General features: G+C 37.6%; 1 protein-coding gene across 2 annotated transcripts; it reads left to right on the plus strand.

Annotated features, from left to right (window-relative positions):
* LOC109842694 (tropinone reductase homolog At2g29290-like) lies at positions 19,671-48,099 on the plus strand. 2 transcript variants are annotated; one of them, XM_020411549.1, is made up of 5 exons: positions 19,671-19,817; positions 46,851-47,058; positions 47,204-47,420; positions 47,513-47,619; positions 47,758-48,099. In XM_020411549.1, the coding sequence occupies exons 1-5, from the start codon at positions 19,696-19,698 to the stop codon at positions 47,929-47,931; spliced, it is 828 nt and encodes a 275-aa protein (XP_020267138.1). In that variant the 5' UTR covers positions 19,671-19,695; the 3' UTR covers positions 47,932-48,099. The 2 variants fall into 2 exon arrangements, with proteins under 2 accessions (XP_020267138.1, XP_020267139.1); XM_020411550.1 differs by lacking the exon at positions 19,671-19,817 and adding an exon at positions 46,071-46,196.

Here is a 57,635-nt window from a genome sequence, read left to right on the forward strand (position 1 = left end):
AAGCCACTCTCTACAAATCCCCACAACTCTTGGGACTTGAACAACGTTGTCATCTTCAAGTTCCAAAAGTAGTAGTTTATACCTTTAAAAATTGGCAATTGAGATGTACCATTGTTGCTTCCTGATCCATTATTCTGCATTGTGAACAATTTTTTTTTTCTCTTTACCCGTGTTTCCCTTGTGTTTATACACTCACTCCTTACTCTAATTCCCTGGATACGAACCCGGAATTACTTGTAAGCTCTGATACCAAATTTGTTGGAATAACAGAGGAAGAAGATGCTTGGTTGGACACACTGTAAACAATGGAAGAAGCTAATACTTAATCTTCTTAATTGAAACGGATTACGATTACAAGATTAAATAGAATTGGAATGAAACTGACTCCCACTAACCACGTCTAACATCATGCCTAAGAACGTGGATCACTTCTGCAATTTAAACAAACAGAATTACTTAAACAATTAATAATAACTTTCTCCTAAATAATAGCTAACTGATTTGACTTGATTAAGAGAGGCTTGAATCACATTTCAACATTATTTACCCTATTCAGGTCACCCTTGCTTTTTGTTCTCAAATCTCTTTTGAGAATGTGATATTCAAAAGAGAACTCTCCCATTTGACTTAAGGTACTCTTGCCTGCCCATAAGCATGTGTTCCCCCTTGTAATATTACTTTCAAAAGCATAAACAAGAGATTTTCATCTCAGCAGCTTATCTTCACTTAATTACTTTATTCAAGTTAATATTTTATCATACGAATTCTAGCAGTCATTTTTTTCTTTTATCTAAAGTTTTTTAATCTAAACATTTACCCCTTGTGCTACTGTTCCCTGAGACCAATATTTTATCATACGAATTCTAGCAGTCATTTTCTTTTATTCAAGTAAATATTTTGAAGAGCTATTGCGATATTGTCTTTCGAATACTTAAAAAAGCTTCTCTTCCTGATCAAATCCTTTAAGCATCGCTAAATCATCCTACTTAGCCTCAAGTTGTAAAATCAAGAGTGCTTGCCATTGTTTGAGTGAATACTTGTTCTTCAATCTTGTACTGAGAGAATCCCTGATATGTACTTTGTAAATGAGTGAACTCTCTCTTCAGGGTGAAGAGTTAGAAGAAGTTGCCAATTTGAGGTTGTCAAGTGTGGTAGGAGCGTATCAAAATTCGGGAACGTACTTTTGTAAGAAGTTCAAGTGGTTGTAGTCCAATTGAAGGGCGAACTACCTTAGAGAACCACCTTACACATCATGCGTAACCTCCCTGTGTTAATTTGTCTCTGTCACACTCTTATTTGATTCCCTGGATCTTTCCTAATCATATTAAGAAACTATCTCCTTATAAATCATTCATTCTCCCAACAGAGGTATTTGCTGCCACTTCTTTTCTGCTAAAAAGAAAGTCCCAAACTTGGCACTGGACATTCCCATTGATCTTTCCTGTCTTAATTTTAGCTATCAAATTATCTGAAGTCTCTTCTACCTTTACTAGCCTTTCTATCTTTCACAAAAATCTAGAAACTTATCACAATGCCTTAACAACCCTATTCACCCTTGATGGTTCTTAAAAATGGTATCAGAACCTAGTTTACACACTTTACTGGACTAACATCTAAGGGTACAAAGATCATCATGAACCCTTTCAATAATAGTGCAGTTCTTGAAGGATGATCCACTGGTAGGCCTCCTCTCTTCAACGGCAATAACGATGCATACTTTAAGACTACTATGAGAATCTACATTCAATCCAGTAGATGAGATGTTTGGGGAATGGTTGAGGATGGCTGTCATGCCTTATGACCTAATCGGAGAGTAACGAGGTCTGCTGTAATAATTCTAATTTTCTTGTAGTTATATTAGTCTATAAGTATGAAAAAGTAAGTGTACATTTATGCATATAATAGCTATAATTAGTCTGGTACTGTGAACGTGGGGGCCACAAGCACTTCTCGCGTTGAGTTCAGAAGGCTCACCCGAGTGGCCCACCCGACTTTGTGCTATATATACCTTTTCAATCGGTTCCTAGGGTTTCATGGGGGAAAATGCAGAGGAATTTTTTTTTATTGTTTTTGTTTTTTAGCTTGCAGTGAGGTGAAAAACAGAGAGTTTAGGAGACTTAGATCTAAGGGAAAACTTAGATCTTGAGTAGAGATTTTACAAGAGAGATGCCAATTTCTTCTTAGGTAAAAATCAAATCTTTTTCTTTGAGACGAGCTTGCGGGTTGTACAGGTCGTCGGTGTTCTCCTCATAGTGGAATCTCCTCTCACCCCTCCTATGGACGTAGGCAAGTTTGCCGAATCACGTAAATCTCATATTTTTACTATTTTTCTGGGTATTGGCTATTACTTGTAGGTTCTCTCGACAAGTCAGTCCTAGAACTGATGAGAGGAAGAGTGTATATTTCACTTTTTTGAGATATTTCACTTTCTATTCTTGTTTCCTTTGTGAAACAAGAATATAGAGGTTGGCTTGAGCTTTTGTGATAATAAAAGCCAGAGATTTCTTTTAGGTTATATCGCTTCCGCAATGTGAGGGCATGTCAGCGCGCCCAACAATTGGTATCAGAGATGTTATTCAGATTGGGCGTATTGTAGCTTCTGGTTTGAGGTGGTGCTCGTTAATTAATTTCCTGAAAGAAGTGGATTTATTTATACAAGCGGGGTATGGCGCCAACTAGCAAAACAGTTAAAGTTAGAAAGTATGAGATCGAAAAGTTCAATGGGAAAAATGATTTTTCCTATTGGAGGATGCAGATGAAAAACTCGTTGATTTCGTAAAAAATTACACAAGGCTTTGGCTGGAAAAGAGAAGCAGCATAAGGATATGTCTGATGAGGATTGGGAGGAGCTGGATCTGGAAGCACGGGCGTCATTATCCTTTACCTTAAAATGGATGTAGCTTTCTTGGTAGATGGAGATGAAACGACTGTGGGAGTGTGGTCGAAGTTAGAAAGCACCTTTATGACGAAGAGTCTAACGAACCGGATCTATTTAAAATTCAAATTGTATACTTGTAAGATGGATGAGGGCTCATCAATCCAGAATACATAAACAAGTTTGATAGGATTATATTAAACTTAAAGGACATAGACGTGACAATTAAAGATGAGGATCAGGCGCTTCTACTACTTCTATCTCTACCGTAGTTTTATGAGAATCTGGTACAAATACTGATGCTTGTGGGAGACAATTTGACAATAAATGAGACTAGAACAACGCTTCTAGCGGATGACATTCGGAAGATTGCAACCAGTGACATGACTACTGGTGGTAGCAAAGAACAAGCTTATGGATTGTTTGCTAGAGGAAGGAGTAATGAGCGAGGAAAAGTCAAGGGAGGAAAGTCTAGATCTAAATCAATACCTCTTGCGGCGTATTTCAAATACGGTGAAGTTGGGCATTTCAAGGTCGACTGTCCAAATAAGAGAGTAGGTGGGAAGAAGAAGAACAACAATAAGACTGGGAGGAGAAAAGGCAAGCAAGAAGCGATCTATGTTTCAGAGGAAGGGAGTGAGAAGGAATGCTATGTCGTCACGGGTGGCGAGGATATCCCCGAAAAGTGGATTCTTGATTCAGGTTACTTTTACCACATGTGCCCAAATAGAAAGTGGTTTACTACCTACAGAATCATTAATGGTGGAACCGTATTGATGGGGAATAACCATGCTTGTAAAATGATGGGGTTAGGTAATATCAAGATCAAGATGCATGATGAAGTGGTCCGAACATTGACGGATGTGAGGTACGTTCCCGACTTGCGGAAGAATCTTATCTCAGTTGGTGCATTAGACTCCGGTGGTTGTAGGATTATTACAGAGAACGGAGTGAAGAAGGTTGTTTGGGGTTCCCTTATAGTAATGAAGGGTGTTCGTCAAGATAATTTATATACTCTCTCAGGTACGATGGTAACGGGAGATGCAGCAGTTGGAACAGAAGGAAGTGGTGGAGACTCATGTGAGAACACATGATTATGGCATAGACAGCTAGGCACATGTTAGGGAAGGGTCTAGTTCTGTTTGGTAAGGAGGGCCTGCTGAAGAATCTGAAGAAACCTTGCATGGATTTTTACGAGGATTGTGTGTACGGAAGGCATACAGGGTCAAATTCTTGAAAAGCAATCACAAGAGTAGAGGTATATTAGACGATGTGCACACAGATGTGTGGGGTCCGGTTCAGACAACTTCCAAGGGTGGTTCTAGGTATTTTGTCTCGTTCATAGATTTTCAAATACGGTGAAGTTGGGCATTTCAAGGTCGACTGTCCAAATAAGAGAGTAGGTGGGAAGAAGAAGAACAACAATAAGACTGGGAGGAGAAAAGGCAAGCAAGAAGCGATCTATGTTTCAGAGGAAGGGAGTGAGAAGGAATGCTATGTCGTCACGGGTGGCGAGGATATCCCCGAAAAGTGGATTCTTGATTCAGGTTACTTTTACCACATGTGCCCAAATAGAAAGTGGTTTACTACCTACAGAATCATTAATGGTGGAACCGTATTGATGGGGAATAACCATGCTTGTAAAATGATGGGGTTAGGTAATATCAAGATCAAGATGCATGATGAAGTGGTCCGAACATTGACGGATGTGAGGTACGTTCCCGACTTGCGGAAGAATCTTATCTCAGTTGGTGCATTAGACTCCGGTGGTTGTAGGATTATTACAGAGAACGGAGTGAAGAAGGTTGTTTGGGGTTCCCTTATAGTAATGAAGGGTGTTCGTCAAGATAATTTATATACTCTCTCAGGTACGATGGTAACGGGAGATGCAGCAGTTGGAACAGAAGGAAGTGGTGGAGACTCATGTGAGAACACATGATTATGGCATAGACAGCTAGGCACATGTTAGGGAAGGGTCTAGTTCTGTTTGGTAAGGAGGGCCTGCTGAAGAATCTGAAGAAACCTTGCATGGATTTTTACGAGGATTGTGTGTACGGAAGGCATACAGGGTCAAATTCTTGAAAAGCAATCACAAGAGTAGAGGTATATTAGACGATGTGCACACAGATGTGTGGGGTCCGGTTCAGACAACTTCCAAGGGTGGTTCTAGGTATTTTGTCTCGTTCATAGATGATCATTCGAGGTATGCTTGAATTTATTTTCTTAAGCATAAGAATGAGGTATTCGAGACATTTAAGAAGTGGAAGACGATGGTTGAAAACAGGACAGGGAAGAAATTGAAGACACTAAGATCTAACAACAGTACAAAATATACAAATGGTGCTTTCAAGAAGTTCTGTGATCAGAAGGCATTGCTAGACACTGGACAGTCAAATCTATATCACAGCAAAATAGAGTTATGGAGAGGCTGAACAGAACATTACGGGATAAAGCAATGAGTATGCGATCTTATGCTGGATTGGGCAAGGAATGTGGGGAGAAGTGGTGGCTACAGCTTGTTATATTGTGAACTGTTCTCCACATTCTACATTGGATGGTGATATGCCCTATAGGATGTGGTTAGGGGAGCATGCAGATTATGAGAGGCACCGGATTTTCGGGTGTACCGTCTATTATAACGTTAACGAGGAAAAACTTGACGGATGGCTAAGAAGGCTATATTGATGAGAAATGCAAAGGGTGTAAAAGGATACCGCCTTTGGTGTACAGAAGATTCGAAGTTCGTGATCAGCAGGGATGTTACCTTTAATGAGAAATCCATGATTGCTAAGGCACCCAAGGATGATGATGTTGGGACTATTGGGACTTTAAAATCCCAGGTTATTGAGATAGAACCTAAAGACCAACTAGGTTCTGGTCATGTTCAAGTGTGAAATCAGGTAGATGATGATAGAACCTAAAGACCAACCAGTATTTCATAAGAGGACCAAACGCATTAAGATCGATGCTCTTTGTTCATCAACAAGTTATCAAGGACAAGACAATTCAACTTCCTCATGTCTAATCCACCGACGAGCTTGCAGATTTCTTCACGAAGGCCTTACTTGTTCATCAATTCAAGTTTTTTGTATGCAAACTCACTTTATTTGATCCAACATGAGTTTGAGGGGGAATGTTGATATTAGGTTTAGTCTCACATTGGTTGTGAAAGGATACCTCACCTCCTCTACTTGTATATATATAGGTGTACACATTCAATACTTTACCTAAGGGAAATTTACCCCAAGACTCTCTCTCTCTCTCTTAACAAAGATGAAGACCCAGAAGAGCATACAAGACATGTTCACAGGATTTACAAATACAATGAACAAATCAAAAGGCATTAGGAAAAGAGTACAGAAATAAAGAACTTGTAAGAAAAGTTCTTTTCTTACTTTTTAAAGACTAGGAAACAAAAGCAATGGTCATTGAAGAATTATAAAAATTTTCTAAACTAACACTTAAAAATGTTGTAGGAAATCTTCTCACATATAAAATGCGTTTGAAAGAGAGAGAAGATGATCCAAAAATAACGACAAGGGGTTGTTAGTTTTGAAAGCAAAAGGAGAAAAATCAAAGGTCAAGGCAAACATGGGCTTGAGCTAGAGTTCTGAGAGTGCGAACGATAATGGAGTAGATCAAATTTTAAAAGACTTCAAATTCTTCCTTAAATCATAGGATGGTCAGAAATTTCTGCAAGACAAACGGAGTCGCTACACAAGCAATATAAATAAATTTTATTCTAGTCATTTTGATACTGAACCAACTTGTTATTGATGCAGAAGACTAGGTCATTTAAGGAAAAATTCCCACTGAATAAAAAGATAGTAAACCGAAGGGCAAAAACTTTAAGGTGGCAAGATGACATGTCAAGCAGCAAAGAGGCATCGGAGAGTAACTCGAGCAATAATGAGAAAAGGGTACACCTTTATCTCATGGGAAAAGAGGCTAATTTGGATGTTTCTGAACATGAGAGCTCTGATAATAAGGTATAACCTTCATATGCTGACTTACATAATAAGTATGGTGAAATAGTTAGGTCAATTTGAGAAATTTGCTGGTAAGTATAATACTTTGAAATGGTACATTCAAATCTAAAGCTAGATAACAAATTTTACGAGAGAAGTTAGAAAATTTAACTTTAGAGTTGGATACTCTTAACAATGCAAGCTTGAACAACTCATCATCTAACTGCTTAGAGTGTTTCATATATAAAGATATGAACGATGATCAAACTAAGAAGGTAAATATACTCAAATGTAAAAATAATAATTTACTTTCTTGGTTAAATAATCTTTCATGCGAATTGTTCAATGACCAAAAGAAGCTTGAAACTAGCTACAATACTATCGTTTTAGAAAATAATTTACTTAAATCCAAAAATGTTAATGTTAATTTAGAAAAGGCTATGAAAAATTTCTCTTTGGGCTCTAAAGGCTTAAACATGGTCCTTTCTGATCAATTCTTTGCTAAAGCAACAATTGAATTAAGCTATTCATATTCTAATAAGAAAAAGTATTTCAAACGCTCTTTTATAAAAGGGAATAATTTGTCTTGTTGTGCGCAGCGGAAATTTCGGCATAGTTTCTGGTGCACAATAAGAGAGAAAGATCCCAATAAGAATTCCTGTCTCACCAAGGAGACAAGAATCTGAAGCGGATATCTCAACCAAGTGAGATATCGGCTCTTCCTCTCATCAGTTCTAGGACTGACCTGTCGAGGGATCCTAATAACTATTACAATGGCCACAAACTCAAACAACCAATTTTACGTGGTTCGGCAAACTGCCTACGTCCACGGGGCAAGAAGGGGGAGATCTACTATTAGAGAGGAGAGAAAACAACTAGGGTTTACAATCTCACAATTAAAACCCTCAAACAAATACTCTCAAACCTCTCACAAAAGAAAACACAAGAGACTGCACAAAACTCTCTTCACAAATCCCTAAGATTTTTTTTTCTTTGCTGCAGCCGCCGCTCCTTTGTTTTTCTTCTTAGCCGTGAGTTTTCTCCAGCCGCAAAAGCCAATCTCTGCGTTCCCCTCTTTTGCACAAAGCCTAGGAATTGTTGAAAGATGATTATATAGCACAAAGGTGAAAGCGGGTGGGCCGGCCTCTTTGTCCGCTGAACAATTGCTTTGCACTCTTGTTCACGTGAACTTCTTCCCTTCCACGCGCTTTCATCAATGCATGTGGTCCCCACTTGCCACATCAAATTCACACATCCATCTTTTGCCCGTTGGACAACTCACAACTTCCACATGTCTTTCTATGCTCCTACCTCTAATGCATTGTGTACTACTTGCAATTTATATGGTACTACGGGGCATCTCTCAATGTCTTATCACTTACAAAGTTGAACCCAAATTATGAAGCAGTTTTGGGTACACAAGAAGACCATTCCAAGCCAAAGTAACCAAGCTTATAAAGCAGGTTTGGGTACCCAAGAGGATCATTCCCAGCCAAAGTGAATCTATATGGATATCTAGGTCACACATATTTTTCTTATTGTAGGTAGGTTAAGGTGCAAGGCAACGTATTGATTTGATTGCTCAAATCATGAGATAGGAAACATAAAACTATTCCTTATCCTAATCAAGAAGAAATAGGTATGTGTTTTTTTGGGGATCAATAAATAAGGTAAATTGTTGGAGTTGGTGAGAAAGTTAATACTTTTTTAAAATCCTTATGGGGATTTTTTGATAATCTCATATCCATTAATAGAGTATGCAATGGAGGTATGTCTATTCATTTTCTTAACCTAATCATTACAACATTAGTTATTTTAAAATAGGTTCAGTTACTGCATTGATTAAGAAGCATGTAAATATTTACACTCTGTATCTCCATGATATTTATTCTAAAAGTGTAATATGTTTTTGGTGCAAGAGAAGAAGTTGCTGATACATTTCAAATAAGGTCTCATTATGCGAGCATGAATTTACTGCTAAGATATGCTATCATAAATGTTTCATTCAGAAAATTCCATGAACCCTACGTGTTGTATACATATTTCCTTTTTATTTTTTTGAGTGCTTGTTTACTTTTTATTTTTAAACAAAATAAAAATTCCTCCTTTCTTTTATTTTTGGTTTTTCTGTTAAAATAACTATGACATGCCTCTATATCTACATCTTGTGAGATATTTGGATGATATTGTTCATTGGGATATATGTATGATTATGACATGCATCGTTCACTTATGTTTTTAATCTATGTAATTATATACACAATGATTAATTTGGATGCATTATATTATGATTCATGAGACACTTCACAAGTCATATGCAGACAGTTATCTCATATCTATCTTGTATACTGTTGTGGGACAGTTGATTTGTGGTCTTATACTCTTATACAAGTTTTGTAGGTATATCAATTTATAATGTGTGATTTTGAGCTTTTTAGACTTGATTAGTGCACAAACTTTTATTTCATGTACTTATGTGCATATGAGTCAAAATGTGAACAAATAATGAGAGTGTATTCATTAAAAGATGATCCAAGATCTACTCTTATAAAATCCATAGAAACTAAGTATATATGTTAAAAGATGGTGAAAGACCAACCATCATGGACTATTGTTTGTGCATTTCTCAATGGGTAATCATCCCGTGCTGAATATAAAATACATTTATATATGGTTTAAATCGTTCACCAAACAATATCGTTCTTCCTTGCAAGTCCTATATGGCTAGGTGATAAATACTTTGGTCTTCATTTTAAAGGTTTAGTTAGTTTGAGTCTTCATATTAGCTCATTTCTCACATTTTTATAAACGAATATATTTTGTGAAATTGTATAAGTACTCTACTCTCTGTTACATCCATTTACAATGATTTTTTGACTATCTGTGTGCTATAGAAATGTTTCTCATGTCTCTATATGTTTTGTGTTTCAATTTTGATTATTTGTTCTATTTCTAAATATAAAATTCTATATGATCGTGTGTGCATCTCTCCCGTATACTTTTTTGATGATTTATCTGATTTTATCTTGTAGTATGTATGTTCATAGTGTGCTTTTGAATTTTGATAATAAAAAAATGCAAAGAATTGAGTGAAATTGTGAATCAGAAAATATCGATGCATTGTTGTTGGGAGAGTTCCACAATACCTATCTTTTCATCTCACTTTTCATGTATGCAAGAAAGTACAGGGTGTATTATATGTCATTTACTATCTCATGAAAATGGATGTGTGTTTATTATCTGCCTACATATCTCAAACAATTGATTATCACGATGTTTTAAATTTTAAGTTTGTTATTATCAAAAGGGCATGATTGTTAGGATGTTATCCATACAATATCTCTTATTTGAAAGTAAAAATAAATATTCATTTGAGTCTAACTTATGTTTGAGATGATTTAGAATAGGAGTATACATGTATGGAACAAGAACAAGGGGAAAAGAATTGAGAATCAGCTTAAAAGCAGATTTTAGCAAGTGGACCATAGATGGTGCTACATTGACTATCGATGGCACCCAATGCATCATTGATGATGTTATGAATCATTGGTGAGGCAAGATTTCAAAGAGGTTCAAATCATTGATGGGGTCATCGACAATAGATGGTCGCTATGTAGCCATCGATGGTCAAGAGCCGCTATCTATAGTCAAAAGTCTGATTCTAATTTTCAGTATTCAAACTCATCTGTTTGTTGCTTAATACCTCTCAACCCGATCCTACGTTTTCATTGACTCTTTCCTGACATAACTTTAGAAAAAGAGAAAAAGAAAGAGGAAGATAGAGAGAGCTAATTAAGGTTTCAACATAGGTGATAATCTTGCTTAGGTTTCTCAGAAAACATTCTTGATGCTGTTCTTCATCATCCGGTCATCAACCATTCAAGGAATTGCCCTTGGATCCCAATTTCATCATCGTTCTTCCAGTTCTCCATAATATATCTTTTGGAGAATGATCTTACTCAAAATGGGTTGTAAAATCATTCTAGCTACGCTTAATTATTATTATTTTTTATTTAAACTTGTTTTTATAGTGTACTCAATTCGGGGTGAATTGAGGGTTTACGGCGCACTCAAGTCTGGGTTAATTGAGGAATTAGTCACTAGCTAGGGCTAGGGATACTCATGTTTGAAGAATTTAGTTTAGATGACTAGTTTAGGAGAAAGTAGGGTTTCGATCTTGTAAGCCTACTGAATTGGGTATGTGATTCAGAAAACTTTCACATAGTGAGAAGGCCTTTTCGTGAGAAGGAATAATGAATGTAGGATTATTTATTTAAACCACTATAAAAGTCTTATATAATTTGGTTGTAATCTTTTTTCTATATTGTACATTGTTTATTATTTTTCTTATTACTATTTTTATTCTGCTGCATATTCTGTGATATCCTGAAAAACAGTAGGCAATCATAATCACCATCCATTTAGGCTTCCATCTCGAATCCAACATCATCAGTCTGAAACGTACAATTAAGTTATGGCACATGTAGCAAAGAAAGAGTACATCCACCTATCCTCAAGCACATAAATCATCCGCTAAGTTATCAAGTCATAAAATTGTTGCACGCGACGGAAATTTCGGCAGCACTTCGACAGCACAACAAGAGAGTCAGGTCGTAATAAGAATTCTCGTTTCACCAAGGGAATAAAAACCTTAAGCAAAATATCTCAACAAAGTGGGATATCAGCTCTTCCTCTCATCAGTTCTAGGACTGGCCTATCGAGGGAACCTAAAAAAGCTATTACAAATCATACAAATACCGAGACAACCAATTTTATGTGGTTCGGCAAATTACCTACGTCCACAAGGAGAGGATGAGGAGATTCTACTAAATCAAGGAGAGTATAAAGGGTTACAATCTCACAAAACTCACAAACTAACCCTCAACTAAAGCTCTCAACTTGCTCACAAAATCTCCCTCTCACAATGCTCAAAAGTTTCTCTAATCTCTAATTACCACTCTCCTCTATTTTGATGATTGATTCTAATCTCCATATATATAGAAAAACTAAAACCAAAACAGACTAGGAATCCTAAAACCAAAAACAATACAAATTAGGAATCCTAATAACCTCATGTTACCAAAATAGATTAGGAATCCTAATAACCTCATGTTACCAAAATAGATTAAGAATACTGATATCCAACAATTCTCCACCTCGGTGAAGTATTCCCAAAACTGAGCCGACACCAACATTAGCACCAATATGTCGTCTCACCAAATTTGGATACACCAATGTGGTTGCCTACGTACCACCTCTCCCAAGGGATCAAGTAGCCCGTAGTTCATCCAAATGGCTGTCAAAGGCCTCAACAATCATGAATGTACAACAAGTTTCGACAATGATGAAATTTGTTGCTCGGAACCACCTTAGTGAGTATACCCGCCAGATTATCCTTCGTGTGGACTTTCACAATCTCCACATCGCCATCTCCAAGAACATCTCGAATGAAGTGATTATGAACGTTAATCTGCTTCGTCCTCGCATGAAAAACCTGACTCTTCGCCAAATATATAGCACTCATTCTATCATAATGAATAGTGACGGACCGCTGTGATATACCAAGTTCCTCCAAAAGTCCTCAAAGCCAAATAGCCTCCTTCACAGCCTCTATAATCGCCATATACTCTGCCTCCGTTGTAGACGAAGCCACCATCGACTGTAAGGTGCATCTCCAATGCACCCCGTAGTAGACCGGCGCGTATCCAAGTCCCCAGCATAATCCGAATCAACATAACCAATGCATAGCTTCCCACCTGTAGTGTCCCGCTCATAAACTAAACCAACATTAAGCGTACCTCGAATGTACCTCAAAATCTATCTCACGACGTCCCAATGACCCACTCTTGGATCGTGCATGTATCTCGAAACCATGCTCACTACCTATGACAAGTCTGATCTCGTACATACCATTGCGTACATCAAGCTCCCAACCACTCTTGCATATGGAGTCTTTGACATCAACTCTCTATCTTCAACTATCTTTGGTGAAAGATCAGATGAAAGCTTCAAATGTGCTCCCAATGGTATACTAACTGACTTCGTATCCATGCTAACATGAAATCGCTGTACAACCTTCTTCAAATAAGCCACATGTGTCTAATAAATTTTGCCCTTCTTCTTGTCTTTGCCGATCTCCATTCCCAAAATACATTTGGCCTTACCCAAGTTCTTCATCTCAAACTCATTTGAAAGCTGAACTTTCAACTCATCTATAGCCGACCTGGAAGTAGAGGCAACCAACATGTCATCGACATAAAGTAACAAATAGATGTACGCACCTCCTTTGAACTTATGAAAATATACGTTAGGATCAAACTGGCTCCGAGTATACGAATGATCAATCATAAAACCATCGAATCGCCTATACCACTATCGAGGAGACTGCTTCAAACCGTATAGCGATTTCTTCATAAAACCATCGAATCGCCTATACCACTATCGAGGAGACTGCTTCAAACCGTATAGCGATTTCTTCAATCTGCAAACCAACTTATCTTTCCCTGCAGCTCGGAATCCCAATGGCTGAGTCATATATATTTCTTCATTAAGATCACCATGAAGAAATGGCATCTTCACATCCAACTGATCTAACTCCAAACCATATTGTGCCACTAAAGCTAGCAAAATCCGAATCGAAGAGTGCTTCACCACCGAAAAGAAAACCTTATTATAGTCAATACATTCCTCTCGTGCATAGCCCTTCACAACCAACCTAGCTTTGAACCTCAATGGAGTGTCCTTAATGCCCTCCTTCTTTGTATATACCCACTTGCAACCAATTATCTTCCGCCCCTTTGGAAGCTCAACAAGCTCCCACGTATCATTCTTGTGAAGAGACTCCATCTCCTCCTACATAGCCACCTGCCATGAATCCGCCTCCGAGCTCTGCTCGGCCTCTCTGAATGTAGTAGGCACCATCTCATCGATACTCTCCACTGAAAGTGCATACGCAACTGTGTCAGCATACCGTGTTGGCATCCGTATGTCTCTCCTCTGTCTCCAAACCGCAATAGAATCGTGAACCTGAGCCGTCGGTACCTGGTCCTGCATAATTGTACTCGTATCCTCCTCCTCATTGCCGTGCACGCCTGGCGTCACCTCAGTCGGTACTCTAATAGATACTGCACCATCTGGACACTGTGGAACTGCATCGATCTCCACCACCTACGATATCTCCTCCGTCGAGTCGTTCTCCACCTGATGAGAGCTGGGAAGCTTCAAGATAGAAGCCTCATCAAACGTGATGTCTCTACTCAGCACAATCTTCCTATCAACTAGATCCCATAGTTTGTATCCCTTGACACCACGCTTGAATCCTACAAATATAGCCTTCCTAGCTCAAGGTTCCAATTTATCTGTTCTCACATAATAAAATGCAGGGCACCCGAATACCTTAAGCTGGTCATAGCCATGTGCTGGCTCTCCCGACCACATCTCCATAGGGGTCTTCCCCTCAATCGCTGATGAAGGTAACCTATTAATGAGGTGGCTCGCATATGTAAGTGCCTCAGCTCAAAAGATCTTCTCCAAACTACTCTGCGACAATAAACATCGGATATTCTCCAGCAAGACCGATTTAACCTCTCTTCCATCCCATTTTTCTACAGTGTATGACTAACCATGAAGTGCCTCTCTATACCCTTGCCTCGACATAGCTGTAGAAAGAGGTCTGAAGTATATTCACCATCGATGTCGGATCGCAACGTCTTGATCTTTCTCCCAGTCTGTAGTTCTAATCTCTTCTTCCACTCTATAAATAAATCTAGGACTTCATTCTTATGCTTCATGGTGTACACCCAACAACGCCTAGAATAGTCATCTACGAACATGACGAACCAATGTCGACCATCAAGTGATGCAGTCTTGGTGGGACCCCAAATATCTATGTACACGTAGTCTAGGATGCCCCTCGTCCTATGAATAGTAGTTCCGAACTTCACCTTCGTCATCTTGCTAAGAACACAGTGCTCAGAGAATTCCACTTTACCACTCTTGGCTTCCTTCAATAGCCCCTGCTTGCATAAAGCCTGCAGTGACTTCTCTCCTGTGTGCCCCAACCTATAATGCCAAAGCATGCTCATGTCCGTCTCTGAAATAGCTGAAGCAACCTGGCCAATCTCGGTGCTCCCCTTCAGATAATACAAGTTCTGATTGCGGACTCCCTTCATCACCACTAAAGATCCCTTAGTAGCCTTTGCTACAACGTCCTCAAAAGTCACCTTGAATCCCTTCGCCTCCAAAGCTCCAACAGAAATAAGATTCTTCTTCAGCTGAGGAACAAATCTCACCTCCTTCATGTTCGCGGGAAAAATTGTAGCTTTCATCATTGATTCCATTGTACACTCTTGTAATAGTTTATCGATTACAAAGATCCGGTCTTTTTATAAGATCCGGTTACAACGAAAATCAAATAAAAAGAAATGAAAAATTACAACTTTGTTTCCTTGTTTGTCGAACAAATCGCGAGCTCCTGTTTTGCGGTCGCTCGCTTTTGTGGGTTCTTTGCCTGCGCCGGGGTTTATCCGTGGACCACCGCGAGATCTAGATCCGATCAGATCTAAGCAGTACGACGGGTATTATTTCACCAAGGAAATAATAGCCGGGGAGGATTGGTTCACCAAGGAAACAATCGTCCAAGTCTCGGGATCTAAGACCAAGCTTAGATCCGGAGTACGTCTGCGTAGATCTGAGATCCGGTCCTCTCGAACACCTGCCTTTTTTGGCGTTGACGATCGCTGAGCACCAGATCTGGAAGAGTGAATCCCCGAAGTCCCAAAGCTCCAATCTTTTTTAAGTTTTGAGTCTTGAATCCGGCAGAGCTTCGCCTCCAAAATTTCCAACCCTCTCAAATGAACAAGGGGGTGGCCTATTTATAGGCTACCCTCACTGTGCCTTGGGCACAGGGTGGCCGGCCACAAGTGGCTCGGCCGGCCACCTTGGTGGCTCGGTGAGCCGACCTCCAGGTGTTTATCGTTTTGCCTCTTTGTGCCTGTTTTCCGGTTCTGCGGTTGATAGGTTCGGATTCGATTTTGTGGTTGATTTATCCAGACTTGATTCGTTGACCTGTCCGCTTTTCGGTCTTGTCCGTGATTCAGTTGTGCGGTTGATTGACTCGTTGACCTGATTTGGCAGTAAATCTGGATCCTGATTAGGCAGTAAATCCACTTCTAAGTTCGAGTCCGAAACCGATCTTGATTCGATCGTGATTCGTCCGAGTATGCTCTTGGTTGGATGACTCGTTGACTCTTCGAACACTTGGCTTGATCCCGCACACGAATGGACGTATTCCGTTGTTTGCGTGCGACTAGTCAATCTCGTTGCCTCGTTGGTTTGTCGGTTTGCGCCGAGCTGAGCTAAGGGACCTATAAGCAATTTTATATGCCTACACTTCAATTCACGGACTACTCCATCGTGCATCCAAATCCTTATGGTACCTATCCCATAAATAACACAAGATTGATCATTTCCCATGACTACAACTCCCCCATCGAGCTTCTCAAAAGATGCAAACCAACCTCGCCTAGGGATCACACGATAGGTAGCGCCGGAATCAAGCATCCAATCTGATGCATCTTCATGGTTCACCTCCGGAGTAATCAATAGAGAAAAGCTCGAATCATCGGAATCATTGTCTTTCGCAATATTCACCTCATTGGCCTTCGGGCCCTTTTTCTTGCTATTCTCCTTCTCTTTGATCTTTGGACAATCTCTTTTCCAGTGTCCCTGCTCCTTGCAGAATGCACATTGGTTCTTTCTAAGTTGGTGACGACCTCTTGACTTTGACATTCCTCTATTACCACCTTTCGAATATGGGCTTCTACCTCTCGTCGACAATACCTCACCTGAAGTACTAGCACGGGAAGTCTCATTGTCCTTCCTCCTCAGATCATAATTCATCAATGCATTAGTAACTTTACTATAGCTAATAGAAGATCTCTCATTCAACAAAGTGAGCACAAAGGTGTCATACTCCTCATCCGGTAAGGAGCCCAATAAGATAATAGCCTTGTACTCATCTGATATCTTCTCATCAATATTTGCTAAGTCCGACAACAACTTCGTATAGTTGTTCACATGAGCCGCAAGCGAGGTGCCTCTGGACATCTGGAATCTGAATAACCTATGCAGCAAATGCAACTTATTCTCAACACTCTTCGTAAGATACTTATTGTTGAAAATTTTCCACATCTTCATCGCAGACGTCACCCCAATCACATCATATTTCAGCTCATGTTCCAAACATGACCTGATCACCCCACAAGCATTCCTATTCATCTTTTCTCATATCGCCTCTTCATATTTTGGTGGTCTCTCGTGGACCATAGTGGTCTCCTCCAAGTTCTGAGCATTGAGCACATCATGTACGTCGCTCATCCACAAACCAAAGTTGATTTTATCGTTATATTTCACTATACTAATTTTGGTATTCTGAAAACCAACTTGAACTGTCCTCGCCATCGATTTGTTGCTTTCATCTTCTTCTCCCATTGCAAACTAACTCCAAGTTGTAGAGAAAGAATCAAATTTTGATAGAAATTAAGAATCACCCAACTGAACCCTAAATTGGATTCCAAATAGATCTCTTATCCACACGAGGAAAGCGAAATCTCCAACGGCAACTCCTAATGTTATCTCCACCGAAGCCTAGAACTCCAAGAACCAAGCTTCACACAAGAATCTTCCTCCACCTAATTCCAAAAAACCCTAGATCTGAAATCTGGGCTCTGATACCACTTGTTGCGCGTAGCGAAAATTTTGGCAGCACTTCGGCAGCATAACAAGAGAGTCAGGTTGCAATAGAAATTCTCATTTCACCAAGAAAATAAGAACCTTAAGCAAAATATTTTAACAAAGTGGGATATCAACTCTTCCTCTCATCTGTTCTAGGACTGACATGTCGAGGGAACCTAAATAAGCTATTACAAATTACATAAATAGCGAGACAACCAATTTTATATGGTTCGGCAAATTGCCTACGTCCACGGGGAGAGGCTGGGGAGATTCCACTAAATCAATGAGAGTACAAAGGATTACAATCTCACAAAACTCACAAACTAACCCTCAACCAAAGCTCTCAACTTGCTCACAATATCTCCCGCTCACAATGCTCAAAAGTCTCTCTAATCTCTAATTACCACTCTCCTCTATTTTGATGATTGATTCTAATCATCATATATATAGAAAAACTAAAACCAAAACAGACTAGGAATCCTAAAACCAAAAACAAAACAAATTAGGAATCCTAATAACCTCATTTTACCAAAATATATTAGGAATCCTAATAACCTCATGTTACCAAAATAGATTAGGAATCCTAATAACCTCATTGGTAGATTAGGAATACTGCTATCCAACAAAAATAAGAACATCATAGATCACAATTCTTGATGCAACGAAGAAGAAGTTCCTTGGAATCTACCAAGGAGTCCTTTGAATCCATGGACGGGATATAACCTTAACTCCACGAAATTGATAAGAGAGAAAAGCTTATTAAAAATAAGTAATGTCTAGGATTAACAATATTCTTCTAAAATAGAAAAAACAGCTGACTCCTGATAGACATAGTTTTTTTAACCGAAAATTCTCAATCATCTCTAGTCAAACATGTCAAATTTATTCATTGATGGCAGGAATAGCTAGTAAAAGCTTACAAAAAATGACCGGGGTCTCGAAAAAAATTTGAACATGTGAAAAAGCATGATATTACACCACTGCACTATAACAAAAAACATAAAACATATCCAAAAATCTTGAGATCCCAAAAGAAAGGAAAATACAATGAAACTAGCCCAAGTGTGACCTGTTGTTCAAAGTAGTTACACATTTTTTTAATATGATGCAAACCCCAAGAATCATCGAGGAGACCAATTAACTATTTCAAGATAAATTCAAAACGTTATTATAAAATCGGTTTTTCTATAGAGTGCCCATGGGCACTCTATAAGAGATGAGAGAGATAGAGAGAAATGAATAGTTCATGGGCCCCTCTGATTTGCATTAATTTCTGTGCATAATTCATTTCTCCCTATCTCTCTCCTCTCTTATAGAGTGCCCATGGGCACTCTATAGAAAAACCGTTATAAAATTGAGCTTCATTTCTCGAATCATCTGCTACCAATCTATCTGTAAACATAATTTGCTTCTCTAAAAACATGCGGAACAGAATAACACACATTATGCAAAATTGATATAATTTCAATCCAGGTTGCTCTATACTTCTAGTGGTTCGATTTTTTTTTTTAAATCTCTACAGGAATCTAAGAACCTGATTCGATCTCAACAAGTATTATACCATTGTCATGATAGACATAATTAATTTACCAAACATAAATACAATATGCATGCATCTGAGCCCTCTCTGTCCTAATTATATTTTTTTTTGCATATGTACCCCTCAAATCTACTATATTTGTAAAATTATCCTTTAAATCTTAATATTTGCAAAATTTATCCATATCTTTGACGTCGATTTTTTTCTACCCCTTTCACTTAGCAATTTTAGTTTCTTAAAGGGAAACTGTCACAAACTTATTAGGAATTATTGAAAAATTTTCCAAACTATTGGGACTTTTTGACATTGTCATGTTTAAAAACCAACATTCTTAAGTTAAAGCAATAAAAAGATCCATTATGCTAGTCTTGAGGCGCAACTTAGTAAATATCAAAATTTAAGGGGCACGTATATAAATATTGAAGATTTGAGCGGTACGCATAGAGAACCCATAATAAAATAATGACTGAAGTGGACTTTTTAAGAAAAATATTAATCGCATAGAGATTTGAGGCTGAGTAAACACTGAACAGTATTTATTAATGACATTCCGATAATAAAGAGAGGAAGACCAAGATATGAGGCCAAGAGAGAGAGAAGCAGAGATAAGGGAGAAGAAAGGTAAAGAAGCATCCATGGAGAAGCGATGGTCTCTGCAAGGAACTACAGCTCTAGTCACTGGAGGAACTAAAGGAATAGGGTACCTTTCTTCAATATTTTAGCTTCTAATATTTTTCATTCACACTCTCTAGTAGTGTCCTCATTATGAATTTCTCCATCATTCTTTTATGGGTTTTTCGTTTTTAAACTAAAAGCTTTGCCATCATCAATTTTATACCAAAAAATTACGTCCAAAATTAACAAATCATCAACTTCGATAGGTAAGCTTAGAACATTAGAACTTGTCAAATTATACGCATCACATTCAACGAAATTGATGATTTGCTCATTTGGGATTTTTCTTTTCCAAAGTTGATGATTTGGGATAGTTTTGCAAAGATTAAGATTTAGGGATTATTTGCAAATATGCATGATTTAGGGGGTATATACATATAAAAAAAAAAGTCTATTCCGAACTCATACACTTCCAAATTGACTTGTACTCCCAAAATACCAAACGCACTTATTTCCAAACCCAAACTCAAGTTTTTGTTATGATTGTATTCATATTAAAAAAAATTACATACTATAACAAAAATTTACAAAAGTATACCACCTCCTTCCTCTCAAAATCCCGAACCCAAACTCAAGTTTTTGTTATTACTATGTGTTGCGCGTGGTTATTTTTTGAGTTTTTTATTTAGTATAATTAGGTTGGCAAATAGTTTAAAAAAGGGGCCCTGAAAGACCCTACCCGATAGCCGTATTACAATTCTCAACTTACAGAGTAGCTTTCATCCCCAACAAAAAGATGAAAGCACTATACGTATTTTTACATATTTAGTCATGATTACATGAAACCACACATAAAAGAAAAATAGCAACAAAACATATTCAAATATACCTGCAAAATATATAGTCTCAACTCGAGTTATGCCTATATGAATCACCATCTAGACACCAACCAATTAACTCAACATGTCCACAAGGACAGGCCAGACTGAATCCTCATAAACTACATCCTTTTACACAGTTTGGGACTTAATCTTCTAACAACCAAAACTACAAATAGTGAATTCAAATATAAAAAAGTTCTAAAAAAAGATTAAGAATTTCTTAAAAAGATTATGAATTTCATAAAAAATCAATTATGCAGAAGGATTCCTAGTATGATAGGACATGTAAATTCATTGTCCATATACTTGTAAACTGTGAATAATATTTGGTATAGTGTGAAAAATTAAATAACTATATATGACATGTGTAAATTAATTAATAAATTATACACAAATTATATCTAGTCTGGTTGTTTGCAAATAATACTATCCCAATAAAAACTTAAAAGTATTCAACAAAATTTGGTGAGTTCTAAAATATCTTGGCATCTTGCTGCATCTTCATGTAGTTCTGAATTGGGAAACCGAGAGAGCATAAAAAATCACTTGGTTTCCATCTCCCAAAAAATTAAAAAAAAGTTCAAACTTACTATTAAACCAGCACCAAAGAATAAAATGGATGGGGGCAACGTGGAGGATGAATTAGCCGAAGGATTGTACTTGATACAGATCGATGTACTGTTGAAGAAATACTTGAGGTGTTGTTGGTATTTGAAAGTAGGAGTTTTTTAGAGTCAATTTCGGGTGGAGATGGAGAGAGGAGTAGTATTTGAATTTTTTTAAATGAAGAGGCAAGGAGATTGAATGCTGAAAGAGAAGAGAAAGAGATTTATAATTTTAGTGAAGACATGCTATTATTATGACAAAGGAGGAGATGTGGAGATGAACCAGTAAAGGCTATAAAATAATGAGTCGTTAATTTTATTAATTTAATTTAAGTTAATTTAATTATAATTAGAATATATAATATAAATAAGGTTTAGGGGTAAAATTGTCCATAGAAAGTTTTATCCATACTCCCTCTTTTAAAGAGAAATATGATTGTATTCATATAAAAAAAGAATACATACTATAACCAAAATTAACAAAAACATACCATCTCTTTCCTCTCTCAAAATCCAAACGAGTATTGTGAGAAAGAGAAGAAACTCAGATGTGCGCATGATGGGTTGCGTGGGAAGGAGAAGATGGCGGAGCAGTGGGTTTGGAAGTGAAGCTTTTTGATTTTGAAAGAGGGAAAGGATATCGGCATAATTTTGTAATCTTGGAGTATTTTGTATAGGGTTGTAAATGCACCCCTAATTGTGAATAGACCGCCCTATAGTTATGTATGTGTGAGTATAACCCTATAGTTTTGTTTTGTGTAGTATCCCCCCCCCCCCCCCCACACCCCACACACACACACACACAACACACACACCCCAAGTGAATTACTTACTCTAAAATCATTAAAAAGATTTTGGGAGTCGGATAGAACCCTACAGTTCTAGTGTGGGGTTGGACCCACATTGTTTTCTTACTTTTAAATGAGTCAGAAGTGTTATTCGCACTTGGGCCGATACTAATGATCTATTCACACAAATAGAACTATATGACATCTATTCATAATTTACGCTTTTGTACATGAATACAATAATAATAAACTTGGGTCTAAAAATAAATGAAATACTTTGAGTCTAAAGGTAATTCAGAAATACGTGGGTTTAAAAATAAAAGTATGGTTATCTAGTCTAGTATGTTATTATGCAACCTATATATATATATATATATATATATATATATATATATATATATATATATATATATATATATATATATATATTATATATATATATATATATATATTATATATATATATATATAGTATATATAATATCCGACTTCAGACCGCCCTATAGTTATGTATGTGTGAGTATAACCCTATAGTTTTGTTTTGTGTAGTATCCCCCCCCCCCCCCCCCACACCCCACACACACACACACAAACACACACACCCCAAGTGAATTACTTACTCTAAAATCATTAAAAAGATTTTGAGGAGTCGGATAGAACCCCTACAGTTCTAGTGGTGGGGTTGGACCCACATTGTTTTTCTTACTTTTAAATGAGTCAGAAGTGTTATTCGCACTTGGGCCGATACTAATGATCTATTCACACAATAGAACTATATGACATCTATTCATAATTTACGCTTTTGTACATGAATACAATAATAATAAACTTGGGTCTAAAAATAAATGAAATACTTTGAGTCTAAAAGGTAATTCAGAAATACGTGGGTTTAAAAATAAAAGTATGGTTATCTAGTCTAGTATGTTATTATGCAACCTATAATATATATATATATATATATATATATATATATATATATATATATATATATATATATTATATATTATATATATATATATATATATATTATATATATATATATATATATATATATATCCGACTTCACATCTTCATCTTCATTTTTATAATTGCACTATAATAGTTTATAAGTTGTAACTAGTTGAATAGTTTAGGTCTACATTTTAGACTATAACTTCTAGTAAATGCTTAATGGGTAAGTATGTTTTGCTCATTGGGTCCTATTGTCTGCATAATATATTTAGTAGATTGAGTACACATAATGATGACACATGGATACTTCTCTAGAAATAGAACATATGGCTTAGATTTGGCTGTCGAGGACGTTGTCATGAGGCATTAGACCCTCCACTGTAAAGGGAAGGATAGATAAAAATCAAGATTTAGTTTGTGCATTCCTGCAAAAAATCTAATGTCTAGCTGGATTGAGATCCTCTACAATTTGGTGGTAATTGGAGAGTGTTCAATTATCTCATTCCTATTCCGCTATTTCTATTCAAATGGCTGAGATAAAACTATACAGGATTTCCACTATCACAATATCAACCTTCACAATGGTGATTCTAAAGATGATAGTGGTTTTCAAGATAATATTTAGAGTCCTACATGTCTTTGTCTTAGTTGTTGGAATTAGAATAGAAGAATATGTTGGGTTAATTAGACACTCTTGAATTACCATCTACTTAGAGGGGATCCCAATCCTATCCTAGGGCACATTCTATTGGAATGGATAAAGAAAATATTGAGTTTCTTTCCTATTCAAACTCAATTGTATTGGAAATACAATTTCTAAGGGGCGTATTTGCATACACCTGTATTTCTTTCCATATATCTTGAGATTCTTTCACAGATGTTTTCACTTTTTCGTAATCAACAAAACGTGACTATCACGTATTAATTTTCTTCTTTCCTTTTATTTTCCTTCTTCGTTTCACATTTCCTCCACCTTTGCATTTTTCTTCACAAGCAACAGGTTCACAACAGCGAATATCTTTACGGGAAAAATCAAGATGGCTATAAAAAAGGATCTCAAGGAAGGCTGATGAGCACAAGAAATGATTGAGCAATCTTCTCTCTCTCAACAATTCTCATCAATTTATTTAATTTCTGATTTTATTTTGTCTGGCAAATATCCATTGAACAAGAGACCGGAGTTCGCAGTTCGCTCTGGTGTCGGCCTTCTTAGGGTGTCTCGGAATTTGGTTTTCCAGACCTGATTTTTGGTTTGTTTTCTTGATATAAATAGGAACTTTGTTCCTAGGGTTTTTTTGGTGGAGCAAAGTGGTTTTTCAGAGAAAAAAAAGGAGAATTTTTTCAGATCTGAAATAGGTGAGATCTTGAGGAGAGGAAAAAGTGAGTGCTTGGGGAGATTGTACAAGAAAGAGATTGTCTTTTCTTGGGTAAAATCTAAGCTTCATCTCTTTGGGACGAGCTTGTGGGTTGTGCAAGTCGTCGGTGTTCTCCATCATAGTGGAATCTCCCTTCACCCCTCCCGTGGACGTAGGCAAGTTTGCCGAACCACACATATCTCTCGCCTCATTTACTTTGGGTATTATTTTTTGTGTATTTGCCATTGCTTGTCGTTCCCTCGATATTCAGATCTAGATTTGATATCGGGAAGAGTGTATATCTCACCTCGCTGAGATATTCACTTCTGTTCTTGTTTCATATCGAAACAGGAACATCGAGGTTGGCTTGAGTTTTGTGTAAACTCAACCAAGGTTTTCTCTCGAGGCGATTCGCTTCTGCGGTGAGTGGGCACGTCGGTGCCCAACAATTGCTATCAGAGCCCTTATTCAGATTAGGGTTGGTAGAGCTTCCGATTTGATGTGGTGCTTGGTTATTATGTGGTGCACACAAGGTGTTTGTTGAAATTCCTAAAAGAAGCTGATTTACTAAAACAAGCGGAGAATGACGTCTACCAGAAAAATAGTTAAAGTTAGAAAGTATGAAATTAAAAAGTTTAATGAGAAGAATAATTTTTCTTATTGGAGGATGCAGATGAAAAATTCATTGATTTCGCAGCAATTGCACAAGGCTTTGGTAGGAAGAGAAAAGAAGCAAAAAAATATGTCGGATGAGGATTGGGAAGAGTTAAATCTCGAAGCACGAGCGTCGATTATCCTATGCCTTGAGAGGGATGTAGCTTTCTTGGTGGATAGAGAAGCAACGATGGTAGGTGTGTGGTCAAAGTTAAAGAGTACCTCCATGACGAAGATCCTAACAAATCGGATCTACTTGAAATTTAAATTGTATACTTGCAAAATGGAGGAAGGCTCATCAATCCAGGAGTACATCAACAAGTTTGATAGGATCATATCGGATTTGAATGACATTGATATGAAAGTAGAAGACGAAGGTCAAGCACTTCTACTACTTCTTTCTTTACCAAAGTCTTATGAGAACCTGGTACAAACATTGATGCTCGTAGGTGACAATTTTTGAAGATGGATGAGACTAGAACGTCGCTTCTAGCAGATGATCTTTGGAAAATTATAACTAGTGACATGGCTACTAATGATAACAAGGAGAAGGCACAGAGATTGTTTGTAAGAGGAAGGAGCAATGAGCGAGGAAAAGGCAAGGGGTGATACGAGTCGCCGTGCGAGCACATTTGATCGCGGAATTATCAAAGGTGGGTTGAGAAGAGGATGATAGAAACACAGAACAATTCAGTATGTGGTGAATGAAAATACCTTCTCTAGATTATGAAGAATCAATTATTACAAATCTCTCCCTCACAATCTCGCTAGAATCGAGAACAACCTCTCATTCCTCTCTAAACCCTAATACAATGCTTAGAACTTCTCTCTGATCTAAGATCCTGTTTAAAAACCCTAAACAACTTTTTATATAGGTCTACAAACATAGATGGCAAAGTGGTAAATAGCCAAGCCTAAACCTAACAGGAATTCGTGCAAACAGAAAGCCAAACGAACCAGGAAACCTTCGATGAGTCGACTCACAACTGAGATGAGTCGACTCGTCCAAAAACTGGACAAAGCACAAAACCAGCAATGAGTCGACTCATGACTGAGATGAGTCGACTCGTCAGAGACTGGTGACAAACAGCTGGGTTTTGTGAGTCGACTAATGACAGGCATGAGTCGAATCAACCTGATGAGTCGACTCATGACTGTTATCAGTCGACTCACGGGCTAAAAATTAGATTCTTCGATTCTTCGATTCGCCGTCTTGTTCCACGCTTCAACCTATGTTCCACTATGTTATTTTATACCTCTATTCTCATGCTATTATGAGAATTATCTATTCTCAAGCTCTCATGAGGATCGCTAAGTTCCAAAGAGAAGGTACACCCGTATCATAGGTCCCTCCTTTAGGAACTTGAAGTCCCGTTCAAGTTAGAACTTTTGCTAAGGAAACTCTCGAGCTCCTCTATCTTTTCTGCACCATCTGGCCTTGCTAGGAACCTGATATGGATGTATAATTGGAAACGACTCCTTCGCTCCTCGCCTTGTCGTAGCCGTCCTCCGCTCCAACACGCAATCCTCTTTCAATGGCTTTTCTCGAAGACTAATGCACAGCGAGATAAACTTCCTACTTGCATTCACTAGCCTCTTCACTTGCGCTACCGTCCCCAAGATTGTCTTCCTCGGAAGAGACGCCGAACGAAATATGAACTTTTCACCACCTTTGGTGAATGTATACTTCTGAACCCGCCTCTCGTAGATTGTACATCTATCCCATAAGTACGGATTACCCAGTATAATCTGACAAACATCCAATAGAACTACATCGCACGTGACCTCATCAATATACAACTCATGGAGTGCAAATCTGACAGTGCATTGATCAACTACACTCAGTCTCTCCTTCTTCTGAATCCACCCCAATGGATAGGACTTCGGATGCTTGACCGTCTTCAGACCCAGTTTCTGAACCAAGGCCTCGGATATCAAATTTTTCTCACTGCCCGGATCAACAATGGCTTCAACTAAACTGGTCTTCACTTGCAACTTAAGCACAAAGAGTTACTCTCTCGAGTCGTCATCCTCCTTCGTGGCCTGTTTCCCCGCCATAAGGTTGAGACTGCTGTTGGGCTCTGTCATCCTAGGAACTTCCTTCGGACCCTATGCTATCACGTATGTCTTTTTCTCCTCTTTCTTCTTCAACCCTCATGGCTTGAGATGAGGATACTTCTCCCAGCACCGATCAGCTACGTGCCCTATCTTCTCGCAATGACCACAAATTAGCCCTGCTTTCCCTGGATCACCCTTCTTCCTCTCCTCCTTAGATTGAGAATCACTAGACTCGCCTCCAACTTGCTTTGCGTCTCTCTTTGCTTCATTGCTCTTCTTCTATTTGCCCTCAATGGCAATAGCCTTCACGATCGCCTCTGTAATAGTCTCAACCGTGAATAACTTTATCTCCTTCCGGATGTAATCACTCAAACCCGCCATATACTTCATAAACACAGAATATTCCTCTGTCGCAATGTTAAGAACCATCGCCTACTGTTGGAACTCCGTGGTGTATTTTTGAACAGTTTGATTGACCCTTTGGCGCAAGCCATACCACTTGTACCAACGCTCCTCAAGGAATCCCACCGGGTAGAACTGCTTCCTTAGTAACTCCTTAAACTTATTCTACGACACCGCCTTCTTCTCCTGCTTGCAGTAGGATTTTCACCATGTCAACACGTGCCCTGAAAGCTTCAAAGTCACGAACACAATCTTCTCTTTTGACGAATAGCCATAAAGAGTAAAATACATCTCCATCCGCTCGATCCAGTCATCAAGCCTCTCGACGTCAACACTCCCATCATAAACAGGAATCTCCACCTTGAAGTTAATCTTCAGGTTCTGGTAAGAATTCTTACTCCCTTGATGCAACGCAGCCTTAACGGTATCCTCCTCCTCGTCGGGATCTGAATCCACTTTCTCCACATTGGACTCCATAATTTTCTTCTTAGATTTTGAAGAAGATTCACCTTGTTTGTCACCTCCATGGATAAGACTGACGAGTTGTGTGAGAGTCGACCCTATCGTCTCGATCTGCTTCTCCAATGCATCAATCCTCGCTGAATTGTCTCCTTCAGCCATCTTCTTCTTCCTTAAAACCTAGACTCCTTCCAATAAAATAAGGATCTCACCTAACTTCTTGTATTGCGATCGAGTCAGGATCATACACAGGATGCCCCCTTAATAGGATCTGATCGTTCTGATACCAACTTAAAATGAGTCGCCGTAAGAGCACCTTTGATCGCGGAATTATCAAAGGTGGGTTGAGAAGATGATGACAGAAACACAAAACAATTCAGTATGTGACGAAGGAAAATATATTATCTAGATTATGAAGAATCAATTATTACAAATCTCTCCCTCACAATCTCGCTAGAATCGAGAACAACCTCTCAATCCTCTCTAAACCCTAATACAATGCTTAGAACTTCTCTCTGATCTAAGATCCTGTTTAGAAACCCTAAACAACTCTTTATATAGGTGTACAAACATGGATGGCAAAGTGGTAAATAACTAAGCCTAAATCCAATAGGAATTCGTGCAAATAGAAAGCCAAATGAACTAGGAAACCTTCGATGAGTTGACTCATAACTGAGATGAGTCGACTCGTCCGAAAACTGGACAAAGCACAAAACCAGCAATGAGTCGACTCATGACTGAGATGAGTCGACTCATCAGAGACTGGTGACAAACGGCTGGGTTTCGTGAGTTGACTCATGATAGGCATGAGTCGACTCAACCTGATGAGTCGACTCATGACTGTTATGAGTCGACTCACGGGTTAAAAATTGGATTCTTCGATTCTTCGATTCACCGTCTCGTTCCACGCTTCAACCTGTGTTCCACTATGTTGTTTTACACCTCTATTCTCATGCTATTATGAGAATCATCTATCCTTAAGCTCCTATGAGGATCGCTAAGTTCCGAAGAGAAGATACACTCGTATCAAGGGAGGAAAGTCTAGATCAAAATTAAGACCTCTTGTAGGAAGATCGTGTTTCAAATGCAGTGAGCTTGGGTATTTCAAGGTCGACTGTCCTAACAAGAGAATAGGTGGGAAGAAGAACAATAAGAAAAACGAAAGAAGAGAAGGCAAAGAAGAGGCGAGTAATGTTTCGGAGGAAGGGAGCGAAAAAGAATGCTACGTCGTTACGGATGGTGAAGATATCTCTGGTAAGTGGATTCTTGACTCGGGTAGCTCTTACCGTATTGATGTGGAATAACCATGCTTGTAAAATAGTAGGGCTTGGTGATATCAGAATCAAGATGCATGATACAGTGGTTAGAACCCTGACAGATGTGAGACATGTTCCTGACTTACGGAAGAATCTTATCTCTATTGGTGCTTTGGACTCCGATGGTTGCAAGATAGGTATAAAGAACGGAGTAAAGAAGGTTGTTCGAGGTTCCTTAGTAGTGATGAAGGGCATTCGTCATGGTAACATATATACTCTCTCGGGTACGATAGTGACATGATATACAACAGTTGGAACTGATGGAAGTGATGGAGACTCATGTAAGCACACTCGGTTATGGCATAGGCGGCTTGGGTACATGTCAGAAAAGGGTCTAGATCTGCTTGGTAAGGAAGATTTGCTGAAGAACATAAAGAAACCTTACATGGATTTTTGTGAGGATTGTGTGTACGGAAAGGCGCACAGGGTACAGTTTTTGAAAAAGCAAGCACAAGAATAGAGGTATATTAGACTATATACATACAGATGTTTAGGGTCCGGCTTCGACAACTTCCAATGGTAGTTCCAGATGTTTTGTCTCGTTTATAGATGATTACTCTAGGTATGCTTGGATTTATTTTCTTAAGCATAAGAATGATGTATTCGAGAAATTCAAGAAGTGGAAAGCAATGGTTGAGAACAGAACAGGCAAGAAATTACAGACACTGAGATCTGATAACAGTACAGAGTATACAGAGGGTGCATTCAAGAAGTTTTGTGATCAGGAGCGTATTGCTCGACACTTGTAAAACCCCATAAATTTAAATATATTATGATAAATAATAATAAATATGTTATATGGTGATAAATAACATATATTGATGTTTGAGCCTGAATCTGGAAAAAAACTAGTTAAGCGTTTATATATTTATCACACTGATACAGTTAGAATATGGGAAAACTCAAAATATAAAAGTTATAGGCATCTTCAACAGCTTTTTAAAAAATATTAAATCACCTTATTCCGAAGTCATATGTGAAAGTTACAGCCAAAATACTAAACATAATTTACAAAAATACAGAGTAGTTGACTACACCGTATTGTAGTCGACTGGCGGGGGTTTCCTGGGAACGCCAGGTTTGATTTCGGGTCTGTTTTGTTATATTTTGACCTAATAATATGTAGGAGTATATTTACGCATTTTTCCTGAGTTATAAAGGGCTTTTCACGAAAGCTTTAGCAGCAGCCACCCCCTCTCTCAAATCCTAAATCATAGATCTCAGTTTGACCTTTCTCTGAGGTGTTTGTTGAAGGAAAAGCAAGGTTTTACGGTGCTTTGCAGAGGAGGGATCTTGCACGTGTGTCCAAAGGCTTGACATGACATTTTAGGCAAGATCACTTGTATCCAAACCTGCACCCTTAGTTAATGAATAATTTAAGACGTTTAAATCGATGTTTTACATGTTTAGATCTTAATCTAATGTGAAAAGGATTAAAATTTTGATATTAGCGGTAAACAAATGTTAGATCTACATGGTGTTCTTGCTGTTTATGATAGAAAAGTGATCATGATTACTAGGGTTGTTTTCAAATTTTGTTTTTAATGGTTAAATCATGCTTATGACATGTTTAAATCCTAGTTCGACCTTTATTTAAGGGTTCTATGTTATATTCATGCTTAAACCCTAGACTTGTGATAAAAGAGCTTACATGTTAACTAAGTCTTATTAAACCCTAGGTTTAGGATATTTTTGATTCTGTAAATATGAATAAATGAAATTATATCAGTTTCAAGCTTAATATGCAAGCATGCCCATGTTGATTTAATCGAAAACTACAGTTTATGTCAATTTCTTGATTAATGAGAATATTAAACCTAATTAGTTGAATCAAGGGTTTAAATAATCATGGAGATGACTCTTTTGATTTGTATTTACTAGTTTTGTACTGTATTAAAGCATGATAACCACGTGACGATTGCTAAGTGTTTGTATGTACACGGAGTTGTGCATGTTTCTACTTAGTAGTCGACTACTAAGAGTAGTAGTCGACTACTAATGTTCAGTTTGGTTTTACAGAAACTGTCTGATTACAGAGTAGTCGATTAATATATAGTGTAGTCAACTACTAATACTGATTCATGTTTTACAGAGTCTGAGTAGACTCGGCGTAGTAAGGTACTAAGGTTAGTAGTCAACTACTAAGGTTAGTAGTCGACTACTAAGGCTTGATCCTGAGTTTTGTTTTGTATTTATTCGAGATGTGTTTGCGGGGTTCGAGCCACACTTCCTCACATGTAATTACACGAATACACAAGTACAATGGTATTGCACACACATGAGTATCCCAAGGGGGGATTTGACAAGAATTGGGTTTTTTATAATAGAGTTAGAGATTGTTCATACACTCGTTGGAAATCGTTAATGAGCACAACTCAGTATTATATGGGATAGTGCGCCGATATATCAGATTTACACAGTTTATACATGAGATGGATATCGTTGATGAGCTCAGCTTAGTACTACATGAGGTGGTGCGTCGATATTTTCATATGTACAGGCCATTTAGTCGGGTTTGGATGCTTTGTATAGCAGTCCGTCCACATGAGTGTGCGATGAGGCTTGTAAACCGTATAATTATGAGGCTTGTGAGGCCATCTATTTGGATACCTATATGGTAGGCCGTCCCGCACTCAGGCTACGTGTTGGGATCGCGATGAGACTAATGAGCCATGTACACTGTTTAGGATACCTACAGGGTAGTCCGTTGCAAATGATGATGCTAAGTTTCAAAATCTTGTAAAGAGTTGCACTGAGATAGCTAATTGATAGCCTGAGTCTTTGGTGGATGTCAGCTATGGATTTGATTCATCATTGAGATATATGACCGGGATACTTTTTTCTTGAAAGTATTTATTCTATCTCCACAGTGATAGTGGAGGATAATATAAATATGATGTAATGATGTCTTTATTTCCTTTATTGCTTTCTTTATGTCTTAGTTGGGATCAATGATTAGCGATTCATAATTTGAGACATATGGTATATACATGAGGGTTTCCTTGTTTGGATTATTTCGCTTGACGTACCAGTCACATGTTGTGGGTTTCTAATTATTGATTTCATATAGGTTGTTTATTCTTAGTTCGGTATTAATTTTTAGATATCTACAATTTGAGACAATGGTATATACATGATGGTTTCCTTTTTTGGATTATTCCGCTCGACGTACTACGTCTCGTGTTGTAGGTTTCTAAATGTTAATTCCACCTAGATATAGAGAAAATGAATCTAGGTAGACTATGCTTAATAGATAGAGCCTCCACCCCATCTAGTAGCCCTTCCCCTAAGGACGGATGAAGGTAATCTTGCTGTAGCACGCTGATGCTCTTTGTGTGGTTCTTTTTATTGTTCGTCTTTTCTTTCAGACGGTACAGGTGTACAGAGAGCCGCGAAATGACGGAGTTCTTGCATAGTCATCATCACATGAGTATTAGTAGAGGCTCCACAGTAGATTTTACATTTTTGTTCAGACATTAGTATTTCATTTCCATATTATAAAGGTAGTGTGCCTTAGTACGATATTTATTTGATTCATGATGAGACTATTTATCTCAAACAGTAGATGTATTTCTATTGAGACATGATTTTTATTTATGAGATATCTCATTTTTTTATCATGTCTATCGTGTTCAATTTTTATTTTGCCTGTTTTGTACCTGCTTTTCTTTGATTCCACTAGAGGATACTGCTGTGATTGGTGAAACGTATTTATGCACAAGTGTGGGTGCATAGCAGGTTTGACATATCTGGGTTCACTATTGATTGTAGCCTTGTGTGAAACCATGAGCGTCACAGTTGGTATCCGAGCTCTAGTTCCAGCATCCTTAGGATCATTCATGTGTCATATTATGGAGCTAGGATAGAGTTTTTTAGGAATCATGTATAGAGTCCGCTAGAAATTCCTAGAATGAGTGAGGACGTTATACACCTATATTCAAAAATTTTAAAATTTTTTATGATAACTAAATTTTAGCTTGATTGAAAAGTATTTGTGTGAATACTTATCGTGATAGGTTATGTTGTATATATATGTTTGCGACCTCATTTACTATGTTAATTAAGCTCTCCTCTTGGTATATTAAACATCGGGACAAGGACGTGGTCGAGATAAAGCTCGTACCCAGAGAGCTAGCAAGTAGAGCACAAGCCACAGCAGGCTCCATAGTATTTGATCGACTTGGTAACTCCAATTGTAGAGGTAGAGACTAGCAACTATTGAGGAGCGAGTAACGATCCAGTTACACTTTCTAAAGTTCCACCACCAGTCATACCAGTCGTACCGATTGAAGAGGCAATATCGACGATTACACCATCACCACAACCAACTATTAATAAAGCCACAAAGCAGGAAGCTTGGTTCTATAAGAATGAGAAATACATCAGAAGATGAGAGCATCAGAGCTTTAGGGCATATTGGACTCATTTTCAACCTATAAATGGAATGGATATGTGTGAATTATTTTTTTTTATATGCTTAACGTCGACTTCGTACATAAGTGGAGATTAGTTATATTCAGCTTAAAGGACAATGCCAGAGGATAGCACCGATTTTAGTTTACGCCAGAGCGGCGAATATCAATTTCATGGAAGGTTCATGTACTATTTTGATAAGCAGCTAAAACTAACCCGATTGGAGCAGGGAGACGTACTAAGAGTTAATTTTGGAAGCAGGATTGTCCAAAGATCAGGGCAAGGACAAGAAACTTTTTATAAGACGGGGAGGACCCAACAATGGGGTAAGAATTTTCATCACCACCAGTAGAATAGTGGTCAGAGTCAGCAGTCATAGGGCCACAGTTGCGGCCAGTAGCAGAGGATTAAGGCACCGCCTACCATTTCGAGGATCAAGGGGCCAGTAGGCCAAATAAACGCTATCCAAGAGATTCCTGAGGGGCAGATAGTCCTATAGATTCCACCGCTTGCAACACAGCAGTCGCCAGCCATCGGCAGAGTTTATGTAGCCGTACCATGTGATTACGGTGCAAGAAGAGCAATAGTGGAAGGTTCTTCCTTAGTGATTTCTTTTCCAGCTCGGATCTTGTTTGATTCAGGAGCTTCGTATTCTTTTATCTCTCATTACCTTCATGGATAGGTTTCAGCTAGTTGCACATCTCTTAGATGTCCGTTATCCATCTCTACTCCTTTGGGAGAGGCATCCCTCTTAGAGAGTATTTGTAGAAGATGCATTATTCAGCTTAGATGAGTCTAAGTTCATAGTTTGTTTATTTGTTTCGTGTATATATCCGAGCCTGATGTGATTTTTGGTATGGATTGGTTATTTTCCTACCACGTTAGTATCGACTGTTTTGGCAAAGACAGTCAACTTGTGAGAATTCAATAGATTTGTATAGATTGTAGCAACCTCATAGGGTAACCAAAATGAAGAGTCATTTCTGGCATACGTCGAGGAGGTGATGGAACGAGATCGGGGTGCAAATTTGAGTGAGACATGAGCGATCTCACAGTATCATAATATCTTGCAGGACATACCAGGATTACCTCCAGTGAGAGAGGTTGAGTTTTACATTGAGTTACAGTTAGACATAACACCGATACCCCGAGCACCTTATCGTATGGCTCTGTTGAGATGAGGAAGCTTTAGATCCAGTTAGATATCCAGTACAGGAGATTTATGACTTGTTTGATTGGTAGAGCATAGTTGAGCGTAGTTTATTAAAGATTGATCTTCATTCCAGTTATCATCTATTGCGGATTTGGGAGATGGATATACCCAAGACCGCCTTTCTGACTTGATGTGAGTTTTTGGAGTTTCTTGTCATGCCATTTGCGTTGACCATTGCACCTGCAATATTCATTGCTTTGATGAATTGGATTTTCTATCCATATTTAGACTAGTTCGTGATCGTGTTCATCGACGACATTCTTATTTATTCAAGATCAGAGGCTGAGCATGAGCAGTACTTACGGTTAGCATTACAGACTTTGCAGGATCATCAGCTATACGCTACATTCAGTAAGTATGAATTTTAGTTATCAGAGATCAGAATTTCGGACCATGTTATCAGCCAGGAGGGCATCACAGTAAATCCAGCTAAGGTGGAGACCGTTTCAGAGATTCATAGCATCTTAGGTTTGACTAGCTAATATAAGAAGTTACTTCAAGATTTATGAAAATTTTGATGTCACTTATACGCCTACGAAAAATTGTGTACAATTTATTTGGAGCACAGAGTGCTAGAAAATATATGAGGCTTTAAAAACTAAATTGATTACATCATTAGTGATGGTTATTCTGAGCAGTGATAAGATTTTTGGCTGTTTACATGTATGTGTAGTTATCAGGTCTTAGAGGTGTTTTGACGCAGACCCAAAGAGTAAAGACTTATATTTCAATATAATTGAGGACTCATGGATAAAATTATCCACACATGATTTGGAGTTAGCAACAGCGGTCTTCGTACTGAAGAAGTATAGACATCATTTGTATGGAATACAATTTAAGCGATATGCGGATTATCAGAGTTTGAAATACCTTTTTAGAAATTTAACCGGAAGTAGTGGCAAAGAGTCGAGTTTATTAAAGATTATGAGTTTGCGATTTAGTATTAATTAGGAAAAGACGAGCGTTGTAGTAGACACGTTGAGAAGGAAGCGTCGTTGAGAGATTATAGTTTTAAAATGTTTAATGTTTATTGTATCGAGAACTTTAAACTCTCAGCCAGATTAGCTTTAGACAGGAGATTAGCAGAAACAACATTTTCTTAGGAGCTTTATCAGTGAAGTCATCTTGGAGTTATGGAAAGATCAGTACCTAGATTATAGTGAGTTGAACAAGGTCACTATCCGGAATCAGTATCTATTACCAAGGATTGACGACTTGTTTGATCAGCTGCATGGAGCGCAGCATTTCTCGAAGATTAATCTTCGTTCTGACTATCATCAGTTGCGGATTCAGGAGATGGATATTCCTAAAATTACCTTTTTGACTCGATATGGGTCCTTCGAGTTTCTTGTCGTGCCATTTGGGCTAACCAATGCACCCGATGTATTCATGGATTTAATGAACCAAATTTTCTGTCCACATTTGGACAAATTCATGATCGTACTCATCGATAATATTCTTGTTTATCTGAGATCGGAGGCAGAGCACGAGCAGCATCTTCGATTGGCATTGCAGACCTTGCGGGAGCATTAGTTATATGTCAAGTTCAGTAAATGCAAGTTTTGTCTTTCTGAAGTCTGATTTTTGGGCCATGTCATCAGTAAGGAGGGTATTGCAGTAGACCCAGCAAAGATGGAGGTAGTACTTAATTAGGAGCCGCCGAAGACAGCTTCAGAGATCCGTAGTTTCTTTGGTTTAGTAGGCTATTACAAGAAGTTTATTCAGGATTTCTCAAAGATTGTGACGCCACTTACACACTAGCACGGAGTGCCAGGAGGCCTTTGAGATTCTAAAGGCTAAGTTGATTACAGCGTCGGTATTGATTATTCCGAATAGTGACAGGACCTTCATAGTTTATACAGATGTGTTGTTATTGGGTCTAGGAGGTGGTTTGATGCAGACCCAGAGAGTAGTGGCATACATATCATGGTAGCTAATAAAATAAGCATTATTATCCCATGCATGACTTGAAGCTTGCAGCAGTAGTCTTTGCACTGAAGACATGAAGACATTATCTGTATGGAGTGCAGTTCGAGCTTTTCATGGATCATCAGAGTTTAAAGTTTCTTTTCACTCAGAAAGAGCTAAATCAGAGACAACGACAATGGGTTGAGTTTATCAAATACTACGAGTTTAAGATTCAGTATCATCTGGGAAAGACGAGTGTTGTAGCAGATGTATTGAGTAGGAAGCGTCGTTGTGAGATTACAATTTTGTAATGTTTATTGTATCGAAATCTTTACACCCTCAGCCAGTTTAACTTTAGGTAGGAAATTAGCGAAAGCAGCGTTTCCTTAGGAGCTTTATCAGTGCAGTCATCTTGGAGTGATAGAAAGATCAGCACCCAGATAGGAGATTCTTAGATTAAAATCAGAAAGAAGGGGACTTTTATAGAGACTAAGGCAGAATGAACCATCGAAACAGATGGGGGTTTTCGAATGAAGGGCCGACTAGTAGTGTCGGGAAATTCATAACTAAAGAAGGACTTATTCGACAAGGAGTATCGTACCAGATACGCAGTGCATCCAGGCATAACAAAAATGTACAAGGACCTGAAGAGACACTTTTGGTAGAACGGCATGCGCAGAGAGATTACAGAATATGTGGCTAAGTGCTTTAATTGCCAGCAAGGGAAGGCAGAACACCAGAGAGCAGTAGGAACCGTACAGTCTTTACCCATTCCGGAGTGGAAATGGGAATATATTTTCATGGACTTCATTGTAGGATTACCGAGATCGAAGAAGGGGAACGATTCAATTTGGGTGATAGTTGATTGATTGACGAAGTCAGCACATTTTATACCAATAAAGACAACCTATACTGCGGAGATTTATGCGAAGATATTTATCCAAAAAATTGTGAGATTGCATGGAGTTCTAGAGACGATCGTATCAGACTGAGGCTCAGTTGTCACTTCGCATTCCTGGAGGAGTTTCCAAAATTCCTTTGGTAGTACATTGTCATACTCCAGTGTTTTCCAGTCGCAGACAGATAGGCAAACAGAAAGAGTTAACAATGTATTGGAGGACATGTTGTGAGCATGTGTCATAAGCTTTTAGGGTAGTTGGGAGGAGCACATCCTATTAATTAAATTTGTTTATAATAATAGTTATCAAGTAACTATTGGGATGGCATCGTATAAAGTATTGTACGGGAGGCCTTACAGATCGCCTATTTGTTGAGCAGAACCGGAGAACAGCCTATTGCTTGGACCAAAATTAGCGAGACAGACCACAGAGAAGGTAGCAAGAATTCGGGAGTGCATTCTTACAGTGTAAAGTCGTTAGAAGAGTTATACAGATCAGAGACGACGGCCGTTAAAGTTTCAGGTTGGGGACTATGTATTGTTGAAAGTGTCACCAATAAAGGGAGTTCAGCGATTTGGTAGACGGGAAAAGCTTACCCCGATGTATATTGGTCTGTTTAGGATAGTGGATCGCATTGGAGCCATTTCATATCGGCTAGATCTTCCAACATCGATGTCACGTATACACAATGTCTTCCATGTTTCGATGCTTAAGAAACATCTACGTGATAAGGAGCAGTAACGAGTGTTGGACGCACCAGAGATTGAACTTCATGATGATTTGACTACAATTGAGATTCTTGGATGTATTCTTGCCAAGGAGGGCAAGAAGCTTAGAAATAAAATGATACCCTTAGTCAAAGTTCAATGGAACCGGAAAGGAGCTAAGAAGGTTTCTTGGGGTTGTGATAAGGATATGCGTCGCGATGACCCATATCTAATTGAGCAAGTAAATTGTTTTACTATGATCTGCTTGTGTTTGTGATTATCTATATGCTCATATCTATACTTAACGCTAGAATGATGGTATTAGCACTTAGCTCCTAATTATTCGGAACACATGGTATATATATGGGGGGCTCCTTATTTAGATTTTTCACCCGACGTACTTGTTCTGCTTAGTTAGGAGTTAAGTAGGAGTATTCGCATTCTAAATGGTTAAGTGTAGATATTACTATGTTTCATATATGAAAATAATAGTACGAGATGTGTATGTGAGGGTTTCATTATATGGATTATCCCCTCAACGTGCTTTTCTGGTATTATTAATCTCTAAGATACGATTACGTAATTTCGGGGACGAAATTCTTTTAAGGGAGAAGAATGTAAAGCCTTGTAAATTTGAATATATTATGATAAATAATAATAAATATGTTATATGGTGATAAATAACATATATTGATGTTTGAGTATGCTATCGATTGATTTGAGATTAATCCAATGTATATATGAATATAGGAGTGAAATCATGCACAACATGCACGAGCCTGAATCTGGAAAAATAACCAGTTAAGAGTTTATATATTTTACACACTGATACGGTTAGAATCTGGGAAAACTCAAAAGATAAAATTTGTAGGTATCTTCAACAGATTTTCAAAAAATCTTAAGTCACCTTATTCCGAGGTCGGATGTGAAAGTTATACTAAACACAATTTATAGAAATACAGAGTAGTCAACTACACTATATTGTAGTCGACTAGCAGGGGTTTTCTTGGGAACGCCAGGTTTGATTTCGGGTCTATTTTGCTTTATTTCGACCCGATAATGTGTAGGAGTATATATACATGTTTTTCCTAAGTTGTAAAGGACTTTTCACAAAATTTTTAGCAGCAGCCACCCCCTCTCTCAAATCCTAAACCCTAAATCTCAGTTTGACCTTTCTCTGAGGTGTTTGTCGAAGGAACAACAAGGTTTTACGGCATTTGGCAGAGCAGGGATCTTGCACGTGTGTCCAGAGGCTCGACGTGACATTTCAGGCAAGATTACTTGCATCCAAACATGCACCCTTAGTTAATGAATGATTTAAGATGTTTAAATCGACGTTTTACATGTTTAGATCTTAATCTAATGTGAAAAAGATTAAAATTTTGATATTAGCGGTAAACAAATGTAGATCTACATAGTGTTCTTACTGTTTATGATAGAAAAGTGATCATAATTAATAGGGTTGTTTTCAAATTTTGTTTTTAATGGTTAAATCATGCTTAGGACATGTTTTAACCCTAATTCGACCTTTATTTGAGGGTTCTATGTTATATTCATGCTTAAACCCTAGACTTATGATAAAAGAGCTTACATGCTAATTAAGTCTGATTAAACCCTAGGTTTGGAATATTTTTGATTCTTTAAATATGAATAAACAAAATTATATCAGTTTCAAGCTTAATATGCAAGCATGCTCATCTTGATTTAATCAAAAACTAGGGTTTATGTCAATTTCTTGATTAATGAGAAGATTAAACCTAATTAGTTGAATCAAATGTTTAAATAATCATGGAGATGATTCCTTTGATTTGTATTTACTAGTTTTGTATTGTATTAAAGCATGATAATCACCTTATGATTGCTAAGTGTTGTATGTACACGGAGTTGTGCATGTTTCTGCTTAGTAGCCGACTACTAAGAGTAGTAGTCGACTACTAATGTTCGGTTTGGTTTTACATAAACTGTCTGATTACAGAGTAGCCGATTAATATACAGTGTAGCCAACTACTAATACTGATTCATACTTTATAGAGTCTGAGTTGTTTTGTATTTGTTCGAGATGTGTTTGCGGGGTTCGAGCTGCACTTCCTCACATGTAATTACACGAATACACAAGAACAGTGGTATTGCACACACATGAGTATCCCAAGGGGAGATTTGACAAGAATTGGGTTCTTTATAATAGAGTTAGAGATTGTTCATACACTTGTTGGATATCGTTAATGAGCATAACTCAGTACTATATAGGATAGTGTGTCGATATACCAGATTTACACAGTTAATACATGAGATGGATATCATTGATGAGCTTAGCACAGTACCACATGAGGTGATGCGTCGATATTCTATATGTACAGGCCATTGAGTAAGGTTTGGATGCTTTGTATAGCAGTCCGTCCACATGAGAGTGCGATAAGGCTTGTGAGCCGTATAATTATGAGGCTTGTGAGGCCATCTATTTGGATACCTATATGGTAGTCCGTCCCGCACTCAGGCTATATGCTGAGATCGCGATGAGACTAATGAGTCGTGTACACTATTTAGGATACCTAACAGGGTAGTCTGTTGCACATGATGATGCTAAGTTTTAAAATCTTGCAAAGAGTTGTACTGAGATAGCTAATTTATAGCCTGAGTCTTTGGTGGATGTCAGTTATGGATGTGATTCATCATTGAGATATATGACCGGGATTCTTTTCTCTTGAAAGTGTTGATTCTACCTCCACAATGATAGTGGAGGATAATATAAATACGATGTAAGTATGTATTTATTTTCTTTATTGCTTTATTTATGTCTTAGTTGGGATCAATGATTATCGATTCATAATTTGAGACATATGCTATATACATGAGGGTTTTCTTATTTGGATTATTTCGCTCGACATACCAGTCTCTTGTTGTGGTTTTCTAATTGTTGATTTTATATAGGTTGCTTATTCTTAGTTCAGTATTAATTTTTAGATATCTATAATTTGAGACAATGGTATATACATGAGGGTTTCTTTATTTGGATTATTTCGATCGACATACTACATCTCGTGTTGTAAGTTTTTAAATGTTAATTTTACTTAGATATATGGAAAATAAATGTAGGTAGACTATGCTTAATAGATAGAGCCTTCACTCCATCTAGTAGCCCTTTCCCTAGGGGCGGATGGAGGTGATCTTGTTATAGCACCCAGACGCTCTTTTTGTGATTATTTTTGTTGTTCTTCTTTTCTTTCAAGCGGTACAAGGGTACGGAGATCCGTAGGATGACAGAGCTCTTACATAGTCACCGTCACATAAGTATTAGTAGAGGCTCTACAGTAGATTTTACATTTTTGTTCAGACATTAGTATTTCATTTCCATTTTATAAAGGCAGTGTGCCTTAGTACGATATTTATTTGATTCGTGATGAGACTATTTATCTCAGATAGTAGATGTATTTCTGTTGAGACATGATTTTCATTTATGAGATATCTCCTTCTTTATCATGTCAATCGTGTTCAGTTCTTTATTTGGCTTGTTTTGTACATGCACTTTTCTTTGATTCCACTAGAGGATACTGTTGTAATTGGTGAAATGTGTTTATGCACAAGTGTGGGTGCATGGCAAGTTTGATATCTCTGGGTTCACCTTGGACTGCAGCCTTGTATGAAACCAGGGGCGTCACAACACTGGACAGACAGATTTACACCATAGCAGAATGGAGTCACAGAGAGACTAAACCGTATATTATGAGAGAAAGCAGTGAGTATGCCATCATATGCTGGTTTGGGCAAAGAATGGTGGGCAAAATCAGTTGCTACATCTTGCTACATAGTGAATCGGTCTCCACATTCGATATTGGATGGTGATGTACCCTAACGGGTATGGTCAGGGGAGCATGCAGATTATGATAGGCTCAGGATTTTCGAATGTACAACCTACTACCACGTCAATGAGAAAAAGCTTGATGCGAGAGCCAAGAAGGTAATATTCTTAGGATATGCAGTGAGCATAAAGGGCTATCGCCTTTGGTATACAGAAGATTCCTAGTTTGTGATCAGCAGAGATGTTACCTTTGATGATAAATCCATGATAGCTAGGATATCCAAGAATGATGGTGTTGAGTCTGTTAGAACTTCAAAGTCCCAGGCAAGGTTTTAAATGTCGGCCGATATGTCCGACATGTCAGCCGACATATCGGTTTGAGAGCTTGAGCGACACGATAAATGTCGGCCGATATGTCCGACATGTCAGCCGACATATCGGTTTGAGAGCTTGAGCGACACGACATTGGCGTTTTCAACTCATATGTCGGTTTTTAGAACCAAATCAAAAATATCGGGGCCATATTGGAATATTGGCTGATTTTTCAGCCTTGAAAAATTAGCCGATATGGCCCTTTTTTAGATCTGTTTTTAGTTATCAGGTTTGAGTTTAGTGATAAAAACCCAAACCTGTTTAACCCATTCTCATGTTTAAGGGTTTCATATGAACCCGATAGAAATAATAGAGAAAAATTTGGGCTACAGCGGACTTGGAGCCGATCACTTCTTTCGTGAACGACAACACCCTTCCCCCACCTCCATCTCAGCCCCCCGTCGTCCATCTCCCGTTGTGCCCCGAAACCCGAACCCCAACCGAACTCGAGGGCGATAGGGTATCTTGTCGTCGAGATAAAGAGAAGAGGATGGTCGGTAACTCATCTGAAGGATCCCAAACAGACGAAGAAGAAAAAGAAGAGCCCTGGCACTACCTCCCTGCGACATCACGTCGTCGACACTACCGCCCTGCGACATCGGAATCCACCCATTACCGACGCTGCCCCTAAAATTTATAAAATATACTTATATTGAATTTAGGATGCTTAGATTATATTTAGGATATGATATTATATATATACACTCCACCCGATATGGCAATCCGATATTTAGTCCATGTCCCCCGATATATCCCCAATTTTCACTATCTGACATAGATTTCAGTCGTCTAACATGAACCCGACATCCGACATTTAAAACCTTAGTTCCAGGTGATTGAGATAGAACCTAAGGACCAACTAGGTTCTAGTCGTGTTCAAGAGGAAGATCATGGAGACACTCAGGAAAAGAGTGATAATGAGCTTGAACAGGAGGAGGTTCAGCAAGAAAATGTACAAGCACTACAATAACAGCAGCTTGAAGATAGTTTGGCTTCCGCTAGGCCAAGGCGAGCATACAAGCAGGTTCTGAAGTTGGGGTCAGATCAGCCTCTGAAGCACTATGGGCATGTAAATTTGGTTGAGTACGCACTATCGATGGAGAATGATGAGTCGGTCACCTTTAAAGAAGCTATTTGGTATATGGATAGTGAGAGTTAGTTGGCTGTGATAGAGAAAGAGATGGAATCTCTCCGGAAGAACCAAACATGGGAGGTAGTCCCATTGCCCATAGGGAAGAAAGCTATTGGTTGTAAGTTGGTGTACAAGAGAAAGGAGGATTCTTCCGAGCTCGGCGGTACAAGGTACAAGGCTAGGACTAGGGGCTAAGGGGTTTGCACAAAGAGAGGGTGTGGATTACAATGAGATTTTTTCTCCGATGGTAAAACACACTTCTATTTGGGTACTATTGAGTATTGTTGCTCATGGTGATCTTGAACTAGAATAACTTGATGTCAAAACGGCCTTCTTGTACGAAGACTTGGAGGAGGAAATCTATATGCATCAGCCTGAGGGTTACAAGATTGAGGATAAGGAGCATCATGTATATTGCTTGAGGAAATCACTTTATAGGTTGAAACAATCTCCTCGGTAGTGGTACAAGGGATTTGACTCCTTCATGCTAAACCATGGGTTTTTCAGAAGCGATTATGATTGTTGTGTCTATATTTGGAAGCTTCGTGAATGTGATTATATCTATCTTCTTTTGTATATGGATGACATGCTTATTGCTTCGAGAAGCATAGTGGAGATAGATAGGTTGAAATCTCAACTTGGTAAAGAGTTCGAGATGAAGGACATGAACGCTGCTAAGAAAATACTAGGTATGGAGATTAGAAGAGAGAGGGCGAATTGGCGATTGTTCTTGAGTCAGAAAGACTACATTGAGCAGATTATCGCAAGGTTTGGCATGCAAAGTGCTAAGTAGTGGTGACTCTATTGGCTCTACATTTTAAGGCTCTCAGGTAAACAATCCCCCACCACAGTAGAAGAAAAGGTACACATGGAGCGTGTTCCTTATGCTAGCACAGTCGGCAGTTTGATGTACGCAATGGTGTGTACACATCCAGATATTTCATAAGCAGTCAGTGTTGTCAGTAGGTTCATGGCGAATTCGAGAAAGACGCATTGGGAAGCAGTGAAATGGGTCCTGAGGTACTTGAAGGGTACCATTGATACGGGTCTGTGTTTTGGTGGAGATACATGTCAGATTAGTTGGTTTGTGGATTCAGATTATGCGGACAATCTAGATAGACGACGATCTACTACAGATTATGTGTTCATAATACATGGTGCTTCAGTTAGTTGGCGATCGATGTTATTGGCTACAGTAACACTTTATACTATAGAGGCTGAGTACATGATCATGGCAGAGGGAGTGAAAGAAGCATTGTGGTTGTGGGGTCTTCTAGATGATTTGGGGGTTGAGCAGGGTTGTGTGAACTTGTGGTGCGATAGGCAGAGTACGATTCATTTAGCTAAGAATCAAGTTCATCATGCTCGTACCAAGAATATCAATGTCAGGTATCATTTTGTACGGGATGTCATAGAGCAAGGTGATATTTCTCTCATGAAGGTGCACACAAATGAGAATCCCGCAGACATGTTGATCAAAGTGGTGGCTAGAAGCATGTTTCAGTATTACTTGAACTTGCTTTATATCAGCCCGTGTTGATCTGCCTAAGAGGGCATAACCTTTCGGCACTATAATGGGGTGAGGTGGAGATCGACTATATGGAGAACAATGTGCAAAACTACGATTAGCTTGATCCCTGATCAGAGGGTACGTAGGTAGCCATGGTATAATGATACAGCTGATTTGGAGTTTCAGATCTCTCTTGTGATGCTCGCAGCGTTCTTCTGGTGTTCGTCCAAAATTTGAGATTTATCAAATGTTGTACAAGGTGTAGAATCGTAAACGCGAGACACCCTGAGGTGTCTCGGCGCGTGACACACCCAGAGGGTGTCTCGGAATCGGGTTTTCCGGACTCGATTTTGATCTATTTTCTTGATATAAATAAGAACTCCGTTCCTAGGGTTTTTTTTCTTAGAGCAGAGTGGTTTGTTCAGAGAAAAAAGGAGAGTTTTTTTTTTCAGATCTGAAATAGGTGAGATCTTGAGGAGAGGAGATAAAGAGGTTGTCTTCTCTTGGGTAAAATCTAAGTTTCATCTCTTTGGGACGAGCTTGTGGGTTGAGCAAGTCGTAGGTGTTCTCCATCATAGTGGAATCTCCCTTCACCCCTCCCTTGAACGTAGACAAGTTTGTCAACCACGTATATCTCTGGTCTCATTTACTTTGGATATTGTTTTCTGTGTATCTGTCATTGCTTGCCGTTCCCTCGATATTCAGATCTAGATTTGATATCGGGAAAAGTGTATATCTCACCTCACTGAAATATTCACTTTTATTATTGTTTCATATCGAAACAGGAACATCGAGGTTGGTTTGAGTTTTGTGTAAACTCAATCAGGGTTTTCTCTCGAGGTGATTCGCTTCCATGGTGAGTGGGCGTGTCGGAGCCCAACACCATGCAATCTTGCTTCTTCGATCAAGTCGTTTCTTCCAAACAACAAATGGACAGTCATCATTGTTTCCACTGACAAAGGCTTCTCACGTATGGTTGATTTCATGGAGATCCATCTTAGTTTCATGTCACTAGACCTCTGCTTTGGATTTGGAAGACTGTACGGGTGAGTTACAAAGATATTTCTCCTCCTTGGCTTTTTCTCTTGTCTTACCCTTTGCTATCTTCGAGTCTGGCCTCAAACTTCCCCGCATCGCCTTTATTGTTATTGTTAGCCTTTTTCTCTTGATCTCTGCGTTATTCCCAGCATTCCATTGGCTTTCAACATCTCTTGAGTTCTGCATAATTGCTTTTACCGGCCACGTTAAAACCTATTTCTTCCCCTGGCTTTTTCCTCGGCTTAGCCTTCGCTACCTTCAAGTCTGGCCTCAAACTTCTCCACATCACCTTTATTGTTATTGTTAGCCTTCTCTCTTGGTCTCTGCGTAATTCTAGCACCTGCATTGATCCACCTTGTTCACCACCATCCCATTGGCTTTCAACATCCATTGTCAAAGCCATCGAGAGGAGCCTGAAGGCCATGCTATAGTTTCCAACAAACCCTTACCTTTATTGAGTAGAGGGTAGAAGGAATTTACATAAGCGGATATGGATGAAAAAACTCAAGTACCCAAATACGTAAACAACTAAACAATTTAATTAACAACATCTAACAGGTCTTCTAATCTGTATATAAACCCTTGTATACAATAATATTCAATCATCAATAAGAGTTATTTTCTCCTTAGTCTAAAAATTTGTTTCCTCCTATGCATTGCAGACATGCTATAGTTGAAGAATTAGCGCGGCTTGGGGCTTCAGTGCATACATGCTCTCGTAATGAGGCAGAGCTTAACAATTGTTTGCAGGAGTGGCAGAAGTTAGATTTTAGCATCACAGGTTCAGTCTGTGATGTATCCTCTCGAGCTGAACGAGAGAAACTAATGGAGAAGGTCTGTTCCACATTCAACGGGACTCTCAACATTCTTGTAAGCATCAAGCAACCTTTAGTTTTCTCATAAATTTATAGTAAACAATCAATGAAATTTTTTGAATCTATGATAGCCTTCCTTTACAATGAAAATGCCCACTTCCAATTTGTCCCAACTCATGTCTTTCTCTCTCTCTTTCTAGATTAATAATGCAGGGACCGGTAGAAGGGAGTCATTCCTGAATTATACATCGGAAGATTTCTCTTTTCTCATGGCTACTAACTTTGAATCGGCTTTCCATCTATGCCAACTTGCCCACCCTCTTCTGAAGGCATCGGGCAGGGGTAGTATTGTAAACATCTCTTCTATTCTGGGAAAAGTAGCTGTAGATAGCGCTGCACTTTATTCAGCAACAAAAGGTAGGAGAACGGCCCTTCTTGTGTGAATACATGGATGAAAGTCTACCTAAAGGCGCTATACATGTCTAATTCTTTTTTGTTATTTTGCTTAGGAGCAATGAACCAACTAACTAGGAATTTAGCATGTGAATGGGCAAAAGACAATATTCGAGCAAATTGTCTTGCGCCTGGGCACATTAGAACGCCACTTCTGCAGCCAGTAAGTCCTACATGTTTCCTTTGATATCGATTTAGCCACGAAGTCAGGTTTTGATGTTATAAGATTTATTTCTTTCTTTTTTCTTTTATCTTTTAAAGAAAAAGAAAGGTTACAGGTGTTGTTATTTCTTGCTTATAGATACTGGAGAACGATGAGGAGTTTAAATCAGAACAACGTGCGCGAACTCCTATGGGACGATTAGGTGAGCCGGAGGAAGTGTCATCTTTGGTTGCATTTCTATGTATGCCTGCTGCTTCATATATCACTGGTCAGGTTATCTGTGTCGATGGAGGTCGCACTGTAAAAGGCTAAGAAAAAATGAGACCATGACAGGAACTTCTTGTTGAATGAATGTTGCTTGATTTATGCTACAGAACTTGATGTTGCAATAAGGCTCTAAACTAGAGTAATTGATGCACAATTTGAATAGCACATGACTGTTTAAGAGCTAGTGGTAGACCTTTGAATTTCTCATCATCACATGATTCATTTGTTATTGTTTCAAATTTTGGCTTGTTTGAAGTCCAGCGTCGATGCAAGAGAAGCTCATATGGTTAATTAAGAATATTGGCGGGAACAAGAGGGTTTCATATAAGGGAATAAAGTGCAGGGGTTTGATAGCATTAATTGAATGTTTTCCTGTGAAGGGTAAGCTTTTTCCCTTGGGGGCCCTTAAATTAGGGTTTTCTGCATATACCTCTCAAATCTTCCATATTTGCAAATTTACCACCCCATATCTTGGTATTTGCAAAACTACCCCCAACTTCTCTCACATTGAACTTTTATGCCCCCTCCTCCTTGGGAGTTTTCATTTTTTAAACAAGTGTTGCAACCTTATTGGTGATTATTAAAAATTTTGTACTATTTAAAAATCAACATTGTTATATATGGGAGTGGCACAAAAACCTAATGTGAGAGGCACATTAGGTAGTCCTTACTTAAAAATAGTCCAGACCAGATTAAAAACGAACAAGGGCTAGCTTAGAGGATGATCTTGCAAATACCAAGATTTAATTTAGGTGTAAATTTATAAATATGGAAGATTTGACGGGTATAACAACAGGAAAGTCAAATTCAGTAGGATTAGGTCTGCTGGTTCTTCTTGATGGTATTGGAATCCAATTTGATTACCGTTAATTAGTACGGCCCAATTATTAATAAACATAAAATAATTTGGCATTTAGAGTGTTGTTGGATTAGGATTCACCTTTCAAGTATCTTTAACTAGGGTATACATTAAAACAAAACTAAAAAGTTAAAAAACTCACCAGAGAATAACACCTCATCTTCCACCTTCTCTAAATTTTTTGACACGTTCCATATCATCTAATCCATCCACTTAAATTGCTATTATATCTTAACCTTTAATTCATACACACACACACAACACACACACACACACACACTAGTTTTTATGCACGCGCATTGCACGTGGTTAACTATCATAATTATTTATTTTTAGTTTATTTCCTTACTAAAATTTATTCTTCGATTTCAATTTGATAGTTTTTGCTCACTTATGTCTCTAAAGTTTAGTATTGTAATTATTTATCTTTTTAATGTTTATTTGAATGGCTACACCCAATTTTAAGTTTCATGCTGATAATATTTGAATTGACACGAATCAACGTGAAATCAATTTCAATATTCATGTTCTTTGGATTGACATAAAATAAAGCTTTACCTAAGGAAGTATAGTGTTACAAAACTAAAAAATACTTAAAATAGCATTATAATAGTGTATGAGGAATAATTAAAGCTAATAAGCCTAAACGATTGATTAGAAGTGGCTAAAATAGCACAAAAAGGAATATGGATTTTATTCCTAATCATTGATAGACTTCATTAAAAACCATAAACTAAATATTAATACTAACTCTAGTATAATTTATGTGATAAAAGCGTCCATAAAATAAGTATATAAAAATATTTAAAATTTCGTGAAAATCTCTTCCAAATATTCCAAATTTTACTCAAAAAATAGGCTATTCTATAAAATATTAAGAAAATATTGTCTTTTATTCTTTCTGTTTTATTTTTTATTAAACCGAGATCAAGACTTCTTCACTTTTATCTTTTTCTAAGGTAATTCTAGAGTGATGTCTTCATCATCTACGTCGATGATGACATCATTCTAGACCTAGATTTCTCGTGCTATTATCTTTTTTTGGTCTCATTCATCTTTTATCTTCTCATCTAACTTTTCAAGTAATTTGAATGATAACAAATGTTAATGATAATAAAGGTTAATTTCATATATGTGACAATTTTTCTGTGTTTCTAATTCATTACTTAAGTTAAGTTAGGATTAACTTATTTTTTCTTTTAATGAATTCTTCTGTTGTGCACTCAATAAAAATTTTTACTGTGTCAAATAGTGTTACCATTGCATTATCCTAAGTCATTAGATATTCTGCAACCTTTATTATTTGGACACTCGTTATCAACATTTATATCCACCTTCTTATTGCAGCCTTTGCAAGCGTAAAGACACAGCTCAACTCTATTATAATTCATAGTTATCTTTGTCTTAAAGGTGCAATAGTGTATCTCACTAGTAGAAAAACGAGCAACCTAAACGGAAATTTCCGTCTAGGTTAGTTCAACTAGACGAAATTCTGTCTAGTTAGGTCCGTTTATTTTGCTTCCGTCTATATTAACTCAAACTAGACGGAATTCCGTCTAGGTTGATCAATCTAGACGGAAGTCAACCTAGACGGAAATAAGAATTTCGTCTAGGTTGACAACCTAGACGGATTTTCATCTAGGTTGTCAACCTAGACGGAAATCCGTCTAGGTTGTTAACCTAGACGGAAATAACAATCTAGACGGAATTCTATCTAGGTTGATCCTAGACGGAAATTTATCTAGGATGAGTCAACCTAGACGGATTTCCATCTAGGTTGATTATGACAATCTAGACGGATTTCCATCTAGGATGTCTCACCCTAGACGGAAATCTAGTCTAGGTTGATAATTTTCAGCAAAAAAAATTAATTACAATTTGTATTTCCCTGTACAATTGCATTAATATATGAATACATCCCATAAATATTGTATACATGAATACATCCAACCATCCAAATATAATCAAAATTCATAACAATTCCATTCAAAACCAAATATAATCAAATCCAACATAATGCACAAATCCAACCATCCACTCTAAAATATACATCAACCAAATCCGTCTAATATATACATCCAACAGCATATATACTAACAATGTACATGAATAAGATAGGATACATGACATGAATAAATATAGTGTTATAACAAATAAATTTGTTTATTGCATTAAAAACAAAAAACCTCATCTATCGTCATCGTCGGTAGTATCTCTATCCATGTTACGAGAACGAGTGCTGCTCCCTCCAATATCTCCACTCTGAATAGTCAATTGAATAATCATTATGTGGTGTTTGATAACATATTAAATAAAAATAAATTTATAAATATAAGAACAAATAAGGTACCTGAGCACTTCTCTATCTAGCGCCGGAATTATCGCCAATCGAGCTTATGATCTGTATGATACCACCATACGCGCTATAAGGAATCGCACCGCCTAAATATTATATAACATACCCCATGAGATCGTCCATCGAATTTGCTGTCAACGCAACTCTAGTCATCTCATTAGTCACCTGAATATGCAGCTCCGGGTCAATCTTGTCAATCAAATATGCAGAGATACGTGCGACAAATGGCATAGCCTGGAAACTGTTTGGGACTATTCTCATTGATGTAGATGGCGTGGGGGATGTTGTGGATGATCTCATGCTTATGTTGGGTGAAGCTCCAACACCATGCAGAGGATATCTTCCTCTCCTATTATTAGGAAGAAATACATATTAAATTTTGCTCAGTAAACAAATATAAATAGGAACATAGTTTTCAAATTGATTTGATTTTTTACCATCCATACCTATTATGACCCATCAGGTTGTGTGTGAGAGTGATGTTCTCCTCTATAGAAAGCATGTGAGGGTCCGGCTCGGTTTGTTCCTCCTCCTATGAAATGTACACAAATGCAGCCTCCTTAGATACAGCCTCAAATCCCTCCTAAAACACAAATATATAGTTAATTTAAGGTAAAGACCATATTATTTGTGTTCTCGTTTCCTCGTAATATTAACAACAAAATAGAGTTAATAATAATACTAAAGATATGTATAAGTCTCACCACCAACTCGAGATTTGTCTTGATCTTATCCCGATTCTTCTCATGACCCCTATATCTATCATGAAAAGTACCATACACCGCTTTTGCCCTCAAGTGTATCGGCATTAATAATTTTTCCTGTCATATTATAAATTATCACACTCGTAATCATACTAAGCATTAAGATCACTTAATGCTTTAAATGACATATACCGTATCCTGACAATAAACATCCTTCAGATTGGCATAGGAGTGTGAGCCCAAGTGGTGGTCATGCAGCTTCTTTCTTCTATTTTCTGACCCCTTCCTAGATTTATTCTTTTAAAAAAATTCAGTAAATATGTAATGAAATAATATCTTAAAATTATAAAGTAATTTTCATGAAACTAACATTGGCGGCATCGCTGTCCCAATACATGAGGAGAGCCGTGAAATGAATATCGTCAACTCGGTCATCGAGGTTTAAAAACCTTTGCCTGTCCTCCTCATACCTGTCATAGGTTTCATGTTTGATCTCATGCCTCCATTGTTTGAGGACTGCTTCAACCTTGATATTAAACACATAATTCCAAGCCCCCTCAAAGTCCTCAAGACAGAAGCAGTCATGTACATTTACATACACATTTAGTAAAGATAATTTAATATCAATTACTAATTATTAATAAATAAAAATCTAAAACAATATCTAGTTACCATAAGCTCAGTCCATATCGCCTCGTATGCGGTCCATGGTAATTCTCGGAAATGAAAATAAAGGTTGATAATGTTCGCTCTACGCACGAGAACCCCAATATATGCATTCAATCAGGTCGACCAAGGATCAACCGGCAAATTAGAACTATTCCATCAAATTATCCCCCTCATTCCTCTTGGCGGTTGTTTAGATTCAGGCTTACCTCCGCCATGTCTGTTCTCTTTGCGATCTGGCTTAGCGCCTACAATAATAACATGATAATATATCATATAATATATAAATATGAAAATTAAAAGTATTTATACAATTTACCATTCGTTATCTCTCTTTCTTTTGCTGCGAGTGCAACAGCTTTCCTAGTCCCCAACATTGGAAGCATTTCCTCTAACTTTCTCGCAGCACGTGGGTTGTACTTCCTTGAGTCAGCCATGGACTTATGACAGTCCGGAGGTAAGGGTAAACTGAGATAGTCTTGTGTCTTCGGCCGCAAGTCAGTATGGAATGTTTAGGATGGATATGTCAAGGTCCAAGAAGCATCTACATAAGAAAGGAGAATCATTAATATGAATTTTGTATTAACCATTATAATTATTAAATATTTAATACCTACGTCGGGGGATGGTTCTGGTGCTACATCAGAGGGGTTGGGTTATGAATAACCCGCATCTGCAACAAATGAACACTATGAGCTAGATAACTAATAATTTATAAAATATATTAAAATATTAACTAATTTTTATACCTGCATCCGAAAATGATAGTGTATCATCAGCACCACTACTTGGGGTGATACTCCATGATCGATCTGTTAGACCCTAGAGGGGGGGGGTGATTAGGGTCTTATGTTAATCGAATCTGATTTTATGCCAATTAAAACTTATTAATAAATTATTCTTGCAAGATAGATATACAATATGTTATGAGCAAGAATATACAATATGCATAAAGAAATATATCCTAGCAAAGAGGTATATGATGAAATATATGCAAGGATATATAAATTAACACAAGGGTAAACAATCTAAACTAAAGATACAATTGTGATTGGGCAATATAAACAATGCAAACACACAATATGATCACGGAGTTCGGATCTTCCGTCCTACGTCTCCGCTCCCCACTCCCAGGGAGAAATCCACTATCACAACCGGGTTTTCTACGCTAACCCGAATAATATTTACACTACACAATATCGGTTTTTAACGCTCACCGATCAACGATCACAATCTCACAATTTAACTACACTCCACACCCTCAGTGTTGGTTTCTAGCCCGTGTCCTTCCTCAAGTGCTCGGATACAACCTCTTTCTAGGTTCGTCAACCGACGCCACTCCTCTTGGAAGCGACCCCATCTCTCACCACACACTCCTCTCGGTGTACAAGTGTATTACAAAGTGAATCTCATAATTAAAGCTCACAAATTAAACGATTGTTCTCTAAATAAGGTGAGAACTCAATTAAGCACAATTCTTAGTCACAAACCCGCAACCCTAAAATTATACTATGAATATAAATACAATAAGCTCAATGGTTGTGTGTGTGTAAGCAAAGAGAAATAAATCCTATGAATATAAATACAATAAGCTCAATGGTTGTGTGTGTGTAAGCAAAGAGAAATAAATCAAAACTAAACTCAATATAATTCTAGCTTAATAACAATGATAATCAAATATATATATAAAATAGCTAGAAATAGAGTTTAGAAAACTTCTCAATAGATCAAGAGATCGAAGGAGAGTAGTTGGATGCCCAAACACCAATAGACGATCTCCTCAAGCTCTTGTGAAATTAATTTTACAAACTCAAACTCTCAAATGCTTAAAAGCTTCTTAAACAAACTTAAACAACACTTAAACCCTTGTTAAAACTTTGTTAAAACATTTTATAGATCCTTGTGAAAGATGAGAGCAAGGGGGTATATATAGCCTCCCAAAATCTCAGCCAAAAACCCCAAACAAAAAAAAAGCCCATAGAAAATCTCAGCTGGAACTAACCGTTACAGGCTGAGTGACAGTTCGGCGGTCGACCGTGGGAAACTCGCGGTCGACCGTGGGAAACTCGCGGTCGACCGTGGGAAACTCGCGGTCGAGCTCGAGCAACTAAAAGGGAAAATTAGGCTTTTGAAAAGCTGACGGTCGACCGCAGCGGTCGACCACGAAAGGGGGGGGGGGGAGCCTTTGAAAAACTTTCTGAGTCTCTGGACTTAGGGGCGGTCGACCGCAAACTGATATATGAGAAAAACAGGTTTAGAAGCAGTTTGATGATTTTGAAACCCTGTTTAAAAAAATCAAATAAATTCAGAAAAATGTAAAACTTTAGGAAATGATTATAGACATGATAATACACATGCTACAAAAACTGGTTTTCAAAAAGGACTTCCCAAATGAGAAATATCATCATTTTGCAAAATAGTCAAAAATATGTAAATGTAAACACATGCGTTTTGACATTTTAGCTTAACCATGTTTTGAAACAATACAAAAATGATTTTATAGACTTGAAGAAAGATGTAAACTATTGTTATGAAGTCTATAAACAATGAATATAGTATTTTATCAAAATACACATATAATGCACTAAAACATGATTTCATTGAACTAAATAAAAATTAATATTGATGAAATCATATATATGCATGTAAGTATGAAACAAAAATATGTTTTCTAATTATATTCAATTGTTTTATATTAAAACTTGAAAACTATCAAACCAAAACATATATGTATATATATAACTATATATATACAAAACCAAAGCGTGTATGTGTGTATATGATTGAGCTTAAAGTACTAACACACATAATATAAAACCTAAAAGTAAATGTTACCCAAGCAATCTTGATCTTCAATAGGCTTGACTTGGTACACTTGCGGATGAAGCTTGAACTTGAATCTTTAACTTGGATTTGCATAGCTTCACTCCACTATTCCGCCAACCTCCATTGGATTTGATCGTGAATGCTCAATTACATCCATCCTCTAACATGTTGTTTGTCTACAATAAATAGAATTATACAAACACTAGACAAACAACATTAGAAGTAAATTATTTGTTAAACATATTCAAAACAAAAAGGCCAACAATCTCCCCCTTTTTGATGATGACAAACAATTTACAAAAAGGATATATGCATAAAAGAAAATAAATATATAAATTATAATTCACATGCATATAAACAAGGAAATGTATTGAAATGTATACTCACAATATTTTTCCCCTTTTGACAACATCAAAAAGGGGAAAACAACAAGAATGAAGAGAGCGAAAGCTCCCCCTACATATGAGCATGAGTGAGTATAAAACATAGAAAGATATAGGAATTGCTCTCTCTATCAAAATGCCATATGGAGTATATGAAATAAAAGATCATGGCAAATATGTGAGCAAGCATAAAAAAATATGCTAAATATCACTCACATACAAGAGGATAATGAGAACACATATAAATATATCAATATGAAAAAGTGTCTCAAATGTACAAACATAAAAACAATGTATAAAATAGATTTATGAAATCACAAGAAAGAAGACATGAGAATCATGTAAAAAAAATTTCAAATGAAAACAAATCAACCAATGAAATCATAAATCACAAGTAAATCATATAAGAACATAAACCCAAATCATCATTGATTATTAAAAATCAAGAAAAGCAATTATATCTAGCTCTTGAGCTAGTATCAACCCATATAAACATTTTAGCATCCGGTAAACAAGATTTGGCAATAAACACCCAATAAACTCAGAGGGTTATATAAACACAAACCTCTCATCAAAATCAAAACTAATAATTATGAAAACAAAAGATTTGATCAATAAAAATTGTTTTCATATTCAAAAATTTCAAAGCATAATTTTCAAAACCAAGAAAAAAGAAAAATAAAAAACACTAAAATTCTTGGTTTAAAATCAAATTTGTTTTGGTACCAAAGTATTCTTGGTACCAAAAGGTTTAGGGACATGACCCCTATAATTTAAGCTCAAAGCCCTAGGGTTATGAACCCGTTTGGGCACATGTGGTGCACTAACACAGTCAAAGTAATAATCACTCAAATGACCCTTCCGATTGTAATTTGTGCAATGAAAGAGATCCATTTATTTTTGTGGACCATTAGCTCGTGCACGGGAATCATTTGCAAATAAAGATTTTCTTTTAAAATTATTTTGCAAATGAGAAACATTCTTAAACAATGGTCTATTTAGAACATATTGTAACATAGAAGCTTTTTACATATCATAAAAAAATTTACAAGATGTCCAAACCTACCACAAACATCACATTTAAAAACATATGGTCTACTAGAAACATTTGGCAAATAAGATTTTTTTTTTCAAATCAAAACAATAATCGGCCAAATGACCAAAACGACCATAATAATCACATCTATACACATGAGCATGCTTATGATTACAAAATGGTGCATGTGTGTGTACATGTGATGAAGAAACTTGATGATATGTACAAGGATCATTGACATTTTTATGTTTGTGTGCATCATAGCAAAATTTAGCTAAATGGCCTTTTCGGCAGCAAATTGAGCACTTGTAAACCTTGCTATATATGTGTGCATAATGAGTGGATGATTTTAGTTTAGACTTAGCACACATATCCATAAGCTTCTTATGATTGTTAATACATATTTTTAAAGTTGAATCTAAAGATGAGATGTGTTTATTCACAAGATTCAAATCTTTATTATTAGGCACATATGCATTTTTATTAGAAGTAGAACATATATATTCATTTATAAAAGAAGCTGTATCATCTTTTATGTTTTTTACTTCTAACATGGCATCAACCTTAGCCTGAGATAAGCTATAAATGGATGAGGTTAATTTTTTATTTTCCAAAATTAACATGTCATTGTTTTCTTTAAGCATGATATTTTCTTTTACAATGACATCCAATTTTGACACTAGCTCCTCATGATCGGATTCTAAATTAACATGCTTGCTTTGTAAATCAATAAAATCTTTATGCAATTTGTTATAGGCATGTAATAATTTTTCACTAGCACAAGCAAGTTCATCACTAGATAAATCATTAATCGATTCGAACTCGCAAACCTCACTAGGGCTATCGCCTAGTGGTCGTATGCATGATGCTCCATATGAACTTGAAGCCGGATCCTCCAAAGCTTGTCGGATCACCTTCA

This window comes from Asparagus officinalis, chromosome 5 (assembly GCF_001876935.1).
Source record: "Asparagus officinalis chromosome 5, Aspof.V1, whole genome shotgun sequence".
In the NCBI taxonomy this organism is placed as follows: Eukaryota; Viridiplantae; Streptophyta; class Magnoliopsida; order Asparagales; family Asparagaceae; genus Asparagus; species Asparagus officinalis.

Bases quoted from the DNA above. Each gene is read 5' to 3' on its own strand.
- LOC109842694 (XM_020411549.1), top strand. From the start codon at position 19,696: ATGAGGCCAAGAGAGAGAGAAGCAGAGATAAGGGAGAAGAAAGGTAAA. The intron at 19,818-46,850 runs GTACCTTTCTTC...TATGCATTGCAG, and splicing joins GGAGGAACTAAAGGAATAGG to ACATGCTATAGTTGAAGAAT. The intron at 47,059-47,203 runs GTAAGCATCAAG...CTCTCTTTCTAG, and splicing joins ACGGGACTCTCAACATTCTT to ATTAATAATGCAGGGACCGG.